The sequence below is a fragment of the Mastigoproctus giganteus genome, chromosome 8, assembly GCF_048544385.1.
Source record: "Mastigoproctus giganteus isolate SK-2022 chromosome 8, ASM4854438v1, whole genome shotgun sequence".
Taxonomy (NCBI): Eukaryota; Metazoa; Arthropoda; class Arachnida; order Uropygi; family Thelyphonidae; genus Mastigoproctus; species Mastigoproctus giganteus.
The window spans coordinates 12439701-12493734 of NC_143582.1; the positions used below are offsets into that span (position 1 = coordinate 12439701).

The 54034-nt window shown below is 37.7% G+C and overlaps 1 protein-coding gene across 1 annotated transcript; it reads right to left on the bottom strand.

Annotated features, from left to right (window-relative positions):
* Positions 1-7443: 7443 nt before the first annotated feature.
* Positions 7444-41968, bottom strand: LOC150081257 (galactoside 2-alpha-L-fucosyltransferase Sec1-like). Its single transcript, XM_090379499.1, has 2 exons — positions 41849-41968; positions 7444-8372 (listed from the first exon to the last, which is right to left on the bottom strand). The coding sequence occupies exon 2, from the start codon at positions 8236-8238 to the stop codon at positions 7480-7482; it is 759 nt and encodes a 252-aa protein (XP_090235625.1). The 5' UTR covers positions 8239-8372; positions 41849-41968; the 3' UTR covers positions 7444-7479.
* Positions 41969-54034: the final 12066 nt, after the last annotated feature.

A 54034-nucleotide genomic window follows, 5' to 3' on the forward strand; every position in this document is an offset into this window, starting at 1 on the left:
TGACACTCTCTCACATCATCTCCATTCTTATTTTTAATCCTTTCAGCAGCGTTTGCCACACATATAGGTGGGTCCCTTGCATTAAGTTTTTACAGCATCGGGACTCTGTGGAGTGTTACCCTGAAGAATTTTGAAATTTTATAAAAATGAAAACTTTGTATGTAAATATTTTAGAATAATGATATGTTCTTATTTTGACTTTATTTGCCCAATCAGTCATTGCTTTTTTATGCAGCAGTTATCCTCTACATATATTTATGTATTACTTGATTGTTTTATCATATTCTAGATCTCATTTCTACAGAAATTCTTCAATTTTGGTTTTTCTGAGTCCAAATCAGACAACTGAGTTGTAGCAGGTTCAGTCTTCTCTGATTTAAAAGCTATTTTTTTGTGGTGCCCTCTATTATAAACCATGTCTATGATTAATTGGAAGCACAGATAAAATATGGCAGCATGTACTATAACAATTCACACTTTAAAGGAATGTATACTTTGAAGCGATTTCGAAACATAGATCTATATATGTACTGCTGAAAAGGTTAAATGAATATTCAGATTTTATAGCATGTAGAAAATAACATTTTCAGTATGTACCTAGCCTTTTACATATAAAATATGAGTGCAAGTAATCTTTTATTTTGCAGTTAAACAAATAACATTTTGATTACAGTAAAATTTCTGGTACCTTCATTTTTTTTTTTTTTTAATATTATCCACCATCATTACAGTTGAATAAACGTGTTGATATTGCTCATTTAAATCATGATATAATATAATTTTTATACTATATGTACCCAAACTCAAGATGACATTTAAGATCATTCAGAGAAGTCACATGTCAGAGATCTACCATACTATAATATCTTAATTAATCAAGTCTTGACGTACAAGTTAGGGCAATTGCATCATTTCTGTACATAGCCAACTACTTAAGTAGTTATAAATTGGCATCATTAAGTATATCTCATTTTGTGAATACCTTCACAATATGAGTTATATTGCACTACCTCAAATAAGTAACGCTTCACCATAGGAGAAGACTATTGTTACTTTTTCTCAGCGGATACCATCACCCATATGGCACCGTTTCAGAGCTTATTGGCTCCTCATCAGTGGGTGGGCAGGTACCCTGGTGTTGCAATGATGACAACCTAGTTGCGAAGTTTAACTCCACAATATGAGAGATGCCTCTCATATTGTGGATTTTTAAGGCTAAAGCCTCAGGTTACGTAGGGAGTTAACTGATGTACAAGTTAGTGCAATTGCATTGTTTACTATTCTGTAATCTAAATTACTCCACACCATCAGTCATCTCTCATATTGTGGAGTTATACTTCACAACTGGGTTGTCATCATTGCAACACCAGGGTACCTGCCCACCCATTGATGAGGAACCAGTAAGCTCTGAAACAGTGCAGTATGGGTGATGGTAATCGCTGAGAATAAGTAACGATAATCTTCTCCTATGGTGAAGCGTTACTTATTTGAGATAGTGCAATATCATGGCAACTCGTGAATGATGCCAATTTATAATTAATTAAGTAGTTGGCTACATATAGAAATGATGCAGTTGCACTAACTTGTACGTCAGTTAACTCCCTACATAACCTGAGGCTTTAGCCCTAAACTATAAGTCTTATAACATTGACCTGCTGTATTTTCTTTTAGGAATATTTTACGTTCAACCCAGGGACTCACATCTAGTGGGTATGGGCTTGGCACGTGTCCTGAGCTGAATATCATTATTCTTCTCTTTCTTGGTGATTCCCTTTCTACTTCTGACTTTCAAACATTTGTGCTGAACTGTTTGAATTTGATATTAATGGACTCCTATTATCAATTTTGATTTTATGATTTCTGAGTTTAAAATTTGCTTAATCTACTGTTTTTGTCAATGGGAAAGTTTTCCCAGTCATTAGTTGGAAACCTTGCAGGGGAGCGAGGGAGGGTGACACATTTTATGTTCTTGTTTCTGTTGGTTTACTTGAATGTTAACATTTACAGCAAATTCTGCAAATATTCTGTGAGTAAAAAGATTTCTGAGTTAGAAACTTTATGAATAAATCAAAGATCAGTGTACAGTATTTATAAAATTCACTGTTAGAAAACAGCCAACAAATTGGTAATGGACCTTATGGTGTATAACCATTGATATTGCTCCCCCCCCCCCATTTTTTTCCTTTTATAAATAAAACTGATTATATTTTATTTTACAAGTATGTTAATGATGTTTTTAATCCAATCCATTGATGAGGAACAGCTTTACCATTACAAAAAAAAAAAAAAAAAAAAAGTGGTTGATTAGGCAAAATTTAAAATAAAATCAAAACTGAAATACTTATTCTAGTTTTAATATCAAATTTATATCAGCACAAATATGACAAAAAAGATCTAAATGTGACATATCTTCTACATCTAAAAATAAACAGGATAGGCTCCCTTAAACTTTAAATTTTAGCACTGCACACCACACCACACCATGAACAAAATTACTAAACCTGCTTTCTACCCTATTATTATAAAAAAATGTTAAAAACAGGAATAAAAGTAAAAAAAGAAACATCATTACATAAAAATTTATTATTTGCTGCCTTAGAAATTTGAATCGCATTCTATCTCTGCTCACCTTGAAAAGTACTCAGTAAAAAAATATTTTTTTTAATGACAAACAAAGTAAAACTATAAATAATATATAAATAAACTTATTGATGCTAACTGCACATAAATATTGCATAATACTTTGCATATATAGAGGGGGTTTTTTTGAGCATTTCTTGATGCTCATAGTGCCATTGACCAACTAGTATATCTCATTCTATTGATATTGCAAGTGCTGAAGTAAAACATCAATTGTACAGAAATAGATGAATGAAAGTATGTTGCAAATAAGTTAAAGGTTGCATAAGATATGTCCTGCAGGTGAAGTTATGGATTAGAAAATGACGATGAACCTTCATTACGGTTGATGAAGGTACAGTGCACGAGAATTAAATCTTGAACAGCTTTTCAAATTTAAATTCTTAAAATAGATATCATCATCATGAGTCTGATTAAATATAGTATCTCTCCTAAACTTGCATAATTAAATTCTGTACAAAAAACTAAAGTTTAATATAATATATATATATATATAACATAATTATGAGAATAATAATTGGAAGTGTCCATCAAGATATATGGTGTTGGCTAATGATAAATATTGCATATACTGTATATATATATATACATACACAAATAACTTCTGCAATCAGATACCCACTTCTATAAAAATTATTGGCATTATAAAGGCTGACTATAAAAGAAATCAAAGCTTGAATTTATAGATTGACATGGGTAAAACAATAAGCAAATATCACAAGTTATATTATTTGGCACACATTAATTTTAATTAAATTTTAATTGCGGTTTATTGCTTCACATACATGACTTTTAGATTCATTGAAATTATCTCTGGAATACACTAAATGGCAGAAAAAAAATATGTGGAATGTATATAAGAATGTTTCCTAATATATTAAATCAGGACACAATTCAGTTTAATTGCCAAATAAATAAGTGGACTTAATATAGTCCTTCAGTTTCTCCCCTTTGAAAAACAGAAAGTTTGTGCCTAGAAATGTTCTTTAAAGTTACAATTGCAGTTTAAATTACAGTTTTTCATTATACCTAAAGGGTTTTACTTTGCACTAAGATAAAATAAACCTTATCATCATCTATGAGTGAGTAGGCCTAATAGCACTTAGTCTTTTTTGAATCATGGATGACTTTCTAGTTTAAATTTGAGCCACCAAAGTAACAATGTAATAAACTTCTTTATAATTTCTGGCCAAGTACTAATTTCTTTAACCAGTGTGAGAAACATTGTGCTAGATAAGTCTTTAGCAAATTTAAAAAAATTTTAAACGATTGAGTACATTCAAACCTCTGAAATCCAGCAATCCTTTGCCTGCCACCACCCATTTTTCACTGTGTTTAGAAAATGGATGATTCTGACAAACCTCCCAATAATTGGCAAATATAGTCCTTGGATTGGCCAAAGGATTGTTTTAGGGCTAACTGTGACAGAGGAGAGTTTTTACTGCACTCCAGTGACATTAAAAAATAAAATCAGATAAATAATGCAAGGAAGCAAGCTTATATAGCATCAGCTAAAAAAAAAAAAAAAAAACTTGCCTCATCTCTCGCTCCCCCCCCCAATAATTTGTCTAATTCTTCCTTAAATGTATTCAGACTACCCACTTTCACAACACCAAATGGAAGTTTGTTCCAACAATCAGTCATCTCTGACTAAAAGATTTTCACACATCTATCCTGCAACCATCACTCAATCCATTTAATGCTTTAAACATCTCAAGTCTCCTTGCAGGTGCCCAGTTTCCAAGCATTGCAGTTTCAGAACAAAAGTTTTGTGGTAAGAATATGCTTTTGTGTCTTTTATTAATCTTGTTCTCTGCACCCATTCCAACTGATTCATATTGTTTTTAAAATGGGGCTTCCAGGACTATATGCCATACTCAATGCCATTGTATGGGATAATCACTTCCTTGTTCCTGCTGGCAAAATTCCTATATATTGTTGACAGAACCCTATGAGCTACCCTTGCAGCCTGTCTGAACACTGCTAAGACAACTTAATGTAAAAAGATTACTGTCTCAGTAATAAGCAATATAATACTTAATTATTGCATATCAGAATTTGTGCATGAAGGATTAAACCTAGGTAATGATTCACTAAACAAGTTTACCATTTAATGAATGTTTTTAGAATTTTTAGGTGGTCATTTTTGAGCAATATTGACACAGCAACTGTCCATTCGAATTTGCCCATGTGCCACCTAAAAGAAAATTAAGGATTATGGCCTTTCAAGATGAATACATAGATCCTTATCTATTTTGAAAAAGGCATTGCCAGTGATGCTCTACATTGGTATTTCAATGAAGCAGTTGTGCGTGACTTTCCACTTTCTTTACAAAATATATACACAAGTATGTAGTGTATTTTGGAAAGTAAAATAATTATTTTTCCATCTCCTGTACATTACCTTTCTCAAGAAAAATGGGTATGACTGTTCAGTGCTAATGCAAAATAAGTTGCAGTATAAAAATGAAATGTTTTGTGCAAGGCTTGTTTATAACGATGAGATCCTGAGATTTCTGGATTTGGGAGATTTAACTGCACAATGATTCAATAACAATTGTCAAACATAATAAAACACATCTTCCATACTGATATAACAGGAAAATGTTCAATCACAGATTTACCAAATTTGTTTTATACATGGGTGGTTCAAAATTTGACCTAGACGTTTAGATTCACACAGATCATGACTATACAGAGCCACACTATATTGCAGTTAGTATTCATCTTAGCCCCTAGATTTTCATTTGCAAAAGCTGCCATCAGTCTGTATTTATATTGGTGCCAGCCTTGGAGAAATCTGTTATGAAATGATACACTTTGTACCTTTCCTGGAATGCCTAGTACCACTCAGTCACTTGTATCTGTGACTAAATATATCATTCTGTAATAGCACTCAAGTGATGAAGATGATGCACTTCTGCAGAGAGATTGGTATTTTATATCTGCTTCTTATATAGTGCATTCTACTATATTTTATTGTCTGTGTAGGTCCAACATTTGTCTGTGTCAGATTTGAACCATCCTTGTATGTGGAATATAGAAATGCAATAATTATATCTATTCAGAGGAAAATCTCAGTTAAAGTTGCATCATATTGTTTTATTTTTATCATTTCTATCTTCCTGCTGTATACTTCATTTCATAGTAAACCAAAGTTTCTTCACAAAACTACTGTAGCTGTTATTATGAAAATCTTGATCATATAGCTTAAACAGTGCTTTTTTGAGAATTTTAAGGCTGTTTTTATGTATTTTTTACATACTCAGTACTACAGTTTCATAAATTTATCAAAAGAATATTTTAGCACCTCTTTTAATACTTGTATAATCAGTGTTGAATCCAGATCTACCTCATAAAATGGATTTATAAACAACTATAGGGGAAGGAGTGGTACAAATCGCACAAAAATTCACATGGTAGAATAAGGTGTGATCAGAAAGTTCAGGGACCAAATTTTTACTCTGAAATTGTGGCATCATAGCAAGTTACAACTTGTTGCAACATGTTCAATCACAGATTTGCAACAACTGAATCGTGCAGGATGTGCCAGACCACCAGATCAATTCTAAAAAAAATGTCTTTAGTAATGCTTTTAAAAGTTGCAGATGAGTTGGAATCAGTTTATAGTGTCAAGGAGACTACTTCAAAAGAGCTCCACCTGTGAATAGCTGGTAAGTTTCATTTCCCAGATGTCAGTTCAGTCCTAGAACTTTTTGATCACACTTTGTAACTAAAATAAGCATTATGCTTTTCTAATATGCATTTGTTTTTTAAGTGAATGGTTTGATCACGTCAGCGAGCTGTATTAGCTCGGATATTTTTTCATATATCCTCTGGATTCAACACTGAATCTAAACATTTACTTAATTACCGAAATGAATGAGTATGCAAATATAAATTTGGGATGATTATAGAATTGAGATAAAAGACCTTCAGAAATACTCATCTACAATATTCTGCTAGATTTTTAAATTCTGTATAAAAATGTAAATGCTTTAAGATGAGGTGGTCCCATGTATGATACATTATGGTCTGTAAGTTGTACTAAACAGTGATGGAATGGTCAGAAAAATAGATGTTACATTGTGAAGAAATATTCGGTTTTACATTTTTATAAATACGAGGTGATATTTGGAAGTGTGTTGGGAGGAGAAAAAGTTCAGCAATATTCATATGCATTATCACTGGCTGTACTATTGCCAAAATCATGTTCACTAACCTAAGTCTTTATTGGTTTGTCAGTAATGCCTGAAATTCATATATTTGAAAAGTTTCAGCCTTCCCTTGAATATGTTTGGCCCAGATCCATTTATGAAGAACGAGTGGTTGTACCAAGAAACTTCTAATGGTGATGCTAATTAGATGCCAAAGTCCATGTAACTAAGAATTAACTGAAAGCAGACTAGTAATACATGAAACTTTGGCAAGTTGTGCCATTCAAAAAATTACTGAAAATAAGTAATTGGTCTATTTATTCAGATATTGGCACATAGTTTGATGGCCACATTATCATTTTGGTTTGCCGAAGCATGATATGAGTGTTTTTAGCAGATATTTTTGTGTTCGTTTGCTCCTTGCTGAATGTAGTTTATGATTGCATGGAATGAAAGTATTATGATTAAGTAATGAACATGTTTTTGAATATTTCAATAAAAATTAGTTTATAGAATATTTGTTTGCATTTTTTCATCAAAGGTGTATTCTCAAGCCAAATTGTAGTACCTTATTTCTTTGGTAAATATATCCATACAAAATATTTTTGAAATGTGTATTTTGGTTTAAAAATTTTTGATCCGAAAATAATGAAAGAAAGACAGAGTACAACAAAAAGTGTTGTTACTCTGCAGAATGTTTCTCAAAATATTGCTTGTAAACTCTGTCATTTATCAAGTAGCCAGGAGATGACTTCGATATACCAATCCATTCTGGAAGATAAAGTACGTGTTTCTTGATTTTACTCTCTGTTCGGTTTTTATGTACAATGGCATCAGCAAAATAGACTGTGTCTCCTCCAGTAAGGTAAGCACTCCAGAAACCAAATGTTCCATAAGTGATAATGGTGTGATTGCAATTGACCAATGTTGCCATGTCATAGGCTGGGCTGGGAGAATTTTTGGTCATTACAATTCCCAAACCATGCAGTGTTCTTTCACACCAAGCCCTGTCATCGCTTACGGCAATGAATATAACATTTGGGTATTTTTTACGGAAATACTGTATTGCCCTGACAAAGTATGAATAATTTACAACCTCTGCTCCTTGGCTTTCTAGCCATTGATTATAATCTCCTCTCCTTACATGTATACCTACAAACACTGTAGATGTACGATTTCCTTTGGCACCATGCAAAACATGTTGTGCGTATTTGACTAATTGTTCACGGAAACGAAATTCATGTCGAATCTCATCTCTCACGTGATCAAAAAAAGTGTGAGAACTAGGATATAAATTACCAGATATGATGTTTTTTACTACAGGTATTTTAGAATCATCTGGTCTTAAAAGAGGCCCAATCTCATATGGTCTGAAAAGCCTATCAACCACATCATCAATTTCTGGAATAGATAAATGAAAAATGGGATCGAGATACTTCATTGTACATCTCTGAATGAAAGGTGATCTACTGTTTAGACGAGCCAATCCATACAGGGTAGCATAGCTTCCAATCTGGTTTCCTAGCCGACCTTTGTTACATCGGATTGTTAAGGCAACTGGATCCCTCTGAAATGCTAAACAAAAACAAAATAATATATACAAATTATAATCATGAATATTATCAATTTTTTTATTATTTTAATTTGAATGAGTTTCAAGTAAACAATTCATCTAGAAAATTATACCAAAGGAAATATCCATTTTCTGTCAGTGAATAAATTGCTCAGTTGTTCTGTAAATATGGACAGGGATTTTCTAAAGGGAGGAGCTAAAGCAGTGTTCTCTGGACTTAAGCATGTAGCAGCCAAAAAATCCACATTATTTTAATTTTAATCATAAACAGAAGGGTATATTTGGTGGAATAGACTTCCATCCCTTGTCGTGGAAGTTGATAGCCTAAATAAGTTTAAGGCTCAGCTGGACAGGTATTTCGAATGAACAGAGGGGTGAAGTGGAAGTGGTTATTTTTTATTTATTTATTTATTATTATTATTATTTATTTATTTTTTTTTTTTTTTGGCTGATGCTGCATAAGCTTGCTTTCTTGCATCAAATGCCTCTACTAATGCTAATGCTATATTCCCTTTAGCCCCTATTTAGTACTGCCCCTGTGTATTACACTTAATAATCTACAGGATGTCCAAAAAGTTTGGATTCATATGTTATTTTATTATGTAATATTTGTTTTATTCATGTTTCAGTTAACTGAAAATATGTTCAGAATGCAATAAATGAATTTTTCTTTATAACTTTGGAGAGACTGTCACATCTACATTACTGTTGGTTATGGGTAGTTAGGTCTATGAAAAAAAAGCAGATATTTGGCTTTACTTTTACAAAATTAATTTACTCTATATTTTATTTAATTGCTCTATTTTTAACTATTTTTTTAAATAATAGGATGCTCTATACTAAGCATTTTTTTGTTTATTAATTTAAAATAATTTTTATAATTATAATTAAATAATTTATTTGTCAGCTGGATAATTGCCTACGGGAGAAGGGAAACACGCTTAGGTTGTTCATTTCCTTTTCTCTTATTTTTTTATTTTTATTTTTTTATTTTTTGCTGGTGCAGCATAAGCCATAGACTTCCTTGCACCATGTGGCCATTGCTAATACTAAGTAATTATAGTAGTATTATCTGATGTTGACTTTACACTTTTTTCTGGCAGTGCTCCAGATTCATCATTGCAGCATTATCGTTGCTTTTCTGAAGGTTCAAGACATCAGTTGATTTTTAGGTTTGAGAATATGTGGCAATCAAGTGGACCTAGATCTTAAAAATATATTGGGTAGTTTATTGTTTTTCCTTTGGAAGGTAATATACTATTATCCATTTTGAATCCCTGAAGTCCTTGCCTTTGGAGATCTGTATGCTTCTTGATTTTATTGCAGTTTTGACTCTAATTGGTAGTGATAAAGCCATGTTTCATCTCTAGTTACATATCTCGTCAGAAAGTTTTCAGGATCTGCTTCATAACAAGCAAAAAGTTGCTTTGAGGTTTTGAACTGAAGATGTTTCTGATGGGACATCAAAAGGCAATTGTCCATCTTACAAACCCTTTGCCATACCCAGTTTATTTGCTGATGTTTTACACTGATTAAGTTGAGATGCCTATAGCTTGCATAATTTCTCTAATAGTAACTTGCTGATCATCCATTACTATGTGATGAACTTTATTGATATTTTCTGGAATGGTTTCTACTGATGGACATCCACTGTACTTTTTGTGTTCAATGTGGGTTCTGCTGCATTTAGATTCAACCACCCAATGTTTGACAGTTCTGTATGTGGTGGGACAGATTCTCCTAATGTATTTAACGAGTCTCCTAACCCAACTTCACAGTTCGTATGGTGGGGCAGATTCTAATGTATTTGCCATGTCCATGTCCGTAGCCAGGTGGGAAGGAGCAGCAGTGCGTAGCACAGGCTTCTTGATTAGACCAGGGTTCGAGCCCATCACCACCAAATACGGAGGATGCGGAAAGGTCAAGGGAATGACCACCGCATATCACGGAGCAATATGGCCTTAGTTGCTAATGCTTCTAAAAACCAAATAACAAACAAACCATAGGCACCAGAGGTCCTAGATCCTTGTTTGATAACCACCCCTTTTTGTAAAGGTATTTTATTATTGCTCAATGTTCAATTTTTGCCATTTATGCATGTTCGAAATTCAGTGACCTGGAGAAGTGTTTAAGTTGCAAACTGATTTTGCATTCATTCATTAAATGTACAAACTCTTGAAAATATACTGAGGGTGAACAATGAATTATAACCACCTAGTGTTGGGCCACCATTTACACGGATAACAGCTACTATTGGCCTAGGCATTGACTCTACTAGATGTCTGAAGACATCCATAAGGATCATAATTTTGCAATACATGATGGTAGCGTGTTTTGAATCCCTGAAGATGTTTCTGATGTTCGGAGCAGCACTTCTCGTTCCAAAACATTCCACAAGTGTTCAATACCCGCAGGGGCTCACATCTGGTGAGTATAGGCATGGCACACCCAGGGTCCTGAGCTGGATATCATCATTCTTCTCTTCTTGGTGATTCCTTTCTACTCTCTCTCTCTCTCTCTCTCTGAGGGTAACTCAAATTTTTTTTTTTTTTTTTGCTGGTGCAGCATAAGTCTCAGGCTTCCTTGCACCATATGGCTAATAATAATAATAATAATTGGATTGAGGTCAGGCGAATTTGGAACCCAATCAAGATGGGTGATATCTTCGCTGTGTTCCGTAGACTACTTGTGCACAGTGCAGGCCTGATGACTTGGCTCATTATCATCACGCACAGAAATGGGATCTTCCAATCATGTTTCTGTGTGGTAAAAATGCAACATAACAGTGCACATGGTGTCCTAAGATTGCCAATTGACCTTGCCAGTGAATTGGTCCATAGGCACCTTGGCGCCTCCGTAGCCAGGTGGGAAGGAGCAGCAGTGCGTAGCACAGGCTTCTTGATTAGACCGGGGTTCGAGCGGGTCACCACAAAATACGGAGGATGCAGAAAGGTCAAGGGAATGACCACCGCATATCACGGAGCAATATGGCCTTAGTTGCTAATGCTCCTAAAAACCAAATAACAAACAAACCATAGGCACCAGAGGTCCTAGTTCTTGCAGCAAAACATGCCTCATATTAAACTGCCACCTGCCTTGATGGCACTGTGAATGATCGGTCCATGGACTCATGATGTGTCAAAGGTGTGTGTTATACCAGGTATTTGGACTTATCCGACCAGCACACTTGTTTCCAGTGTCCAACCTGTGTGTTACTGACAGCATTCACAGTCAGTGGTAGTGGTGAGAAGAGGGTGTCTTTTGGGTCATCTGCTGTGGAACACCATAGTGTCAGTGGGCTGAGTGCAACTGACAAGCATGCCGTTTCCGACATGGAAGCACCCAATACACGAGCTTCTACATCACACAACTTATTGAAACTGATATCGTTACTATGTCCCATAACTGCTACTTTATCACTTTGACTTGCACAACCAGATGCAAATTACCACTGATCTAGCATAGGAAGCTGTTTGTCTTTTTATACTGCGAGCTATGGAGCATAATCCATTATGGATGAGATGGTAATTCAGTGATCACTGAGTGTATATACAGAAAAAATACATCTATGAGAGCTTAGGTGTCAAACAGCCATCGTAAAGCAGTTGATTAGGTCCGTCCTTTTAGAAGTTAAATGAATCGTGGGACATAGTGTGTTGCTATGGAGTCATGGAGAGTATGCTTATTGTCATCTGCAACTACTAGCTTACATGGCATAATTATACAATGGGATAATCATCTTATCCTTGCTAGAAAAATTTCTGTATATAATTGATAAACCCCATGAGCTGTCCTGTCTGCACTGTCAGAAAATTTCATATCTGACTGCACAATTACCAGTCTTTTTCATTTTCCAGTGCTCTGAGTGTAGTACCACACGGTATCTTAATTTGGTATTAATGCTACCCATATGCAGTACCTTGCATTTGTCAAAATTAAACTTCAACTGCCATTTTGCAGCACATCAACCAAACTTGATCTTGCAGGAACTCAACCTCATTAATATCATTAACCACCTACCAACCATTGTGTCATCTGAAATCTTAGACATTGTCTGATATACATTATTCGATATTAATAAATATTGAAAGCAACAAGGGGTGTAACACCGAGCCTTGGGTGACTCCATTAATAAGTCCACAGAGCAGTGTCCATCGATTATAGCTCCTTCTCCCAATCAACCATCCCTTTATCAATTGCTGCAACTTGCTCTTAATGCCAAACTGCTCCAATTTGTACAGCAGTCTTATGTGCAACAGTATCAAAAGCTTTGCTGAAATAGAAGATATATGATATCAAAATTATTTTTGCATCCAGTTCCTTCCTTGATCATGGTGGCATAGTAATCTTGCAGATTGGTTAGAGAAGACCACCCCTTATGCTGACTGCAGTATAATTGCATTTCTGTCTAGATGATCCTTCATTTATTCTTTATCCAGTAACTCGGTTATTTTCACTGGAATAGGTATTAAGCTAACAGGTTTGTAATTACTCATGTTAGGCTTCGATTTCCCTTTGTGAATTGGGAATACATTTGCACATCTCCAGTCCATAGGAAACTCCCCTATATCCAAGGATGCTCTCATAATTATAGCTAAATGCATACTTACCTTCCTTTGCTGTCTCTTTTAATTCCAGAGATGTCATCCACCACAGGTACTTTTTTTATGTACAGGTTAAACAATACCTCTTTCCTTTCAATTTCGCATAGCCATTTAATTCACAATTCGAGTTTGGTAAACGTCTGGCATCCCTTCCCCCAAAGAATTCCTCATGTTACAATGTAAATGCAAAATACCTATTCAAATTGTCAGCAACCTGAGCAGGGTCAACAATTAACCCATTGATATCAAATGGCCCAATGTGATTCAATCCCTTCCTTCTACTGTTAATATAAGTAAAGTCTTCGTTGCTTTTCTCTGCATTCTTTGCCAAAGCCTTTTCATAATCTGCCTTAACTTGACTGACCTCCTTTGTGACTTGATTGCGGACTCGTTTGTCTATATCATAGTCTTCTGTATCGCCTGATAATTTATATGCATTCCATGCACTTTTCTTGTCTGCCACGTGTCTCAGTTCTCCTTGTATCCATTTAGGTCTAAGCCTAGAATAGTATTTCTTCATTGGTAATAAAAGCCTAGTGGCCTCTATGATTACTTCCCTGAATGCTTCCCTTTTAGAATTTGCTGTTGGTAATATCACCAGTTGGTCACACGTCACAGTTATTAGGCCAATAATACATTATTTTCAATTTTGTTTACCCAAAAGTATTAGCATAAAAAGCTCAAGTTGGTTGGTTATTGTAGGGTTTCAAGTGCATCAGAAACTTAGGCCGTATTTTGCTGTTTATATTAATTCTATAAATTACTGCTCTGTGATCGAATTGCTGTTTGCTGGACGAAAAACCAGGCTACCCTCGCCTGAGGCCCACTAACTCATTTACGTTGTGAAAACGATCCATAAATATTCCAAACACCATTAACAGGATTCTGACTCAGGTCTTTTCCATCCAGTGTGGGAAAACAATGATTGCACCAACTGTGCTACCCACGAGGGCCCGAACCAGGTCTTTACCATCCAGTGTTGTAGGACTGTGATTTTATCATCTGTGTTATGCTACTCGCTATGGCTTAGCTGGAAGCAAATGTATAATGATAACGGGAGTAATCTACACACCAGAGGATGGTGAAAGGTAGGGTGAGATTCTATATCAGATGAATTGCAGAATTTGATTGGAATACATTAGAGGGAAGCTCATCATAGGTCAAAAAATTTTGAGTAAATTAGATGATTATCGTTTGTACCAGCATGTTACAGAAAATACTAGACAGATAGTGATAAGATAATTCAATCGTCAGTTAAGAGATGAAGAATGATGTTGCAGTAGTGAAGGGTAAATGTTTTAATTTCAGAAACGGGGACTATGACAGTTTAACGCATATATGGCAGCTATTAGCTATGTAGATTGCAGCAGGAGAGAAAATACATTACAATTATGAAAGATCTTTAAACCAATAATTACAGAAGCCATAAACGCATATATACTCAGTCTAATAGAGCAGAAAAAGAAGCATGAAAAAAAGTATTGAAGCTTATAAAAGCTACAAGTTGATATATAACAGTACCACAGATAAGGTTTGAGAAGTCAAGGCTGAGTATGAGAAAGCACTGGCTAAAAGAGCAACGAATGGAAACAGAGTTTATGCAGTAGTGGCATGTGATGCAAGAAAGCAAGCGTATGAGCTTATGCAGCATCAGCCAAAAAAAAAAAAAAACAATCCCCTCTAAATATATTTTTTTAATTTTTCCAGTTGCTCCTTAAATTTATTTAGCCTATCAACTTCCACAACGACAGATGGAAGTTTGTTTCAGCAATTAACCACCCGCTGACTATAAAGGCAAATTTCCGCACATCTATTCTACATCTGTCTTCTTCAATTTCAATTTATGCCCCCTTAGGTTCGTAATCTGAACAACTGGAAGAATCCCATCAGAATTCAGCGTTCTCAACCCATTCAAGGCCTTATACACCTCAATCAGATCACCTCGCAGGTGCCTAGTCTCCAGCTGCTGCAATTTGCAGATTTAAGCCTCTGCTGGTAAGAGGATCCCTTCATTCCCCTCACCAATCTTGTTGCCCTTCTCTGAACACGCTCAAGTAAATCTACATCCTTCCTAAAATTAGGCCTCCAGACCTGCACGCAGTACTGAAAGCGTGGCCTGACCATTGCCTTATACAGAGGGACAATCACCTTTTCCCTACTAACAAAATTCCTGTATATCATTGACAACACCCCATGACCTTCCCTGGCAGCCTGTCTGCATTGCTCAGAAAACTTCATATCTGACTGCACAATTACTCCCAGGTCTTTTTCATTTTCTACCTCCTTAAGTGTAGTCTCACACAGTTGGTACGTTTCTCTGGGGTTACTTCTACCCATATGCAGTACTTTGCATTTTTCAAGGTTAAACTTCAGTTGCCACTTCTCAACCCATATGCCCAAATTTTCTAGATCCTGTTGCAGTAACACACTGCCATTATTGTCATTAACAACCATGCCAACCTTTGTATCATCTGCAAACTTCGATACTAAGCCTGATATACCTTCATAAATATTATTGATAAATATACAAAACAACAGTGGACCCAACACCGAACCCTGTGGGACTCCACTAATATTAGTCCACAAGGAGCAGCACCAATTGATTACCACCCTCTGTTCTGTCCCACTCAACCATCCTTTTATCCATTGTAGCAACTTACCCTTAATACCATTCTGCTCCAATTTGTACAGTAGTCTTCCATGCGCAACAGTGTCAAAAGATTTCTTGAAATCCAAGTATATGATATCAAAATTATTTTTTTGCATCCAGTTCCTTTGTAACCACATCATAATAACCAATCAAATTTGTTAAATAAAACTTTCCCTTAATAAACCCATGCTGTGTCTGAATTATTGCTGTAGTCTTGTCTAGATGATCCTGCAATGCATCTTTAACCAGTGACTGCCATTATTTTACCCGGAACAGAAGTTAAATTAACTAGTCTGTAATTACTCGTGTCACCCTTCGATCCCCCTTTGTGAATTGTGGATACATTTGCACATCTCCAGTCCGTGGGGACATTCCCTGAGTCCAAGGATGCTCTCATAATTATGGCTAAGGGTTTGCTTAGTTGCTTTGCCGCCTCCTTTAATATAACTGGATAGATCTCATCCACCCCAGGTGCCTTTTTTATGTTTAACTTCAACAATTTCTCCTCCACTTTGCTCTCAGTTATTACAAAATCATTAAGCACCCTGCTACAATTTGATAACCTGCCATTTTCAAACCTTAATAACTCCTCATGTGTGAATGTAGATGCAAAACACTCATTCAGTTTGTTTGCTATCTGAGCAGTCGAACCATCGATATCAAGTGGACCAATCAGATTCATCCCCTTCCTTTTAGAGTTTATATGAGTAAAGAAATCCTTGCTGTTTTTCTTAGCATCCTTTGCCTGCCTAACCTCCTTTGTGACGATTACCGACTAGCTTATGTATATCATAAGCTTCTGTCTCGCCTGATAATTTATATGCATCCCATGCATTTTTCTTCTCTGCCACGAGTCTCATTAGTTAATTTTACAACCATTTAGGCCTAAATCTTGAACAATATTTCTTAATAGGTATCGTTTAGTAGCTTACACTATTAATTCCTTCCTTGAATGCTTCCCACTTAGAATTTACTGTCGGTAATATCATCAGTTGGTCCCACTGCACAGAATTTAAAAACTGTCTGAGACCACTATTTGTATGTGAATACAAAGAAGAATGCGAATCAGATCAGACTCTTGTGCACTGGGTGTTGGAAAATTTTAGCTTACCCAGCTGGTGTTGCTGAGGAATTGAATAGCTACTTTTCTCATGGGTAGCACAGGTGGTATAATCACCGTCTGGTCCCAAACTGCGTGGAATAGACCTGAGTTCAAATCTCGTCAATGACACGAGGAATTTTTTCTTTTTTCCACACGGAAATAATGTAAATTCCATTATTCCATATAAATTCCTCACACCTCACGATGGTGTGAGGAATTTATATGGGCCTTTTACTCAGTGTGGTTGAATTAGTCGGTCTCAGGTGAGGGAAGTAAGGCTTTTTCTCCTGGAAACTCAGGTTTTTCGTTTCAAACAACAAAAAAGTACGCAAACTGAAAATCGACCACAGAACGCAATTTACACAGTATATGTGGGGCAATATGCCTTAGTTGCTGATGCTCCTAAAATCCTCTTACAACAACAACTTTTCTTTTTTAAATAATTGAATTAGCCTGTCTCAAGCGAGAGCAATATAGCTTTTTTGTACCAAAATTCGAATATTTCGTCCAGAAAACAAAATGGAAAATATGAAATTTAGACATGATGAATACGGCGCAATATAGTCTAAGTCGAGGATGCGCCTAAACCTACAATTCGCATCGATCTTTACTGACGAAACATCCTCCATACTGAGGAAGGGGGAGGCTGAGATAACAGAAAAACTTTTGAACCTAATAGCAAGTAAGACTCCTGGCATTGATAGCACATACCCAGTAATTTTGAAGGAAGCACCCACAGAGTGCATTGAACCATTGAGAGATTCCTTTGAATTACAACATATCGCCAATATATAAAGGCGGTTCTAAGAGTGAAGTCAGTAACTACAGGCCTCGTAATTTGACTTCAGTAATAGGGAAAATCTTGGAGGAAATAATTAAGAGTGCAATCCAGAGATATTTAGATACATATGGCATTCTGAAGGGCACACATGGTTTTGTTTAGGGAAAATCATGTTTAACTAACCTGGCAAGCTATTTATTTACTTATAAGCAGGATGCGGGGAACAATTTCGAAATAGTTTATATTGATTTTAGGAGGACATTTGACTCAGTTCTTCAAGAGAAGCTACTGCATAAACTAGAAAACGTTGGGATTATTGGCAAATTCTATGATGGATTGAATGGTGGTTGTTGGGCAGGAGGAAGAGGGTTATAATTAGGATATTCTTCAAATTGGTGTAACGTCAGAAGTGGAATCCCTAACGATCGATTCTTCGACCACTGTTGTTTCTAATTTTCATAAGCGACATCAACGAAGGGATAGAGAACGTGATGTCAAAATTTTCAGACGACTTACAGATTGGAAGAGTAGTAATGATCAGTGCCAGGGTCTCTCCTTAAGGATCACTTAAACAGGCTTCAAGAATGGTTAGAAAAGTGGCAGCTATATTTTAATGCAGCAAAGTGTAAAGTCTTACACTTGGGGAACAGCAACCCAAAAATAACTTATAAACTTTATGGTGTTGAATTAAAAACAGCAGAGGAAGAAAAGGGATCTGGGAGTTATGATACAGGCAGATCTGAAGTTTTCTGAATAGTATAAACAGGCAACCAGGAAAGCTTATGGTGTCCTGTCGACGATTAATCGGACGTTATCCTGTAGAGAGAAAGTCATAGTTCCACTGTATTAGTATTAGTAGAAGCATATGATGCAAGAAAGCAAGTTTACACAGCATCAGCCAAAAAAAAAATAAAATAAATAAAATAAAATAAATAAATAAAACAGTAAAAACAGGTAAAAGGGACAGTTATAGGGGAATGCATAAGAATTACGAAAGAGTTCACATTACAGAAGTCGATAAAAGATGTTTGAAAATATGGTCACATGACATGAGTATGGCGTATGATACCCTCCAACGGCTTAAACTGGCCTGAAAGCGGTGAATCATAAGGGTGTTTATAAGATTCTACACCCTTATATATGAGTGTTTATAAGATTCTGTAGCAAAAAATCCCATTCTTCCACAAGCGGAGACAGCTGACCGAGGACTTGGCTTTCAGCTTGCAATGCGACGTCCAATTGGAGTTTCACACATGTTCGATCGATTCAAGTCTGATGATCGTGCTGGCCACAGCAGTTGTTGGATATCTTCAGTTTGAAGATATTCCTCCACCACTTGAGCTATATGTGCAATGGAATTTTCATGCAGGATAAGAAAATCTAGGCCAACTCACCCCTAAAAGTCACACATAAGGTTTGAGGATTTGTTCTTGGTATCTCTGTGCAGTTACGGTATCCCCATAAAAAATATGAAGAGAAGTACAGCTGTCGATCATTATTCTGCCCAGCACGAGAACATAAGTTATTATTATTAGCAATATGGTGCAAGGAAGCCTAAGGCTTATACTGCACCAGCCAAAAAAATTCCCGAGTTACCCTGAGAGAGAGAGAGAGAGAGAGAGAGAGAGAGAGAGAGAGAGAGAGAGAGAGAGAGAGTCAAAAGTAGAATGGAATCACCAAGAAAGAGAAGAATGATAACATCCAGCTCAGGACCTTGGGTGTGCCAAGCCAATACACACCAGATGTGAGCCTCTGGGATGGTACCACAGAGGCTCACATCTGGTATGTATGTAAGCCTCTGGAGTCAGTTGGAGGAATGGTACCACATTCCTCTGTCTCCAGATGAAATAAGTCTAGAATTTGTTTGTAGGCTAAAACGGGACTCATGAGAGAATTGTACCCAATTTGTGAGGACTCCAAGTCATATGTTCATGGCAATAGTTTCGACGAGCTCTGCAGTGATTTGGGGTTAATGAGATAGAAACCAGTTGTTGTTTTTGTTATAGCTGTTGCTTTGGACAGGGTGGATGCCCTCGAAGAGATCTAAATTGAGGGGCCCATCAAGCTCTCAGCTGCCCACATCAACGCCAGAGCTTGTACTTGATCATCACGCAACACAGCGGCAACCCCCAAGGCAGAATGCGCTGGTCCCAGAGGAACTAGTAGTTGTCGGTGACTATTGTCAGGGAAACGGGGAACATGGTATGTAAAAAGGATAAGTGGAACAGAACCAGGGTATATCTGCCAGGGGCAAAGGTTGATGACGTTGTAGAGCGGATATCATCTTTTAAGGGCACAAAAGGTGATACTGTTGTACACGTTGACACTAATGGTATTAAGAGTAGGAGACCGGTGGAATTACTTAACAAGTACAGGTCACTGTTGAAAAAAAGCCGTGAATTGGGGTTGAATTTAAAAGTGTCTGCAATTCTGTCCAGACACAATAGGAGAGCGTATAAGAGGAGAGCCTTATCGATCAATTCGACCCTGGAAAGATTGTGCAAGGCTCAAGGGGTAGAATTTTTTTCAGCCTGGTCTGTACTTTTTAATAGGAGAGACTGCTTCTACAGGAATTGGATACACTTAAATAGAAAGGGTGCAATGATGCTATCGAGGCAGTGTTAGGTGAGTCGGAAAACTGCTAGCTTGGGGGGCTACACGGACTAATAGATTAACAGTAGCCGCTGGCAGGGGTGAAAGTGATTCTTGCACTGCTTCTATTGGAATGAGCAGCAGCCTGGAAAACAAGATGCAGGGCATTTCAGAGACTGCTGGGAGTCATTCCGGTACAAGTAAACACAGGGGTTGTATTAGCGTAGCTAAGAATAGGAACAGGTGCATGTATACTTGCATGTACACCAATGCTAGGAGTTTGGTAAATAAATTTCAAGAATTTGAGGTATTGCTCAGAACATCAAAGGCAGATATTGTTGAGATATCAGAGAGGTGGTACCACACAGATATAAGGAATGCAGAACTGGAATTTGGAGAATACAATGCGTACAGGAAGGTTTTGCGCCAAAAAAAAAAAAAAAAAAAATCAAAATCAAATCAAATGACAGGAAGGTAGAAGGGGTTATTCTATTAGTTAAGAAACACAAAATCCAAGGACGTGCAGCCAGTCTACATCGTTCGACATTTCAGTGTCAAGTCAGTTTGGTGTGACATAAGCATTTGGAGTTCAAAATTGAGAGTAGGAGTGCGTTATATGCCTAATGATGAGTATAATAAGAAACTGTACAGGGAAATAGAATGGGCCAGTAAATCAGAGAGTCTTATAATGAGGGATTTTAATTTCCTGGATATTGACTGGAATTTGTAAGTTGGTCACTCCCACACAAGCAATGCTTTTGTGGATTTATTGGATGATTGTTTTCTACATCAGCAAGTTCGAGAAGCAACTAGAGGGAGTAATAGTCTTGATCTGATTATCAGTAGTGATCCTTCATGCATTAAGAAGCTGCAGATAAAGGAATCACTAGGTGGCACTGACCACAGTGTGCTGAAGTGGGATTTACTCAAAGAAGTAACTACCATCAGGGTAAAGGGAAGGGTTATTGCTTTCAAAAAGGCGACTACGATGGACTGAGACAGTATTTATATTCTATACAGTGGGACCAATTGATGATGTTACCAACAGCAAATTCAAAATGGGAGCCATTCAAAGAATTTATCTTGGAAACTACTAGGTTTTACATACCAACTAAAAAATGTTGTTCATTAGGCCTAAATGGATATCAGATGAACTAATGACACATGGCAGAGAATAAAAATGCATGGGATACATAAAAATTAATGGGTGACATGGAAGCCAATGATAGATATAAGCTTGTCTGTAACCAAGTTACAAAGGGGATTAGGCAGGCGAAGGCAGATTACGAGAAATCTTTGGCAAAGAATGCGAAGAAAAACAGCAAAGCGTTCTTTACCTATGTAAACTCTAGAATGAAAGGAATGAATCAGATTGGACCACTGGATATTGATGGTTCAACTGTTCATGATCCTGCTCAGGTGGCTAACAAACTAAATGAGGATTTTGTATCTACATTCACACAAGAGGAGTTATTCAGGGAGGGAAATGCCAGAGTTGAATTAAACTCTGGCAGTGAGCTAGATGATTTTGCAATAACTGAGAGGAAAGTGGAAGAGAAATTGTTGAAGATAAACATAGAAAAGGCACTCTGGGTGGACGGGATCTATTCAGTTATATTAAATGAGGCAGCAAAGGAAGTAAGCAAGCTCCTAGCCGTAATTATGAGACCTTCCTTGAACTCAGTGGAGGCACCCATGGACTGGAGATGTGCAAATGTGACCGCAATTCACAAAGGAGGGTCAGATGGCGACGCAAGTAATTACAGACCTGTTAGTTTAACTTCTGTTCAAGGTAAGTTAATGGAAGCACGGGTTAAAGAAGCACCGCAGGATCATCTAGACAAGACTTCGGTTATAGCTTGGACACAGCATGGGTTTGTTAAGGGAAAGTCTTCTTTGACCAATTTGATTGGATACTGTGATGTGGTCCCAAAGGAACTGGACGCAAAGAATAATGTTCAATATCATACATTTGGATCTTAGATAGGCTTTTGATACTGTTGCACAAATTGGAGCAACGTGCCATTGGAGGCAAATTGCTGCTATGGAGAAAGGGATGGTTGACTGGGAGAAGACAGGGTGGTAATTAATGAACACTGCTCATTGTGGACTGTTATTATTGGAGTCCCTCAGGTTCAGTGTTGGGTCCATCGTTCTTTTCTATTTATAAATGATATTGATGATATCAACCCTAATGTTCAAGTTTGCTAGGTTGTTAAGGACACTAATGACAGTACACTGCTGCAACAGGATCTAGAAAAGTTTACGAGATGCGCTGAGAGGTGACAAATGAAGTCTAACATTGACAAATGTAAAAAGTGTTACATATGGGAAGCAGTAACCCCAGAGTAACGTATCAACTCTGTGGTACTACACAAACAATGGTAGAGAATGAGGACCTAGGGGTAATTGTGCAGGCAGATATGCAGTTTTCTGAGCACTGCAAACGGTCTGTAAGAGTAGCTCATGGTGTCTTGTCAATGATATACAGGACGTTTTCTAGCAGGGATAAGGAGATGATTATCCCCTTGTATAAGGCAATGGTGAAGCCACACCTTGAGTACTGTATATAGGTCTGGAGGCTTCATTTTAAGAAGGACGTTTTTCAACTACGATGTTTTTTTAACTTTATTTTTATAAACTCTAAAAGGAAGGGGCTGAATATGATTGGTCCACTTGACATCGATGGTTCGACTGTTGATGATCCTGCTCGGATAGCAAACAAACTGAATGAGTATTTTGTATCTACATTCACACGTGAGGAATTATTACAATTTGAAAATGGAAGAAGGTTATCAAATTGTAGTAGTGTGCTTAATGATTTTGTAATAACTGAGAGCAAAAGTGGAGGAGAAATTGTTGAAGTTAAACATAAGAAAGGCACCTGGGGTGGATGGGATCTATCCAGTTATTTTAAAGGAGGCGGCAAAGCAACTAAGCAAACCCTTAGCCATAATTATGAGAGCATCCTTGGACTCAGGGGAGGTTCCCACGGACTGGAGATGTGCAAATGTGTCCCCAATTCACAAAGGTGGATCGAAGGGTGACACGAGTAATTACAGACCAGTTAGTTTAACTTCTGTTCCGGGTAAAATAATGGAGTCGCTGGTTAAAGATGCATTGCAGGATCATCTAGACAAGACTGCAGCAATAATTCAAACACAGCATGGGTTTGTTAAGGGAAAGTCTTGTCTGACAAATTTGATTGGTTATTATGATGTGGTCACAAAGGAACTGGATGCAAAAAATAATTTTGTTATCATATACTTGGATTTCAGGAAAGCTTTTGACACTGTTGCGCATGGAAGACTACTGTACAAATTAGAGCAGAATGGTATTAAGGGTAAGTTGCTACAATGGATAAAAGGATGGTTAAGTGGGAGAAGACAGAGGGTGGTAATCAATGGGTGCTGCTCTTCGTGGACTAATGTTATTAGTGGAGTCCCACAGGGTTCGGTGTTGGGTCCACTGTTGTTTTGTGTATTTATCAATGATATTGATGAAGGTATATCAGGCTTAATGTCGAAGTTTGCAGATGACACAAAGGTTGGCAGGGTTGTTAATGACAGTAATGGCAGTGTGCTACTGCAACAGGATCTAGATAATTTGGGCAGATGGGCTAAGAAGTGGCAACTGAAATTCAACCTTGACAAATGCAAAGTACTGCATATGGGTAGAAGTAACCCCAGAGAAACGTACCAACTGTGTGGTACTACACTTAAGGTGGTAGAAAATGAAAAAGACCTGGGAGTAATTGTGCAGTCAGATATGAAGTTTTCCTGAGAGTGCAGACAGGCTGCTAGGGCGGGTCATGGGGTTTTGTCAATGATATATAGGAATTTTGCTAGCAGGGAAAAGGAGGTGATTGTCCCTCTGTATAAGGCAATGGTCAGGCCACGCCTTGAGTACTGCGTACAGGTCTGGAGGCCTCATTTTAGGAAGGATGTAGATTTGCTTGAGCGTGTACAGAGAAGAGCAACACGATTGGTGAGGGGAATGAAGGGATTCTCTTACCAAGAGAGGCTTAAGTTCTGCAAATTGCAGTGGCTGGAGACTAGGCACCTGCGCGGTGATCTGATTGAGGTCTATAAGGCCTTGAATGGGTTGAGCACGCTGAATTCTGATGGGATCCTTTCACTTGTTCAGATTACCAACCTACGGGGACATAAGTTCAAATTAAGAAAGGACAGATGTAGAATAGATGTGCGGAAATTTGCCTTTAGCCAGCGGGTGGTTAATTGCTGGAACAAACTTCCATCTGTCGTTGTAGAAGTTGATAGGTTAAATAAATTTAAGGAGGAACTGGACAGGCATTTGGAGGGAATGGTGTGATTTTTTTTTGGCTGATGCTGCATAAGCTCCTACACTTGCTTTCTTGCATCATGTGCCACTACTACTAAGGATGTAGAGCTAGTACAAAGAAGGGCAACACGATTAGTGAATGGAACAAAGGGTTGTTCTTACAAAGAAAGGCTTAAGTTTTGCAGATTAGTGTCTGGAGACTAGGCACCTGCGAGGTGATCTGATTGAGGTATATAAAGTCTTGAATGAATTGAGCATGCTCAATGCTGATGGGATTCCTCTTGCTCAGAATAATCACAAGAGGGCATAAATTCAAATTGGACAGTTGTAGGATAGATGTGGAGAAGTTTGCCTTTACCCAGCAGGTAGTTGGTTGATGGAACAGAGTTCCATCTTTTGTTGTGGAAGTTGATAGCCTAAATAAATTTAAGGCTGAGCTGGACAAGTATTTGGGAAAAAAAAAAACGGAGGGGTGAAATGGGAGCTTTTTTTTTTTTTTTTTTTTTGGGCGACGGATTTAAATAAACTCATAAAAGGTCCTCGCGTTGTCGACGATTATGTGTATATTATCTGCAAATTGTGCGTTCTGTGGTCAATTTTCTATTTTTGTGGATGCAAAATTCAGGATTCCTCGAGAAAAAACCATGCTGCCATCGCCTAAGACCGACTAACTCGGCCACCTTGTGAAAGGCGCAAAAATTCCTCACGAACTCTGTCTTTTCCACCCCTTGTGGAGAGGACAGCGATCGTACTGTGCTATCCAAGAGGGCTACAAACCACTGGCTTCCTTGCATAGAGTCCACTTGAATTGACCATTCTTAACAGGCTGGTTAGAAAACTCTGTGCGGGTAGCAGTGGTATCATCACCGCCCTCCCAACACTGGATGGAAAAGGCTTACGTTCGAATCCCGTTGACGACGCGAGGATATTTAAGTCTATTTGACTCCGTGGCGTGGTTATTCGATTTCAGGCATAGATAGCAATGTTTTTTGTTCTGAAAAACTTAGTTTTTTTTTTTCGTCCAGAAAATTAGGCAAATAGACAAGAAAATGCATATAATTTGCAGACACAATACACATCGTAGTTGAAAAAAATTTTCCATGTGACCCTAACATAGTAGTTCAGTTTTTTTATAGTCCGGATGGAAATATTTTCAACTATGCCCACAACAACTTCAAGAAACAGTTAGAGGACATCCTAGAGTTCAGTCTTGCCGACAGTGGTGTGTTCTGGTTGACATATCCCTCGAGAAACCTTGCAGAACTCTTCTTGTAATGGTTCCTCTCTCCTGAAATTGCTTCCATAGTGCCGAGACAACACTGCGTGACACATTTTAGCCGTGCCACTTCGCCTGTGACTGCCTCGCTGCCTTAAGTCGTCTAACGGCCTGCCATCTCAAAGAATCATCCAAACCATGATGATCTGCCATCCTGAGTATGTGACCATTCCACTGAGCAAGCCATGTTTTTATAGGCATGAATAATTTAACCCCAGGGGCTCACATCTGGTGAGTATGGGCTTGGCACACCCAGGGTCCAGAGCTGGATATCATCATTCTTCTCTTTCTTGGTGATTCCCTTCTTCTTGACTCTCTCTCTCTCTCTCGGGATAATTGAAAAAAAAAAAAAATTTTTTTTTTTGGCTGGTGCAATATAAGCCTCAGGCTTCCTTATACCATATTGCACCATATTGCTAATAATAATAATAATTTGCATAGTGTGGGTGTGGCTCTGTAAGTTGGTAGATCGATTTACATTGGATGCTATTAATTTGTATGCGCAGATGCCTGTTATATCAAATATTCGCTTTTGGCGATACTCTTCACAATATTCATGAAAAAACATTGTTCTATTAGTTTTGCAGAGCAGTGTAATTTTTAATGTTTTTTCTTTTCAATACAGAAAAAGCTTGTGCTTCCTTGACTACTACTAATACATATATTTCTCATATTTGTATGTGTATCTGCACACAAGTATCAGGTGGCAATTGAAAAATAAAACAATGCAGTAACAGAATAATATACTCAGGGGCTCACATCTTGTGAGTATGGGCTTGGCACACCCAGAGTTCTGAGCAGAATATCATCATTCTTCTTTATTGGCGATTCCCTTTTACTTCTGACTCTTTTCTTTTTCTTTTTTTTCTCTCTCTCTCTCAGGGTAATTCAGAATTTTTTTTGGCTGATGCAGCATAAGCCTCAGGATTCCTAGCACTATACGGCTAATAATAATAGTAATAATAATAATATACCGAGCAGGTGCTGTCCTGCATGAAGCACCGAAAACAAGCATGGCTAGAATATATTAGAAATAAATGAAAATAGGGAAAGCTGCAATTAAGATTATTTTTCTAAGCCAGTGGTCATTCATTAGCTATTCTGTAATTCATACAGACTACAACTCCACCTTCCCAATAAATCAACATCTGATGGTTGCAGCAACAACCATCAGCTGTTGGTCTCTGACATGCATGATAATGAAGCCAATACAATACAAAGTGACAATGATATAATACAGGATAGCAATGGGAGAAAAGGTCGATTAGCTGGATGAAAACCCCAAACGCAGAGAGCTTAACAATAAAATGTTTTCGAGTTCTGACCAATTCGGCCATTTTAAATAATAATAAGCGATAAATTTTCTGCTTGTACTCCATAAAAAGTAGGAGGAATTTACAAGATAGAGAATGCAAGATCATCCCCGTATTTATTAGCATTAGCATTAGTAGAGAGAAAGAAAGCAGGAAATTTGCAAGCATTTGCAAGAAAGCAAGCTTATTCAGCATCAGCCAAAAAAAAAAAAAAAACACACCACTCCCATTTCACCCCTCCGTTCGCTCGAAATACCTGTCCAGTTGAGCCTTAAATTTGTTTAGGCTATCAACTTCGCCAACAAGTGATGGAAGTCGGTTCCACCAACCAACCACCTGCTGGAAAAGGCAAATTTCCGCACATCTATCCGACATCCGTCCTTCGTCAATTTGAATTTATGCACTCTGGGCTGATTATTCTGAGCAAGATGAAGAATCCCATTGGCATTGAGCATGCTCAAACCATTCAAAGCCTTATACACCTCTATCAGATCACCTCGCCGGTGCCTAGTCTCCAGTCTATGTAATTTGCAAAACTTAAGCCTTCCTTCGTATGAGCAACCCTTTGTTCCATTCACTAATCTTGTTGCCCTTCTCTGTACCCGTTCCAGCAGCTCTACATCCTTCTTGAAATGAGGCCTCCAGACCTGTATACAGTACTCAAGATGTGGCCTAACCATTGCCTTATACAAGGGAATAATCACCTCCTTATCCCTGCTAGAAAAATTCCTGTATATCATTGACAAGACACCATGAGCTACTCTTGCAGCTCGTCTGCACTGCTCACAGAACTTCATATCTGCCTGCACAATTACCCCCAGGTCCTTTTCATTCTCCACCACTGTCAGTGTAGTACCGCAGAGTTGATACGTTGCTCTGGGGTTAGTTTCCCATTTGTAGTACTTTACATTTGTCAATGTTAAACTTCATTTGCCACCTCTCAGCCCATCTGTTCAACCTTTCCAGATCCTGTTGCAGCAGTATAGCGTCAGTGGTGTCCTTAACAACCCTGCCAACCTTTGTATCATCTGCAAACTTGGACATTAAACTTGATATCCCATCATCAATATCATTCATAAACACCGAAAACAACAACGGACCCAACACTGAACCCTGAGGAACTCCACTAATAACATTAGTCCACGTTGAGCAGTGTCCATTGATTACCACTCTGTCTTCTGCCACTCAACCATCCCCTTATCCATAGCAGCAATTTGACTCCAATGCCACACTGCTCCAATTTGTGCAGCAGTCTTCCATGTGCAACAGTATCAAAAGCCTTTCTAAGATCCAAATATATAATATCAGTTATTCCCTGCATCCAGTTCTTTTGTGACTACATCATAGTATCCAATCAAATTGGTCAGGCAAGATCTGCCCTTAACAAAACCATGCTGCGTCTGAGCTATAACTGAATTCTTGTCTAGATGATCCTGCAGTGCTTCTTTAACCAGTGCCTCCATTAATTTACCTGGAACAGAAGTTAAACTAACAGGTCTATAATTACTTGTGCCAGCCTTTGATCCTCCTTTGTGAATTGGGGTTACATTTGCACATCTCCAGTCTATGGGTACCTCCCCTGAGTCCAAAGAAGCTCTCATAATTATGGCTAGGGGTTTGCTTACTTCCTTTGCTGCCTCTTTTAATATAACTGGATAGATCCCATCCACCCCAGGTGCCTTTTTTATGTTTATCCTCAACAATCTCTCCTCCACTTTCCTCTCAGTTATTACAAAATCATCCAGCTCACTGCCAATGTTTACTTTACCTACATCATTCTCCTTCCTGAATAACTCCTCATGCGTGAATGTAGATGCAAAATACTCGTTTAGATTGTTAGCCACCTGAGCAGGATCCTCAACTGTTGAACCATCAATATCCAGTGGACCAATCTGATTCATCCCTTTCCTTCTTGAGTTTAAATAGGTAAAGAACTCTTTTCTGTTTTTCTTTGCATCCTTTGCCAAGGATTTTTCGTAGTCTGCCTTTGCCTGCCTAATCTCCTTTGTGACTTGGTTACAGACCAACTTATATCTATCATAGGCTTCCATGTCACCCATTAATTTGTATGTATCCCATGCATTTTTCTTCTCTGCCACATGTCTCATTAGTTCATCTGACAACCATTTAGACCTAAACCTTGAACAATATTTCTTAGTTGGTATGTAAAGCCTGGTAGCCTCCAAGATTACTACTTCCTTGAATGCTTCCCATTTTGAGTTTGCTGTTGGTAACATCATCAGTTGGTCCCACTGTATAGAATTTAAATACTGTCTCAGACCATCATAGTCGCCTTTACGAAAACAAAAACCCTTCCCTTTACCTCTGATGGTAGTTACCTCCTTAAGTAAATCCCACTTCAACACACTTATTAATCACATGAGTTCGAAACACAGTAATCTAAAATGAGCATAACACTGTACCCCCAACAGATTACATCTTGCCGTATGCTTGTGATAGCCCTGAACGTGACAGCGTACCAAAGTAGCAACAAGATGTGCCTACTCTCGTGTATACAATAACCACAAAATTAATAGCTTCTAAGGAAACTGCATACGGAACGCTTCAGATCTTTTCTCAAATTCGTCCCTGTAATGAATTTTCAGGGATCTTTTAAAGTATAATGCTCAGGAAAGTGTGATATTGTTCGATAACATTTGGGAATTTCAGAAAGAAAATAGGTTTTAAGAAAAAGTGGTAGTTGGAATCAATCAAAAACCACCAGCAGAATTGTGGTTTGTTCTGTGTGATCGGTGAACGTTGTCTAATAATCGTAACGATTTCAAACCGCTCAGACTATTATGGCCTGAAAGGCATAAAAACTGAGTAATGTGGTCTGAGCAATCCAAATTTTCCCTTAAAAAATATCGGGTAACAAGGTGACAGAAGAAATGAGGCATTTAACCCAGACTATGTAACATATCATGCAAGCTCGTGGTGGATCAGTGATGCTTTGACTGTTACGAAGTGGTGCTTTTTGCTGAACATTTCAGGGACAACTATGATTGTGATTCTCCTGTTCCACAGCTATCCAGTTCAGAAGTCCTCTACAAGTGGCTAGCCAAGTCATTACATTTAAAATCCTTTAGGGAATGCACGGGACTATCTTGAACAGAAAGTGCAAACAGCGTCCACGAAATCTGAATAAATTACGGATGCTCAGTTGTCTTCAGAAGGGACATAGATGAACTCCTACCAACAAGCATTCATGAAATGATTCGTGATAAACGAGGGATTACATTTTAATTGAAAAATTACAGATGACTTTTTTTTTTTAAATCAGGTAAACTGGCCACATGTACAGATAATTTTTCTTTTTTTTAATTCACTTACCACTGTCAATTACAATTCAAAATTCAATTATGAAGTATGCAAGGCCTTTCCATATAGTTTTGTTTTGGATAGATTATAAGAAAACGGCGAATCTGGATGAAATGGGCACCACAAGTGATAATAAACCATTATTGGCAAATGAGTTCTGGTTATTAAAATGTGTACTGGAAATCAAATCCAACAGCCTTGATAGCCTGTAGATATTTAGTGCATGCGCAACTCAAAGACACAGCAACCTCTCTTATAATAACTTTTCTGCTGGTTGGATGTGGGATTTTAAGCACATCAACAACTTAAGCCATACATATAAAATTGCAAATTGTGTTCTGTAGCCGATTTACTGTTTGCTGCAAGAAAAACTTCGTTCCACTCATCAATCTTGTTGCCCTTCTTTGTACTCATTCTAGCAACTCTACATCCTTCCTAAAATGAGGCCTCCAGACCTGTACAGTACTCTACGTGTGGCCTGACCATTGTCTTGTACAACAGGATAATCACGTCCCTGTCCATGCTAGCAAAATTCCTATTTATCATTGACAAGACTCCATGACCTGACCTGGCAGATCATCTGCACTGCTCAGTGAACTTCATATTTGACTGCACAATTACCTCCAGGTATTTTTCACTTTCCACTTCCCTGAGTGTAGTACCACACAGTTGGTACGTTTCTCTTGGGTTATTGCTACCCTTACGCAGTACTTGGCATTCGTCAATGTTAAACTTCAGCTGCCACCGCTCTCAGCCCATTTGCCCAACTCATCCAGATCCAGTCGTTAACAACCCTGCCAACCTTTGTATCATCTGCAAACTTGGACATTAATCCTGATATACCTTCAATATCATTGATGAATAAACAGAATAGGCTGAGCACTGAACCCTGGGGAACTTCACTAATAACATTTGTCCACGAAGAGCAGTGTCCATTGATTACCACTCTTTCTTCTCCCACTCAACCATCCCTTTATCCATAGCAGCAATTTCCTCCAATGTCACACTGTTCCAATTTGTTCAGCAGTCTTCCATGTGCAACAGTACCAAAAGCCTTTCTAAGGTCCAAATGTATGATATCAGTTATTTTTGACATTCTGTTCCTTTGTGACCACATCATAGTATCCAATCAAATTGGTCAGACAAGACCTCCCTTTAACAAACCCATGCTGAGTCTTAACTATTACCGCAGTCTTGTCTAGATGGTCCTGCAATGCTTCTTTAACCAGTGACTCCATTATTTTCCCTGGGAACACAAGTTAAACCAATAGGTCTATAGTTATTTGTGTCACCTTTCAGAATCCCCTTTGTGAATTGGTGATACATTTTGCATACCAGTCCGTGGGGACCTCCCCTGAGTCCAAGCAAGCTCTCATAATTATGGCCAAGGGTTTGCTTACTTCCTTTGCTGCCTCCTTTAATATAACTAGATAGATCCCATCTACCCCAGGTGCTTTCCTGTTTAACTTCAACAATTTCTCATCCACTTCACTCTGTTATTACAAAATCACTTAGCTCCCTGTTAAGAGTTTGATAAACTTCTGACATTCCCCTCATTAAATAACTCCTCGTGTGAATGTAGATGCAAAATAGTCATTCAGTTTATCAGCTACCTGAGCATCAATAGTCAACCCATCTATGATAAGTGGTCCAATCTGATTCATCCCCTTCCTTCTAGAGTTTACATAAGTAAAGAACTCTTTGCTGTTTTTCTTTGCATCCTTTGCCATCTTCTGTGAAGTGAATGAGAAGTTTTTGGGAGTTTTAGATCTTTGGCAGATAAGTTTGTTTTCTATTAGCGACAATTTACAATGCTTTCAGAAGTGGAGGATATGGTATACTATAGTGCACTGTTTTCAACTATTTCCCATTTTATTATCCCCTAAAAGTGAATGGGATATAAATCGGACACCTAGTCTTGTCTGACAAATTTGATAGGATATTATGATGTGGTTACAAAGGAACTGGATGCAAAAAATAATTTTGATATCATATATTTGGATTTCAGGAAAGCTTTTGACACTGTTGCACATGGAAGACTATTGTACAAATTGGAGCAGAATGGTATTAAGGGTAAGTTGCTACAATGGATAAAAGGATGGTTAAGTGGGAGAAGACAGAGGGTGGTAATCAATGGGTGCTGCTCTTTGTGGACTAATGTTATTAGTGGAGTCCCACAGGGTTCGGTGTTAGGTCCACTGTTGTTTTGTATATTTATCAATGATATTGATGAAGGTATATCAGGCTTAATGTCGAAGTTTGCAGATGATACAAAGGTTGGCAGAGTTCTTAATGACAGTAATATCAGTGTGCTACTGCAACAGGATCTAGATAATTTGGGCAGATGGGCTAAGAAGTGGCAACTGAAGTTTAACCTTGACAAATGCAAAGTACTGCATATGGGTAGACGTAACCCCAGAGAAATGTACCAACTGTGTGGTACTACACTTAAGGTGGTAGAAAATGAAAAAGACCTGGGAGTAATTGTGCAGTCAGATATGAAGTTTTCTGAGCAATGCAGACAGGCTGCCAGGGCAGGTCATGGGGTTTTGTCAATGATATATAGGAATTTTGCTAGTAGGGAGGAGGAGGTGATTGTCCCTCTGTATAAGGCAATGGTGAGGCCACGCCTTGAGTACTGTGTACAGGTCTGGAGTCCTCATTTTAGGAAGGATGTAGATTTACTTGAGTGTGTACAGAGAAGGGCAACAAGATTGGTGAGGGGAATGAAGGGATCCTCTTACCAAGAGAGGCTTAAGTTCTGCAAATTGCAGTGGCTGGAGACTAGGCACCTGTGCGGTGATCTGATTGAGGTATAGAAGGCCTTGAATGGGTTGAGCACACTGAATTCTGATGGGATCCTTCCACTTGTTCAGATTACGAACCTAAGGGGGCATAAATTCAAATTAAGAAAAGACATATGTAGAAGAGATGTGCAGAAATTTGCCTTTAGCCAGCGGGTGGTTAATTGCTGGAACAAACTTCCATCTGTCGTGGAAGTTGATAGGTTGAATGAATTTAAGGAGGAACTGGACAGGCATTTGGAGGGAATGGTGTGATTTTTTTTTTTTTTTTTTGGCTGATGCTGCATAAGCTCATACACTTGCTTTCTTGCATCACATGCCACTACTACTACTACTATTATTTTATTACATGCCTGATAGAAGATTAAGGCAATGCATAAAAAAAAAAAAAAAAAAAAAGGTAAACTGCAGCTATTATCAATCCACTGCAGGATGGAAGCCTCCTCAACAATTCATGCTGAGAGAAATGGACCATAATCTGCCACACTGGTCCAGTGCGGGTTGGCAGATCGACTGTATTTTGCAGTCAGGGGCTTGAACCCCGGTCTACTCAAAGGGTGTGTGCTATTGCACTCGCGCTCCTGACCACTCGGCTACGGAGGCATTTATTGCTTTGTCTCAACTGCAAAATGCAAAACTGAAAGAAAAACCAAAATTGTATCTTTAAATTATTATTTTAAATGCTTTTAGTAAAGTCTCACATTGCATATTTTGTATAACTTTCTAATATTAAGTTGACTAACTGATAGCCATTTCAAGGCTATCAGTTGGTCAATTAACTGTTAATAAACATTCATGGGTGAGCCTTGAACCTCAAATGTGAAAGCTTTCCATTTTTGGAGGAGGATTTAAATCATTGAACTGCTGAAACTTGAATTCCTAATGCTAAATAATCATAACTACCTTTTTTTTGGCTGATGCTATATACGATTCATTTTTACCACTACTAATATGAATAACAATTTAATAAAAGCAAAAATATGCACTAACCACCAGTGGTGTGATTTTGCTATTTGAGCATTTTTTTGTTTTTCAAGGAATTTTCCTTCCTGCATACACATATTATGCAAAATCCACTTTTGAACATTTTTCATATTTCTTAGAATTACCCAGTCTTGAAACACATACGATTTGGAATAAGGAACCAAAATTCCAGAAGTGACACAGAAGTGTCAAAAGGGAGCAAATATGTTCAGTGAATGTACCATAAAACAAGTTGTCAAAGACTTGCACATTCTGATCAACAGATGCCAGTCTCGTGAATACCATGAGATAAGAAGTTTTCTGAGCAATGCAGACATGCTGCAAGAGTAGCATGTCTTGCAGCACGTAAGATAGTTCATGGGGTCTTGTCAATGATACATAGGAATTTTGCTAGCAGGGATGAGGTGATTATTGCCTTGCATAAGGCAATGGTCAGGACAAACCTTCATACTGGTCCGGAGGCCTGATTTTAGGAAGGACATTGAGCTACTAGAACAAGTAAAGAGAAGGGAAACGAGATTAGTGAGTGGAACAAAGGGTTGCTATTACCAAGATAGGTTAAGTCCTGCAAATTGCAGCATCTGGAGATTAGCACCTGCAAGGTGATCTGACTAAGATGTACAAGGCCTTGAATGGTTCGAGCAAGCTCAATGCCGATGGGCTTCTTGCTCAGATTTATCACCTGGGTAGGCATAAATTCAAATTGAGGAGACAGTTGTAGAAAAGATGTGTGGAAATTTGCCCTTAGCCAGCGGGTAGTTTATTGCTGGAACAAACTTTATGAGAGAATGGAATTGGTGAAATGGGAAGGGTTTTTTTTTTTTTTTTTTGGCTGATGCTGTATAAGCTTGCTTTCTTGCATCACATGCCTTTACTATGCTAATATCCAACACTGTATCGATGTGGAACATAATTCAGGCCAGTTTGATGTCTTCATAATTTGCTTTTGCATTATGCTGTAGCATGTATTTATGCTGATGAACAGTAGAAATATATGCTACACGCTAATCCACATACCTGTATTTGGTTTCAATAAAATGCTTCTTTGCTTCACAATGCTTGATCATATCACATATCTAATTCTTAAATGAGTTTTGCACATTTGTTTTTTTGATGTTTTTGTATGTTTGACAAAAACATCACTTCCAGAACTGTAGTATCTTATTTCAAAATACCTTGTATATAAAACTTATATACAGTGTGTGTGTGTGTGTGTAACTAAAAAAAAATAAATAAATAAATAAAAAAAATATATATATATAAGAAACACATTCCAATAGTAAGGTAAACAAGGACAGTGATACATCAGTTCCTTTTTTTTTTTTACAGATATAACTGTCTGCATATATGCAGACATAACATTACTTTTCTGTATAATCATTACCCATGGAAACCAGCACACTAAAGCCTGTATGAAAAAATACCAGATGAGTATCTCTGTTACCATGGTCATCACTGCTGCAATAACATTTACAAACCATAGAACCAATAAATGTTGAGGAACTGAAGGAGATGAAACTCTGTGGATGTCAAAATGGGACCACGTGTAGTACACCTAAATGCTGCCCGCCCTTACTGCTGAAACCACTGTTGAGTCTGCTAAGCTGTGTGTGTGTGCATATGGGGGGATTGCATTGCTGCAGTGCACCATCACACCCCCTCACATCTTTCCTGTTTATTCAGTGTACTACAATAATAAACTACATTGACTGTCTGATCATTTTGGAAAAATTGTTACCCTATACATCCTAGAAGATAACTGCCATAACTTTTCTATAACCAATTGGACCAGTCAGAACTTTTTTTGTTGAGGAGGTGGGGTGTGCTTCCATGTCATGGAGTCACTTGACTGGTGTGATATGCAGACCCAGGTCTCATAACTGATGTTGATTTTGTTCAAGAATGTTATGTGAGTAGTCTTGTACTAGAAAATGTTACAGTTTTCTGTTGCTTAGTCAACTGTATTGGAATGCAATATGATGACATCTTCCTATAACTGAGCATGTCATGGATATTTTATGGACCCTACTTGGCAAAATGTTCAGCTCTGCTGCAACCTTTGTCACCAAATTTCACACATTAATAGGGTTTTCTCAGCACAACAGTTCTTGCTTGGTCTGTGGGACATCGGTCCTCTCGGATAAGGGCATGAACCCCAGAGATATCCTCTAATATGGATGAACTTATTTTCCCAAGTGTGGTTCATTGTTCAGGCAATGCACCACAATATCTCCTGTTAATAACTTTCTATATGCAGCAATAAGATCGTGATGAATTTGCATTATTGGTGTGTTGCTCTTTGTACACAGAAAATTAACCATCCTTTTCACCTCTATATTTATAACACTTCAGCCTCACTGCCATTTTAATTCAGATGTTGCATATGCAGACCTGGCACATGCTTCTTGCTGTTGAAATAACTATTCATACCCACTGAACAATTGCAGTAAAACAGATAAATCATCTTTATTGAGCAACATCTTTATTAAAGAAACGAGAGTTAAAAAGAGAAATAAATGGAACACATGGAAACAATAGCAAGACCACATTACAAATGAGGAAATAAGAAGAAACCTTGGTGTAACAAACATCCAATCAAAAGGTAAGGGAAGCATTTATAAGATTTAACAAACATGGTAGAAAGAATGGGAAAATTAGGTAAACAGATATTCAAAGCAGAAATGAATGGTAATAGGCTTAGAGGCACACCAGAGTAAGGACAGAGTTGTTATTAGAGGGAAGAGGAATTATTCCAAGTTTGGTTTAAATATCTAAATGAAACAGGATAGCAGGTAGGAAAACAGTGAATGGAAGGCTGATCACAACAGACTTGTACCACACCACCACTGAATACAAGCAACTGGATGGTGATCATCTTTATTGTAACAATAAAGATGATCACCATCCAATCTCTTATAACCAGTAAGTGTAAAATAAAATGTACATGAAAATATTTACCATGTACTGTCAGGCTGTACCTTAATTTTGGAATATTTTTGATATATATATATGCAAGCTATTATCCATTTGTTATTACTTATGACAATTGAAATTTGTTTATGGCTTTGCACTTGATCTGTAGCTATGACAGACAATTTGTAATCATTATTTTAATCCTATCTATTGCAGTAGTTAGTATTTTGTCTCTGCTTCTTCCTTTCCTAAAATAAAAATAAACAAACAAATCAAATTAGTTATGAAATAAAGAAAATTATGAAAAAAATCAGCATGCCAAAAAGAAAAGTAAATAAAATTAATGTCAGGAAAAATGAAACAAACAAACAAACAAAAAAAAAAAAACATGGTTTCTAATAGCTTTACAGTGGACGTTTACTGTAATCCGATGAAAGAAAGAGAAACAGACTGTAGAAGAGGCTGTAGTAGTAATCAAATAAAAATTATAACAGAATCCCAGTTATCTGACCTCTATGGGGACCAAAGTTGGGGGTGCTAGTTTCACACATTTGTTGGCTGGATGAGCACTACTCTTTTCGATGCCCTCATTATAGAACAAGCTGGCATAAGTAAGAAGTTAAAACTTCTTACATCAGAGATGGTGAACCACTGGCATGCAACCAGCCATAAACAGTTTATATTTAACCCCAGGGGCTGACATCTGGTGAGTACAGGCTTGGCAGACCCAGGGTCCTGAGCTGGATATCACATCATTCTTCTCTTTCTTGGTGAATCCTCTCTCTCTCTCAGGGTAACTCAGGAATTTTTTTTTTGGCTGGTGCAGCACAAGTCTCAGGCTTCCTTGCACCATATAGCTAATAAAATAATAATAATAATAATAATATTATATAAAAAAAAGGTAATTATATTTGTAGAAGGATGTTATGTGGTGGTTTTCCACAAAATATAGTTTTCTATAATTACCACTCTTATATCACATGAATAATAACATATGTTTATTTAGCTAATAACTAAATCCCTATACATTAAGGTAATGTTTCAGGAACCTTGCCAGAACCCATCCTCAGACCATAAGCAGGCTTTTGCCAGCCTCCTGCTTGCCAAATGTCTCAATTCCCTCTGTGCATTGTTTAATTAATTCACATGCAGCATGCACAATCATAATTGAGACATTTGTGACATGAGGCATGCCAGTTGAAGAATTGAGATATGGCCTATGTATGGGGAACATTTATTGAGACATGGCCCATGTATGGTGAACATTAAGGTAACATTTCGGGAACTTTGCCAGCATGGTTCCCGAAACATTATCTTAATGTATAGGAATTTAGTTATCAGCTAAATAAACTATGTTAATATTTCCATGGTTTAAGAGTAGTCATTACAGAAAACTAGATTTCATAAAAAAAAAAAAAGTTTTTTTCTTTTATTTTAAGACAATTTTGTTTTAAGATTTATCATTCACGTTAAGTATTCTTACCTTTTTTATCACAGTAACAATAAGACTAGTATGCAGGGCAAAAAGGTTAACCACTGCTGTCTTAGATACTGATGTATACAATTATACTTTATTTCCTTTGGCATAATTTTAAAATAAACACTTCTTATTAGTGAAAACTTAACATCAATTATGCTCTTATATAATGATTTATTAAGAGAAAGTTCATAGTGAGTGTTCTCCTCAGGACCTATTGAATGGGTGCGCCACCCAGCTAAAATTTTAAGCAATTCTCATGGTACCGCATGGTACTGCTCACTGCTCTATCAATATTAATTCGAACATATTATGCGATTGAGATCAATGCAACAGGAGCATACAATGTTAAATTATGCAATTAATTTTTGCTCTGGATCACTTAAGTCACATTTATAAATAACAGAAAATTTTATAATATTGCGAAGTATTACACTTCACCATCTGCTACTTCATAATGCCACCCAGCTGGCAAAATTTTCTGGGGAGAACACTGATAGTCAATCATAAGTATCCTATGGTTTTCATCCTTTTCTAGTCTTCTGCAAACATCCAGTTTTAAGGTTAACCTCACATATCTACATTTTTAAACAGCTTTCTAATCTTTCTGGATATCACAATGGATGGATGGAATACAGATATGATAATATAAATAAACTTGCTCAAAGTGTATTTATATTATTCTATTAAAGTAATTGATTCTTTAATGGTGGCAACTGGGCATGGGACAGACTTCATTACCTCTGACGGTTACTTTTTATGTTATGTAAACATTAATACAGTAATTTTTAACTTTAATTTTTTTTTTCAAATTAATATTTTAATATAAAATTATCTTCTTAAACAGTTTATTTAATGCATTTTTTTTAATGTTTAATTAACTCACAGTCTCTGCTATTTGGTTGGGAGACATTGCAATTACTGATTTCTAATATCATTTTTTCAAATGTACCATTGGTCGCGCGAGCTTTCCAGATTAATAGATGCCAGAGAGCTGGGCTTTTACTGTATATCATAATGATGCATGTAGGGTTATCATAAAGAACTGAACAGTTTAAAAAATTTATTATAAATAAACATTTCTTGAAAGGACAAAAAAAAAAAGAAAGAAAAAAGTATTCTCCTAACAGTGCTCAATTTGGGCTCTAGGGGTAACTACACCTAAATACGGGAACTCATCATTTCTCTTTGCCCATGGACTATACCAATCAATTTCCATTCTAACAGTTTATGTTCATATGACTCCTTATGATGGCTTTAGGAACTTCATACATTTATAGATTAGGAAAAAAAAAGCTTTTTTAGTTACCCATACAAGAAATGCAACTTTGGATTCCGTATCTTGTTTAACTCATAAATTTTTGGAGTGTTAAATTCTTTTGTAATAACTTTATTTTTGTAGAGAAAAAAAAAAGAAAGTATGTTTAAATGTGAGAACTGATATTGCATTTTCAAACAATTTTAATAAAAGTACCATTACCAGAGCAGGAATTAGCATGGCTGCGGCATCAGATTATTCTAATTACAAGGCTCCAAAAGGGCCTGGCACTTATTTTTTGTCATTATCTACCCGTGCTAGGAGTGGGTAACGTATACATCTGTTGCCTTCCTTGGATGCAGAAGCTATTTCTCAAGCACCCTCACTGGACAGAATCCCAATTATATATCTACCATCAACAGTAGATAAGGCAGATATGAAAGATGCATCAATATAGGTTGCCATTAAGTGTTACGTACCCCCTAAGTTTAAAACTAGCATGTCACAAATTATAGTCTCACACTGACTTTTTAAAATATCCGTTTTTAATAATATTCAATTTTTTGGCACGGTAGCATATATGCACAATGCACCTATTCTCTTCATGTCTGTCTGTCCAATTGCCCATAACAACTCAACACCCAAGAGGACAAATTTTCATGAAATTTTATATTTGGGCATTTTAAAAAGATTTGTTGAGCCATTACAAATTTCATTAAAATCAGACCAATAGAAATCTGGCAATAATTATTATTACGGGGATACAAAAAAATAAATAAATAATAATTTATTTTATTTTTTTGCAAATAAATAAATAATAATTTATTTTATTTTTTTTGCATCCTCATGTAATAATTTGACTCTCAGTGGACGGATTTTCATTAAATTTAATATTTGGGCCTTTTAGAAAGACTTGCAGAGCTATCCCAAATTTAATTAAAATCAAACTAACAGAAATCCAAATTATCATTACTTTATCCTTCCATCCTCATGTAATAACTTGACTCTTAATGGATAGATTTTCATGAAATTTTATATTTTGCCATTAAGAATGATTTGTTGACCCATCCCAAGAGAAGTTTGAGATATCTTGCCAAAGGGATTTGGGGACCAGAATTTACAGCTTCACTACTGCTCTAAACTATCATCAAAAGCTTCACAGTCTGCATCATACATAAAGCATGGGCAGATTTACTGTAACTGTAAAAAACTCCACAGCAACTGCTGCCACTCTAATTTGTTTTATTACTAAACAAAACTTTCAGAAATGTGAGCCCTGCTTAGTAGTATCATTGGTCTGAAATTGCCCACGTAGTGAGTTCTTGCTAACATTGTTTTGTACCTACTCTTCCATTGCAAACCTCCTCCTCCAAATCAACCATTTTCTTTAACTGCTGCCTAACTGTTGCTTTGTATAAATCAACAATTTCAGCTTTAGTTTTTACCCATTCAGTCTTAATTTAGTAGCCTTGCTAAGAATAATAACAAATTTTTCGCAATCATCACCACTTCTAAAGAGCTAAATCACCTACAAATGGCCCATAAAAATTCCCTTCATCATTGACAGGATCCAAACTCATCAACATGCTACCAGCAAGGGTGGCTACTCTTGGAAAACAACTGTTCCCTGTGGTGCCATGCAATACCTTGGGCTATCATGGGAAGAAAATTAAGTTGTGGAACGTAACTAATATCCAATAACTGTTTCCATTCATCCCCCACAGCTTGTCCCAAGGACACAAGATAAATTCTAAGTAGCATGATAAATTCTAAGTAGAATTTATCTTAGCAGTTCCGAAATTAGAATACAAGCTTCTTCTTCATAACTAACCCACATGAACTAAACTAATATTAAAAATTTCTATTTTAAACTAATTTTATCAAGAATAAAATTCTAAGTAACCTAGGGCAATAACGGATAAATAATAAAAACATTGCAGCATTGATAAAAATATATACACATACAGTTTATAATCTCAACAAAATAATTAAAATGTATTTGTATATATAGTTGTTGTACGTTTACCTTCTGAACTCAGGTATAAATAGATAAATTTTAAGGTTTATGTATTTTAATTAATTAATAATAAAGATTGCTCACCTTGAGTGTTTTGCCATAAGCGTCCATTGAATACGCCGATATAAGCAATGTATACGAGACAAAGTACAAAAATCAGCCATATAATAAGAAAAAACTTATTAACACGTGTAAATGCTTTTCTTTTTATACGAGTATAATATAAATATGCCATCCTCCTATCAGTGGAACGCCTTCCGCGCGGGAGCGCCATAAAGCGCAAACTCCATTAAAAATGGTTCTTTCCTTTCCAAAATGGTTTTGCGTACAGCGACATCTGAGAAATCCATTGAAAATGGAATCTTAAAATGGAATTATAATTTTTTCATTAAAAAACAGGAACAAGAATTTCTTGAGAGAAACTAAAATTAGCATATTTATTATTATTAACAAATAACTTTAGAGGGGGTACGAACAAGTATGAATACGAGGCCTGTCAGAAAATTAATGAGATTAAATCAATAAAAACATTTATTGGTTTTTTTATGCAGAATAACAATGGTCACCACCAGCGTAGCTACCCTTTTTTGGGCCTGGAGACAAGAACATGTTCGGGCCCCTACTTAATTAATGAAAATTGCAAAAACAGGAGAAGCCAAAGACGCCGGGACCTTAAAGTACCCGAGCCCGGAGGCCATTGCCTTGCCTGCCTACATGGTAGCTATGCCACTGATGGTCACCCTTGAAATAACTTCCCTCTGCACAACGTCTCCAACGGAATTTCCAGTCGTTAAAGCAAGATCGGTAGTCTTCATCTGTTAGTTCCTTTATAGTGTTGGTTACAGCCTTTTGAATTGTCTCTATCGAATCACAATGATTTCAGTTTTGTCAGATTTGGGAACAAAAAGTAATCACGTGGAGCGAGGTCCGTTGAATATGGCAGTTGCGAGAAGAGTGGAATGCTCTTCTGAGCCAGAAATTCTCTAATGGAAGAGGTAGAATGGGATGGTACGTTGTTGAGTTGAAGGATTCGATTTTGACTGATCTCCAGTCGTACATTCTTTTCCATAACCGTTTGAGAATTTCTCTGTAGTAATTTTGATTCAGTGTTTGTCCCTGTGGCAGAAACTCTTTGTGAATGATGCCTCGATAATAAAAAAAAAACACACACAAGTCATCGTTTTTAATTTTTATTTGGTCATTCAAGATTTCTTCGGAAGTGAAGATGTTTTCGTGTGGCATTCCCACTTTGGCATTTGATTTCTGGATCGTACTGGAAAAACCAGCTTTCGTCACCAGTAAGGACTTGTATCAACATGTCTAGATCGATTTCTAACCTTTATAGCAAATAAAGGCACACATTCGGGCGGTTTTGTTTTTGTCCATCACTTAAAACCCGAGGAACCATTTTCGTGCACACTTTTCGCATGGCCAAATCGTTACTTTAAATTTTGTAAACAGCGTCTCGATTTTAATTCAGTTCGTCGGTTATCATTCTGGTTGTTAACTTTCGATCTCAACGAAATAACTCTCATTCTTTGGACATTGTCATCAGTTCGATTGTTCTGGACGTTCGGCACGCGTCGCATCTTCCACCGTTTCAAGTCCCTCTGAAAACAACTTGTGCCACTTGAAATCATGACATGGCATCCTCTCCATATGCTGTTCTCAGTTTTTCGTACACTTCAGTTACAATTTCTTTCAGTTTCACACAAAACGTGATCTTAGAGAGTGGAAACGAGATTAGTTCCGTGCGGGCGAAGTTTTTACGGATTCAGCTAATAGAGAAGTTTTTCTTAAATTTTTACCATTTTATTGATTAAATTGGCATATTAATTTATTTTCTAGAAGTAGCTTTATATTCCTAGTTACAGCCCTGTATTTTGAACTTAGATAGAAATTTTGTGGGTTATTACTTAGTATCGGTAAAACTGGTACCCGTTCGAAACTTGCCACTATTGTGTAGTATCGATACGAAAAAGCATTACGTATATTGAACTTGATAGCGTAAAACTAGATAGAGTAATACGTAACACTGTAGTAGGAATCTGTTGGCTTAGTATAGTATTGGCAATTAATCAATTAAATTTATAAATCCTTTACATTTTTATTGTTAATTAAATTGCATTTAAAAGGAAATCATGCCCCAGGTTAGAGCAGAAAAGCAACTTGCACTAAGTAGCAAAAGTGCATGATTTCGTTTAAATTGCATTTAAACGGAAATCATACCCCAGACTAAAGCAGCAAAGCAATTTGCACAAATTGCTTTGCTGCTCTAGTCTGGTCCGCGTGAGAACCGTAGGGGACGATTCTCGAACATATCACAGTCTAAAAAAAAAGTGCAAAATGCGACATGTTTGCAGAACTTTCTCGGACAGAACTTGACCTAGCCATGGAGTATGTCTTTGTGTGTGCTAGGTGCAGAGAATGGGAAGAAATTAAGCTCCAACTTAGCGTTCTGATGGGCGTCTATGAGAGCTTGAAGAGTCGGGTGATTGCCCCCGAAGAAATTAAAATGGGGGAATCAAGTTCTCAGCTGCCCAACTGAACACTAGAGCACACTGTTATGCACCAGGCAACCTTCAGAGCAGAACGCACTGGTCCCACAGGAGCTATTTATTGTTGATAACTCAATTGTCAGGGAAACGGAAAATATATTGTGCAAAAAGAATAAGTGAAATAGGACCAGGGTATGTCTGCCAGGGGCAAAAGTTGATGACTTTGTAGAGCAGATATCATCTTTTAAGACTACAAAAGGTGATATCGTTGTACACGTTAGCACTGATGACATTAAGTGTAGGAGATCAGCAGATTTACTAAGCAAATACAGGTCAATGCTGAAAAAAAGTCGCGAGTTAGGATTAAATTTGAAAGTGTCTATAATCCTGCCCAGAAACGATAGGAGAGAGTATATGATGCGATCCTTGTCAATCAATCGGCCCTGGAGAGACTCTGCAAGGCTGACGCGGTAGAATTTTTTCAGCGTGGTCTGTGCTTGCTAACAGGAGAGACTGCTTCTACAGGGATGGAATACACTTAAATAGAAAGGGTGCAGCAAGCATAGAGAGCAAGTTGCTGGGGATTTCAAGAGCTAGTGGGAGTCATCATGGACCAAGTAAATACATGGACCGTGTTTGGGTAACTAAGAATAAGAACAGGTGCATGTAAATTTGCATATACACTAATGCTTGAAGTATAGTAAAAAAATTGATGAATTTGAAATGCTGATCAAGGCATAAAAGGTCGATATTGTTGGGACATCAGAGACATGGTTTATTTTATTTATTTATTTCGTATGATGTGATCAATACACGAAGGAACCAGTTTTTTCTTGCTTCCTTCGTGTATCGTGGCCGGGATATCCAACCAACCGGTTGGTTCGGCACCATCGTGATATTCAGCCCGAGGCGGGAATCGAACCCGCGACCTTTGGGTTGCCAGACAGGCACTTTACCTACCAGGCTAGCCCGGTTGGCAGAGACATGGTGTCACACAGATATAGCATTAGTATTAGTAGAGGCATACGATGCAAGAAAGCAAGCTTATGCAGCATCAGCCGAAAAAAAACCCTCCCATTTCACCCTTCCATTGGTTCCAAATGCCTGTCCAGCTCATCCTTAAATTTATTTAGGCTATCAACGTCCACAGCAAAAGGGTAACTAAGAGTAAGAACAGGTGTACGCTTACTTGCATGTACACCCGCTGTTGTGTGTTCCACCATAGCTAAAGGCAAATTTTCGCACATCTATTCTACAACTGTCTTTTCTCAATTCGAATCTTTGCCCCTTCGGGTTTTTAATCTGAGCAAGAGGAAGAATCCCATCAGCATTCAGCTTGCTCAACCCATTCAAGGCCTTTTACATCTCAAACAGGTCACCTCACAGGTGACTACTCTCCAAGCGCTGTAATTTGCAGAACCTAAGCCATTCTTGCTAAGAGAATCCCTTTGTTCCCCTCACCAATCTTGTTGCCATTCTTTGTACTCGTTCTAGCAACTCTACATCCTTCCCAAAATGAGCCCCTAAGACCAGTACACAGTACTCCAGGTATGGCCTGACCATTGCCTTGTACAATGGGATAATCACCTCCCTGTCCTTTGTAGCAAAATTCCTATATATCATTGACAAGGCTCCATTACCTGCACAGGCAGCCCACCTGCATTACTCAGAAAATTTCATATCTGACTGCACAATTACCCCCAGGTCTCTTTCATTCTCCACTACCCTGAATGTAACACCACGCAGTTGGTACTTTTCTCTTGGGTTATTGCTACCCATATGTTGTTCTTTGCATTTGTCAATGTTAAACTTCCATTGCCACTTCTCAGCCTATTTGTCCAACTTATCTAGATTCAGTTGAAGCAGCATACTGTCTTTACTGTCGTTAACAACCTTGCCAACCTTTGTATCCTCTGCAAACTTCGACATTAATCCTGATATACCTTCATCAATATCATTGATGAATACACAAAACAACAATGCGCCGAACACCGAACCATGGGGAACTCCACTAATGACATTTTTCCACGGAGACAGTGTCCGTTGATTACCACTTTCTGTCGTCCCCCACTCAACCATCCCTTTATCTATTGTAGCAACTTACCCTTAATGGCATACCTCTCCAATTTGTACAGCAGTCTTCCATGTGCAACAGTATCAAAATCTTTCCTGAAATCCAAGTATATGATATCAAAATTATTTTTTGACATTCAGTTCCTTTGTGATCACATCACAGTATCCAATCAAATTGGTCGGATAAGACCTCTCTTTAACAATCCCATGCTGTGTCTAAAGCAGTGCAGAATTAGACTTTGGGGTGTACAATGTGTACAGAAGGAATACGTAGGATAGGAACGGAAGAGGCGATTACTACAACTCCACTAGCATCAGACGTACTGCCTCTAATGAGTTGAAACACACAGTGAAGTTAGGGGAGGACCACACTGCGTGTTGTTGCGTGTCACTTGTTTCCAATCTTGCCACTACCCTTGTTGCAAAATTAATGTCATTACTCTTCTGAAAGGCCTCATATATGGTCATGCACGTAAACCAGAATGATTGATCTTTGTAAATCATTTGTATAGGAAAATACATTAGTGAAATCAATTAACAGATCACTGCACAAGCTACCGCATCGATATCGTTTTAGTGGAACGCCGTTCCGGTTCGTAATACTGACCGATAATGTCAATAAAAAGCAGTAAAAACTCCATTTTATTTTATATAACAGGAGCTGGGAAAACCCTTTAGTTCCCAGCCACCAACTGGAGGTGTGGCAGCCATAATGGTCAGTAAATATGTTGAATGAAGTATTGTCCATATGGATCGACCTGCTTTGCTTCACATAGCTGAATACCATTGAGCAAGTCTGGGAAGCCAAAAAAAAAACGCATTGAAGCGCGTCAGGACTGTCCGGTGACGCTCATTCAGCTGAAAATGTGATTTACATGACTCAAGAGTGACAACTTATTCTTAATAATTCATCAATACCTTGATTTTATCGATGTATCTGAGATGCAAACATGTTTGGTTGTTGCTATGAGCCATGCACTACACTAATCATTATTATTGACAAACTTCTTTGACCAGAGCTTCCATTAAATAATGAGGTACATGTGTCATCATATTTGCACAAACTTCATTTGCTCATGCTGTGATCTGCTAATTGTTTTTACCAGTGTATTTCTGCCGACCGGGCTAGCCAGGTGAGTAAAGTGCCTGCCTGGCAACCCAAAGGTAAAGTGTAAAGTGGTTTAGGGTCTAACGGCACCAGGGGTTTAGCATTAGCATTAGCATTAGCATTAGTAGAGGCATTTGATGCAAGAAAGCAAGCTTATGCAGCATCAGCCAAAAAAAAAAAAAAAACCACTTCCACTTCACCCCTCTGTTCGTTCAAAATACCTGTCCAGCTGAGCCTTAAACTTATTTAGGCTATCAACCTCCACCACAAGGGATGGAAGTCTGTTCCACCAACCAACCACCCGCTGGCTAAAGGCAAATTTCCGAATGTCTATCCTACATCTGTCTTTCCTCAATTTGAATTTATGCCCTCTCAGGTGATTTTTCTGAGCTAGAGGAAGAATCCCATCAGCATTGAGCATGCTTAAACCATTCAAGGCTTTATACACCTCTATCAGATCACCTCGCTGGTGCCTAGTCTCCAGACACTGTAATTTGCAAAACTTAAGCCTTTCTTCGTAGCCTTTCTACGCAGAGATGGGGGTTTCCCCCATCTCTGCGTAGTCTACATTGTCGTGTGTTACAGAACACTGTAAAGGCCAGAGATTTAAAAATGTATGGATATTGTTGGGTGTAGTGTCGTGTACCGTTGTTCATCTGGCCATTTAGCCGGTGGACCCCTACTGAGGCCCAACGTTGCCCACACTTAGCCCAGTGGACGCAAACCAGGTACACCAGTATTTTTAAATAAGTACACTGGCAGGTCCTGCCACCTAATTTCTTGGGATTTCAGTGACTAAGACCTTAAAAAAAGGGGGGGGCGCTAGAGGTTGGGTCAGGCCAAAGGAGTTTTAAGTTATACAGTGTGGAATTAAGAATTTTGGGTGTAGGGCTATGATAATTTTGAAGATGAACCCTAGTTGGAAAGCTAGAGTGGGAGGGGAGACTGAAGGCTGGGGGGTGAGAGACAGAAGTATAGAGTCAATAGAGTAGATGACCCCAAAATCAGTGAGGCAGGCCCATGCCCCACCAGAAGTAAACAGGGGAGTGGCGGGGAAGGATGGGACAGGGGGATCCATCACCTGCCCCCCGCCATGGGAACAGGGGAGAATCAGGGCCGTGCAAGGGAGCACGGGTTCAGGATAGCCACGTGGCATTGGCAGCAATGCTGCGTGAAGTGATAGTTGGTAGAGTCCAGTCCGAGAAGGTCAAATTCGAGTAGTGTCAATCCTGGGACAGACAGGTCCCGTCCAGATGGTGATGTCATTTCAGTAGTGAGCTGGATGAAGATATATTTGGTAGAGTCAATCCGAGAGGGTAAAATCCGAGTAGTGTCAATCCTGGGACAGACAAGTCCCTTCTAGGTAGTAGTCATTTCAGTGGTGAGTCAACTTGGTGGGGCCGAAGCCAAAGCTGCAGTCATGGTAGATCGAGGTTATATTGAGGCTGCATGTAAAAGCATGATTGTTGTGCAGGTTGAAAGTCATCACAGGGATTGCAGTATGCTGAAGCAAGTAGTGGCCTTGATACATGGCTGATTAGGCCGTATCATTGTCTGGTTGGGTCTGATTCTGAGGTTGTGGTAGGATTTTCCTCCTCGTGAAGAGGCCCTGAGCAAAGTTAGAAAAGGCTGTATAGGTATGGTGGTCTTCCAGGAGATGTTGCTCCTGGTCCTTCGGGATGAAATGGATTTGTGTGATGAGAGAAGATCTGAGGTCATCATACAGTAGGCAGTCATGCATCAAGTGGTTGCAGGTCTCCTGGGCACCACAGGTGCAAAGGGAGCTGTCGGAAAGTCCAAGAAGGTTCAGTTTGCTGCAAAAGGCACCATGCCCTGTTAGGAGGTATGTGGTTAGAAGGCCTGGGGAGAACCAGGATGGTGATTTGGGATATACTTTGCATATGTTCGGTATAAATTTGCTAGTGAAGTCCCATTTGGTGGATTCAGACATCTAGCTTGCCAGGTCTGTTGTAAATAGGTTAGGAGTTTGCTTTTTTCACTGGAACCCAAAGGTCGCGGGTTCGAATCCCGTCTCTGGCTTGGATCAGAGTAAAATGCAAAAACTTTGGGAGGTGCACTATGGCCACAGAAGCCGATGCGCCAGCACCTAACAAAAAAAAAAAAAACAAAAAAAACAGTGTATTTATTGACACATTTAACATATTCTTTTCCCATGAAACTTAGCGGCCAAAAGTATTAAATAAAAAATAATATAAAATTCGCGTTGATATTGCTCTTAAGCACCCTTTGCAACAGAGCACACGAATTAAATCAGGGACTTCCAAAGGGGTCAATTGATCCCCCTGGGTAAATCGAATTGAAAGATGGGTCAATACCTGCCAATGGAGCTAGACGGGCAAATTATATAATAATATTGTTACTTCCTATGTACAGTATTATAAATTATTTTATGATTTTTAATAAATAATCAACTATTATTAACAGATTTATTATTTTTAATAAATAATTAACTATTAATAACATATTTTTCTTATAATCCATTAGATTTAAAATGTGGGTATATTTTAAATGTGGGGGTCGACAGAAGAAAAATGCGTTGTTTAAAGGGGCCGGCAGGTAAAAAAGGGTTGAGAATCGCGCATTGTAGCCTCAACTACACATGTGGCATAAAACTCCAAGCAACCACAACAACATTCCAGTGGTTCCACGTAATTTGTGTTTAAGTTACATAAACTTATTATTATTATTTTTTTATTTTAAGTACTGTTCGATTTAACGGGCAGAAAATTCAGTAGGGGTGGGTGCCACAAAATAAAAAAAATTACCTAATTATTAAAATATTTATTAAAATTATTAATTTTATTAATAATTATTAAAAAAAAAGGTCGAAACCACTGTGTTATATAAGTGAGTGTTTACTCCTTTCACCGCATCTCCTTTGGTAGCGCTGCTAAACAGGAAATTAAACTCCACAAAAGGGAAGTAACAGATGGGCTAACAGTGGTTTTGTTTTTTCTGTTCTTTTCTCAAATGTAACAAAGTTAGAGGGAATTGGAAAAGATAAATACAGTTTCTCACTTGAGAAAATTAACATCAGGGAAATGCATGTATATTTTTACTGTACTTGCTGGCTATTCAGATGACATATTTTTCACAACGCGAATGTATCAATGCGCCTTACGTCATTGAACGTCATGTTTATGTGAGCATACACGAAATTGTAGATACGAAAGGCTGTTACAATCGATAAATTAGATAGGAATTATAATCGATAGCCTATAATACTGCAATTTAACTGAATTAGAGTTTATAATTTTATTAACGAGGGCATTATGTGGTATTTTTTTTTTTAATGAAAATTATCAGAAGAATAAACACACTACGTGAATTATATTTAAGTAAAATTTATTGTACTAAATATTTGGTTACATAAATTAAAATAGAGTGTATGCATTTATTACTAATACATTATCATCATCATTAATATTAAGGTTGGAAAGAAAAAATTAAAAACATAAAAATTTAATTAATATTTTATTAACTGAAATTAAAATGAACATACCGAAGACCTACTGAACAAATCTTTGAATAAATAAATAAATGAAGTTATGAAGGTGGAACTAGTTATATTCAGTGTGTACAGTTCGAATCAGTAGCAAAACTAAAGATTCAGGACGCTCCCTCGAGATTAGAGTAAAAGTCCCCGTGCCCTTTAACAACCAATTTAGACCAGCCGTCCGGACCCTCCTCTTGATGGATGACCAGGCAGTATGGTAGTTTCGTCACTGCTCAAATTCCATCAACGGCGCAAGGAATTTTTTGGGCTTTCCCCCAACGTATATGAGTTGATCGGTCTTAGGCAAGAGTGATATTGCCCCCGGCCCCCAAGGACTCGTGTTTTTGTCCAACAAACAGAAACCAACCAAAGAACACATGCAATTACAGACATCATACATTGGCTATCAGACGTCAGTATATTTTTCTATCTCTGTTCGGTTAGCTGCTTGCTGGATGAAAAATCCATGGAGATAAAACCATGTACCTCTTTCCTGAGAGGGATTAATTGAGCGATATTGTAAAGAAAAGCACATAAAAATTGCTCGTCTCATTGACAGAATTCATACTCAACTCTTTTCCACGTAGTGGAGAACTACAGTGATTATAACCATTGTGTTGCTGGAGGATAGTTTAGTAATTATTGAAGACTGTAATGGCTACTAAACTGGTCTGACGAATTTATTGCTACCCACTCAGGAAGGTAATACATATCATAGGGGGCCATCCGAAGAAACGGACTATCTGCTTTAAAATAATTGCCATAATATGTCACCTCTCCTCCACAGAGATAAGAGGCTCAAAATCCAAATGACCCATAACTCATAATGGTATGATTGCAATTAACCAACAGCGCCATATCATAGCCTGCTTTTGGGGGCGATGGGGCAATTACAATATCCAGACCTTCGACAAGCTTTGCAAAACTTGGTCTGCTGTCACTGACTCCAACAAATATGGCGTCAGGATATTTTGTAAGGAAATAATTTATAGCCTTGACGAAATATTCCCTGTTTACGCGTTTACCATGAACTTTATTTAGCCATATAGGGTAATCTGCCCCTCTGAAATGAACTCCAATAAATGTTGCTGTGGTTCTATTCTGTTTTAATTTGTTAAGTACGTCTTGAGCATAATCTGTCATGTCTTTCTTAAAAGCAAATTCTTGAATAATTTCTTCCTGCACATTTTGAAAGAACTTGTAGGACATCGGATAATCATATCCCGTCAGGATGTTGGCAGTAGGTGGAATGCGTTTGTCCTGATCCCTGAAGAGTAAACTAATCTGATAAGGTCTCTTCAAAGTGTTGTTTAAATTTGGGATCTCAGGAACACTTAATTGGTAATACTCCTTTAAAAGTTTGGTATTGCACTCTTGGACAAAAGGAGTTCTCCCGTTCATCCTACTGAGACCAATGAGGATGGCGTATGTCCCCATTTCATATCCAAGGCGTCCATTGTTGCAATGAATCGTGAGGGCATTGGCATCTTCCAAGAATGCTGCAAAATAATAAAATAAAAACATCAATTGAAGGTTAGCGAATTAACAGAGAAAAAAGTTATTATAATCAAAAATTTGATTATTGATTACACTGTAAAATAGTCATTTCCTTCTTATTGTAAAGATGGATAGATGGTTTAATATTATTTCCTACTTCAGAAGACGTTTTCGGAAGTAAATTTCTGATTTCTGTAATAAAAGGAAACCAAATGAACTTTTTCAAAAAATTTCACTTAATTTGTCGAAGGGTCATACCTTATTTTGAACCTTCTTCATGAGGTTTGTCAATATTCTCTCCTTTTCGAAATAATCTCCTTCGAACTTGCGCCATCGATGAACCGAGTGTAGAAGCACTACTTGATCTTCAAACCTCACAAAATGGTTCCTAATTACAGCTCGTAACTGAATGCCACTTTTCAACTACCGGACAACAAGCCAGAACTTGTTGTCCGGTAGTTGAACAACTTCCGGACAACAAGGTAGTTGAAGTACTGGACAACAAGTCAGAACAAGTGGTCCTATCATTTTTCAAATAGAGAACAGTTGCCCACCGTGTCCTACATCATCAAAAGGCCACGAGACAACAGTAGTCGTGGAAAATCCTGCATTTAAAACTTATATACAAATCTATGTACATAAACTGGGCATTATGCAATAAAGAAATAAAGACAAGAAAACTTAAGCACAGACGCCAATATTTTTTGTTGTTGTGTTTTGGAATTTAGGTGCATCGGCAATTAAGGCTCTGTTGCTCCATGTATATTGTCTGTAAATTGTGTGTGTTCTGAGGTCCATTTGCTGTTCTCTGGACGAAAAACTTGAATTTTCGGGGGAAAAAAACCATGCTACTCTCGCCTGAGACCGACTAACTCAGCCACATTGTGAAAAAGTCGCCAATACAAACCTTCAACAAGATTGAAGAGAAGTCCAAAATAGAAAACCTGAAGTAAAACGTAAATAGATGGCAGTATGAGATGTGAAGCAGCCAATTTGTCTATTCTCTATTTTCTTTTCTAGGATTTGTTTTTTTTTTTTTTGTGGATGCTTTATGGCCTCATTATTGTGATAATTCGCATTATTTGGCCTCGACGTTTTCGGCTGTCTAAGTTTATTGGCTGTTAATCTTGTATATTTTACTTTTATTTAAATATTTAAATTTATCTACGTATTTTGCTATCTCTAAATTTTTGATCTCTTGGTGGAAGAGACTCGAAAATTTTCGAGTCTCTTCCACCCGGTGTGAGAAGGATTGTCATCCTTCTCACACCGGGTGGAAGAGACTCGAGTTCGAATCTGGTCAATGACGGAAGGAATTTTTATGGGCCTTTTTCTCGAATGTAGCCGAGTTACTCGTTGTCAAACGTTTCTGGATTGCAGTTGCAGTTGCTGGATGAGAAACATGCGTTTCTCATCCAGAACAGAAAAGCATGAGACGTGGTTTGAACAACATGGACGAGAAACATGCGTTTCTCATCCAGCAACTGCAAACCGATCAAAGAATACCCGCAATATGCTTACAGCCTCATAGCCTTGGTCGTATTGGCATTTAACACATGACATAACCTGACTTCGCA

What these genes read in the sequence shown, in the direction of transcription:
- LOC150081257 (XM_090379499.1), bottom strand. Translation starts at nt 8,238, where the DNA reads ATGAAGTATCTCGATCCCATTTTTCATTTATCTATTCCAGAAATTGAT.